General features: G+C 39.2%; 2 protein-coding genes and 2 pseudogenes across 3 annotated transcripts in view; all 4 read left to right on the top strand.

Annotated features, from left to right (window-relative positions):
- Positions 1-290, top strand: part of LOC148128347 (vomeronasal type-2 receptor 26-like) — an 18,818-nt gene extending 18,528 nt beyond the window's left edge. The window contains exon 6 of the mRNA XM_087935347.1: positions 1-290. This exon is cut by the window's left edge and continues 1,084 nt beyond it. The gene's annotated coding sequence lies outside the window, so the exon portion shown is untranslated.
- Positions 291-24,617: 24,327 nt separating this feature from the next.
- On the top strand, positions 24,618-32,133 carry LOC148128348 (vomeronasal type-2 receptor 26-like; annotated as a pseudogene). The gene is made up of 6 exons (XR_015743960.1): positions 24,618-24,810; positions 26,701-26,778; positions 26,884-27,737; positions 29,254-29,472; positions 30,145-30,274; positions 30,808-32,133. The product of XR_015743960.1 is annotated as a vomeronasal type-2 receptor 26-like (transcript).
- A 7,428-nt stretch (positions 32,134-39,561) lies between these two features.
- Positions 39,562-57,895, top strand: LOC148128349 (vomeronasal type-2 receptor 26-like; annotated as a pseudogene).
- A 6,331-nt stretch (positions 57,896-64,226) lies between these two features.
- Positions 64,227-66,898, top strand: part of LOC148128350 (vomeronasal type-2 receptor 26-like) — a 5,426-nt gene continuing 2,754 nt past the window's right edge. The window contains exon 1 of the mRNA XM_087935591.1: positions 64,227-64,287. Within this exon, the coding sequence (XP_087791717.1) occupies positions 64,227-64,287 (61 nt within the window). The remainder of the gene's footprint in view (positions 64,288-66,898) is intronic.

Here is a 66,898-nt window from a genome sequence, read left to right on the forward strand (position 1 = left end):
CCACACTTTGTTTTTTTATTGGTTCCATTTGTCCCTCCCTGAGGCCCTGCAATCAACTTGGAAATAAACACATATTTTAAGGATGTGAATATTCATTTCCACCATGACAGTTTCCCACTTTATTTTCATCAGATGAATCTTTAAATACATTTTGGGTTACATTCACTGCCAGAGTTTTTAAGCATGCTCATTTCTGTAGATCTTTGAGGCTTTGTTGAGTTTTTACTAATTTTTACATTCAATCCAGTATTAGAAGTTGTTTTACATTAAAAAGTTCTAGAATTTACATGAGGCACATTATTTTACTATTAATTGTCAGACATATTTTATTAATAAACAAGGTCATGTAGACATTAATGAGAGTTTCTTACCCTTATTATGCTTATTACTTTATTCTCCTTTTTCAATTATTATGAATGTCCGCTGGATTCAAAATCCAAGAAAGAAATACTTAGACTCCATTAATCAGAGAAAAGATATCTTTTACTGGAAATCAAGTGGTAGCAACAAAAGAATTCTGAATCTGAGAAAATACATACACAAAGTAATGGCAATGTTCCCACCCCCAATAGTTCAATTGGCTTATCCAATTAAAAGTTGTGTATATCATCATGTGGGCATCTCCTGGTGGTGATGAGGCTTCTGTCCATTGACATTGACATAGTTTGGTAAAGGGTTGCAGCTGCTCATAGCATAGGATAGAAACCTAAGCAAGAATGTACACACACACCCAGTTTATAGAGTTCTGGTTTGTAACACCTCCAGCTCAGTTCCCATAACCATTCCCCCCTCCTCCCCCATTACTTATGACAACCGAAGCAAAACAAAGGGAGAAAATCTTGAAGGATGACATTCGGCCCTCCCAGAAAAGAGACGTTAGTCCTAAAAAAGATAAAAATAGAAGGTAATAGAAAATATACATGTAACAGCAACTTACTAATTTTTAGGGTTTATCAGGATATTTTGTATGAAATGCCTTGATAAGTGTAGGAGCTCTAACATCCTTCTCATTCACACCCACTCAGTCTGGGAGAGAGGAAAATGTTTCCAAGCAACCAAATACTGGAGTCGACCCCTTCGTTTTCGAGAATCCAAATTTTTTTTAACTTCAAGATGTTGTTCACCTTCAATTCACAATGGTACAGGGGGATCAACCTGAGTTGGTCTCAAGTCGGAGGTATGTTCAGGTTTTAATAAACTAACATGGAAAACAGGGTGGATCTGTCGAAGAGTTTTTGGTAATTTCAGTTGGACCCCCACAGGGTTCACAATTCGTTCAATTGAGAAAGGTCCAACATACTTAGGTAGAAGCTTTTTTGACTTTTGTGTGGTCTGCAAATATCTGCTGGATAAAAAGACCCTGTCACCCACTTGATATGGTTTTTGTGGAGTTCTCTTTTTATCTGCAAATTTTTTATGAGCTTGATGAGCATCATCTAATGCTTTACGGGTAACCGGCCAGGTAAGCTGGAGCTGTGTTATCCATTCATCTAATGACTGAATGTTAGGTTTCTCCTGTGGAAGCTCAGGTATGGGTACAAAGTCTTGTCCCGAAGCCACTTTAAACGGAGTAATCCCAGTACTACTATGTACCAAATTATTATATGCCACCTCAGCGAATGGCAATAGGTCAGCCCAATTATCTTGCTGATAATTTATATAACATCGAAGATATTATTCCAATACCAAGTTAGTCCTCTCACAAGCCTCATTGGTTTGTGGGTGGTGGGTGGAGCTTAAGTCCTGGGCGGAGCCCAATAACTTCAGGAACTCCTTCCAAAAGTTTGAGGTAAACTGGACACCCCTGTCTGAGATTATGCGTTCAGGAATCCCATGTAACCTGTAGATATGTAATATAAACAGTTTAGCCAACATTTTTGCAGAAGGGATTTTCGGACAAGGTATGAAATGTACCTGTTTGTAAAACAAATCAGTTACTACCCAAATAACTGCATTCCCCCCACTTTCAGGTAATTCCACTATAAAATCCATAGAGATTTCCTTCCATGGAGCCGTTGGTCTAGCCACGTTTTGTAGTAAGCTTGATGGTTTACCAGGAGGCTGATTGGCTGAGGCACAGATAGGACAACTAGCTATATAAGTCTCAATGTCCTTTTTCTTTCTTTTTTTTTAGAAAAAACTTTATTAATTTTACTTTAAAAAAACAACAACACAACTACACATTATGTACAACAAAAAGACAAACAGGTCTTAGCATAGGCCAAGAGGGAAAGAGAGGAAGGCTTGAGAGAGGAAAGAGAGAAAGGGAAGGGAAGGGGGGGGGAAGAGTAGGGAAAACATTTATAATAAAATCATATTTTTTTTGACTGTCTGTAAGGTCCTTTCTTCTTCAAAACAATCGTCAGCGGTGCTTTTCTTTATCTCTGCGTCAGAGGCCCTCGGCCTTAATTTTCCTAGAGATGATCTATCTTTGGTTTAGCCAATTATACAAAGGATTCCAATTGTTATAATAGGTTAAGGATTCTTTATTTTTTAATGCTTGGGTTAGTTTTTCCATTTCGGTGCATTGTAAAATTTTCTGAATAACCATATGTTCAGTGGGGATAGAAGGTAGTTTCCAGCACTGGGCAAATGCCAGTCTGGCTGCGGTTAAGATATGAATTGTAATATACTTTGATTTTTTGGATATTTGTTTATCAAAAATTCCTAGAAGGAAGGACTCTGGTTTGTACTCAGTTTGTTCCTTGGTTATTTCCTCTAGCCAGCGCCTAATTTTTTGCCAGTACTTCTGGGTTTTCTTGCATGACTACCACATGTGGAAGAAGGTACCTTCTATGTTTTGACATTTCCAACATTTTGGGCTCGTGTTGGGGTGCATCTTCGCCAATCTCGAACGAAGCAGGTGCCATCTATAAAACATTTTATATGAGTTTTCTTTATAAGCTGCTGATTTCGTGATCTTAATGTTCCTATTCCAGATCCTTTCCCATTCTGCTAGGGTAATGCTCTGACCCACGTTTCTGCTCCACGCAATCATATTTCCTTTGACAATTTCTTGTTCTAGTTCTGTTTCTAATAAATGTTTGTAAAATTTAGATATATTTTTTTTACTCGGTCCTAATAAAATTTTGTCTAAAGTCTGTAATTTATTGTAGATTCCAAATTCCTTAATGTCTTGTTTGTATCTACTATGAATTTGAAGGTACACCCACTGATCAATTATAAATCCTCGCTCTTGTAATTCTTGTCGTGTTTTCAGCTTTCCTTGTGGGTCTAATAAATTTTCGTACTAAATCATTTTAGTTATGTCCAAATTATTAGGGTGTACTATCGCTTCCATTGGATATAGCCAAATCGGTATTTTTAGATAGAGTTTTTTTACGTACTTTTTTCCAATTAGTTAATAGAGAGTCCCTGATAAGATGCCTATGGAAATATGATTGCCTGGGTTTCCCAGTTTCCCACAGAAAGGCATGCCATCCTTTCTGCATATCGTGGCCTTCTAATACTAGTGTTCTTTTGTTGGTTAGATTCACCCATTCCTTTATCCATAGTAGGGTGGCTGCCGTATGATATATTTCCCAGTTTGGCAGGGCTAACCCTCCTCTGCTTTTTGAATCTTGTAGGGCTTTTACGTTAATCCTAGCTTTTTTCCCCTGCCAAATAAATTTCAGTGTTATCTTGTTTAATTCCATAAAAAAAAAATTATTTAATTTGATTGGAATTGTCTGGAATAAATATAGAAATTTTGGCAGAATATTCATCTTAATCAAAGCAATCCTGCCCAATAAGGAAAGTTGTAATTTACTCCAGGAATCTAAGTCTTTCTTGGATTGTTGGAGAAGTTTGTCATAGTTGTTTTCTTTTAATGATTTGCTTTGTGGAGTTAGCCAAATTCCTAAGTATTTAATTTTTTTTGTCACCTGTATTCCCATTGTTGTTTCTAGCTCTTTATTCTGGTCTCCTGTTAAATTTTTAGTCGTTAATTTCGTTTTTCCCCTGTTAATTTTAAATCCTGCGACTTCTCCAAATCGTTCTAGTTCTTCTAATAAGTTATGTCCTTTTTTTATGGGCTCCTCCAGAAAAAAAACCAAATCATCAGCGAAAACTTGTACTTTATACTCTTCTGATTTGATCCTGTCCTCTAATTCTTGAATTTTGCCTAATGTATGTCAAAAGAGATTCTAGGGCGAATATGAAAAGCAGAGGGGAGAGAGGGCAACCCTGTCTTACCCCTTTTTCTATTTTTATTGGGCCAGTTTGTTCCCCATTTATTAGAATATTTGCCTGTTGGGTGTGGTAAATTGTAGTGACGACATTTTCGAATCTGGTGCCCAGGTTCATATTATATATTTTTTGAATTAAGAAATGCCAATTTAAATTGTCGAATGCTTTTTCAGCGTCCAAAAACATAAATGCAAATTGTTTTTCCGGATGGGCTTCATAGAATTCTGAAATGTCTATCACTGTTCTTAAATTATTCTTAATTTGTCGAAATGGGAGAAATCCATTTTGATCTTCGTGGATATGTGTGTTTAAAACCTGTTTTAATCTATTGGCTATTATAGAAGAGAATAGTTTGTAATCTGCATTCAGGAGCGAAATTGGTCTATAATTATTAATAAGTCTGTGGTCTAGGTCCTCCTTCGGGATCAGCAAAATTAAGGCTCCCCTCCACGAGTCCAGCATCTTGGCTGCTAAGTGTACCTCATTAAATACTTCCAGCGTCAGTGGTCCAATTTGTTCTATGATTGTTTTGTAAAGTTCTACCGGTATCCCGTCCGGTCCTGGTGCTTTATTGTCACTTTGCTTCTCTATTGCTGACTTCAGTTCAGACCATGTTATACTTTTGTTTAATAATTCTATCTCTTCCTCTCCAATTGCTTTATCATTCACTTCCTCCAGGTATTTCATTATTTTGTCCTCACAGACTTCTTCTTTTTTGTATAATTTCCCAGAGTATTTAAAAGTGATCTCTTTTTTCTTCTCTATCTCCTCTTGCAAATTGCCCCCCTTAATTGGTGTATCAATCTTTTTTCTTTCGTTTTCTTAAGTTTGTGGACTAACCATCTCCCTGGCTTGTTTGCATGCTCAAAGTAGATTTGTTTAGTCATTTTCAGACTAATCCCCAATTTTTCTTGTTCCAGTAAATTTAGTTTGTGTTTAGTTGTTGTTAACTGGTTCTGTATTCTTTGGTTTTGGGGGTTCTTTTGCAGTTGGGTTTCTAAATCCTTAATTTCTTGTTGTAGGTTACTTCGTTGGGCATACTTTCTTTTATTTCTCATAGCATTGTAAGAGATTGTTATTCCTCTTATAAATGCCTTCAATGTGTCCCATATATTTTGTTTCGAAGTTAGTTCATTATTATTTTCCTTTAAGAAGAAGTTCGGTTCTTCTTTCAGTTTGTTAGTATATTCTTCTTCTTTTATTAAATAAGTGTTAAGAGTCCATCTTTTCTTTGGTTTTCTTCTACCTCTCCAGGTTATTTGAATTGGGTTGTGGTCAGCCCAGTTATTTGGTAAGATTTCGCTATCTTTGATTTCATTAATTAATTCACCGTTTATCCAAGCCATATCTATTCTTGTCCAAATTTTGTGTGGGTTAGAATAATAAGTAAACTGTTCTTTTTTGGGGTTTAGTTTTCTCCAGATATCTACCAGATTCATTTCATTCATCATATCCTTACATGGCTTCGAAAATTCTCTTTTTCCTTTTTTGTTCTTACTCCTGTTACTATGATCCTTCCGGTAGTCAGCAATAGAGTTAAAATCGCCAATCAGGAAAATATTGCCATTTTCAAAATCTATTATTTTTTGGTGGAGATGTTTGAAAATTTTACCTTGAACATCCTTTGGGGCATAGATTACTACTGGTAAAAATGTAATGCCATTAATCGAGATTTGTACCACCAGAGTTCTTCCTTCAGGGTCCACCCAGATTAACCCCGCTTTTAAGTCATCTCTCACATATATTGCAATACCTTTCTTTTTGTGTTTATCTGCTGGTGCTGTGAATAATTTTCCCAGTTTCGGACAATCTAGGAATTTCTCCTCACTTTTCCTAATGTGTGTTTCTTGTTTGCAAATTATGTCAACGTTTTATTTTATTAGTTTGGTTAGAATCCTTTTCCTTTTAGCTCTTGAATTTAGGTCGTTTATATTGATGGAAAGAATTTTCCTTCCTTCTTCCATTTACTTAAGTCTGCCTCGCTTTTTGTCTCATAACTATACGGCTCTCTTCTTGTGGTTGATATGGAGTTGTTTCTTCTCTTTCTTGTTGTAAGTTGTCTTTCCCTTGAGTTTGGACAGATCTTTCTTCTTTGTTCCTATGGCAGTTATGATCTTCCTGCATGTTCCTTTAGGTTTCCTCCCTAGTGTGTTGATCCTCCGTGGTTGTTAGCTGTTCTAGGAAGTCTTGTGCTTGTTCTATTGAATCTATTTTAATTTTTCTTCCCTTCCACGATATTAGCATCCCTTCTGGGATTAGCCATTTGAATGAGATTTCTTTTTTATTTAAGTAATTGGCTAAAAATTTATATTCTTGCCTTATGGCCCTCACTTTTCTTGGAATCTGCTTAAGAACTATGATCTCTTTGCCCTTATATAATATTCTCTCATCTCTGGCCATTCTAAGTATTAGGTCTCTCACGCATCTTCTTGAAAAGCGGATATGGATCTCCCTTGGGCAATTGTGACGCCTTGTGTAACTGGTGTTCACCCTATAGACTTCGTTGAATTCTTTGAGTAAGTCATCTTTCTCTTTTTCAACTAGTTCAGCCAACAAACCTGCCATTAATTGCTCTAGTTCTTCATTTTTGGATTCCTCCACATTTTGGAACCTTAGGTATGCAGCTGCTCTGTCCATCTCAAGTTGGACCAAGGAATCTTCCATTTCTCTATTAACATTTGTAAAGTCTTCCTCAGTCCTTTCTAGGTTCCTCTCCCCTTGTTCTGTCCTCCTCTCTATTTCTTTTATTTTTATTTCAGTTCTTTCCATGGCCAATTGCATTGTCCCAACCTTATCTTCAACTCTCTGTATATCTGCTCTCATCTCCTCTTTTAATTTACCCATTTCTTCCTTCAGTTCGCTAATATCGGCTCTGGTCTCATTGTGATTCCTAAACATAATCTCCTGCATTCTAGACATTGATTCTTGCAGGGATAATAATGTCGCTTGTAGATTGGCATTAGTGACAGTAGGTTGTTTTTCTCCTGTCAAGATCTCTTCTATAGTTTTCTGCGTTGTTGGGGAGGCAGTTGCCAAAGTTGTCATCAAGGTCTGGGTGTTCTTCCTTCCCGTTTTCAGGGCCGTGGTTGTTGTGGAAGTCATCTCTGATAAGATTTGTTTTTGCAATTGGACAATGTTAAGAATATTATCCCAAATCACCATTCGATGTAATAGCCCTTTAAGTGTGATTACAAGTCTATTTGCTAAGCTTACACACCAAGTTATTTTAGATCTCTTTCTTCGGCCCAATCTGTCATTTAGGCAAGTTAAATTCCAATTCAATAAAGTGTTATCAGATACTATACAATAGAATGTTATCAAATATTATGTATTATATATTATTCTCTATATTAAGTTCATATACCAGAGTTAATTGTGTATTAATTACCCTAATAAATGCCCCTAATAAATCATTACCATATCAAATCAAACTTGTTTAAAGCTAACAACCAACTCTAGAATTTCTCACTCTATATATACCTTTATCCTATAATGTATATTAATATTTAAGGTTCCAATTAATCTGAGACAACCCTATTTAACAGACCTTAAAATTTTGTATATCCAAGAGACTCTAATCAGTAAACCCTAATAACTATAACAAGCAATTTGCCTTTATACCTGTATTTATAACTATTATAGAAAGAAAGGAAAGACCAAGAGAAAAAGGGAGAGAGAGAAAGAGTGCGGGAGGAAAAGGGTCTTTTCAATTTCGGGGAATCACTAGACATGTATCTGTGGGATTAGTTCCATAGAAAAACAAGTCTGAGTTGGGGCTGGCATTTTAGTCTTATAGTCTTTCCTCCTGGGCGCACCAAAGGAGCAGGGGGAGGAAGTGCTGACTAATTGCTGTCAGTGCTCAGCGATCAGTCTTTGCCAGACTTCCGTCTGTCTCTTCCTTCTTCTTCCCTCTTCTTCTTCCCTTCTGCCAGCAATTGTCAGTCCACAGTCACTTTGGGCATCCACCTCAGATCGATCACTTTAGAAATCAGTTTTATAGGCAATGATGCTAAAAGGAAAGGACCTTGCATATAAAAGTCAGTGCGTCGCTATCTTGCTCTCTACCGCTCGCTCTGCCCTCCTTCGCAACTATAGTCCTCTCCTAGTCTTCTGGTCTTCTCAGGCGCTGATCCCAGATGGCAATCCACTCCCGAGCTTCTTAAATTTCCCACCGCCTTCTTCTCTCCTCGACAATCTTCTTCCAAACGCTCCAATCCACACTTTCACTTTAAGTGTCGAGCCATTCTATCCGCATTTATCCCCCTTTCACTTTTCAAACTGCTTTTCTAGCCGCTTGTTTCCAGCTTCCCCCACTGTTACTCACAATGAAAAAGGGAGAGTCAGACTGATCTCTCTCACGGCTTTTGTAGTCCTTCTGCCCTTTTCTGCTCAGATCCTTCAGGCTGTCACTTTTTGCTTCGTCAGTTCAGTGACAGACCAGACTTTGGTGCTGCCATTAGCTGGCAGCTGGCTCAATTGCGCTGGTCTCAGAGGCTCTTCCTTCATTGCTGGGGAGTTGCCTTCCCCCAAACAGCAACCCGGGGGTCCTCTATTCTGACACGAAGCTCTACGGGTTTCGTGTATCCACTGGGGATCCCTCCAAATGCGAGAAGAGGTGTTCGAAAGCCACGGCTGGGCTTCTCCACCTCTGGATGTCCCTGTCCTGCCACCAGAAGCTCAATGTCCCTTTTCAAGGTAGGCCACCAAAATTGCCTTTTAACCAAGTGTAAGGTTTTCATGAATCCAAAATGACCAGTGGCTTTAGAGTCATGAGCTTGCTGTAATATTTGGTTTCTCAGCTTCGCTGGCACATATAATTTGGCCCCCACCCACGCCAATCCATCTCTAACCGTACAGTTATTTGAGTGAGCAAGGAACCAATCATCAAGTTTTAGAGCATCTCTTAACTGTGCAGTCAAATCGTTTGATAAATCAACCTCCTTCTTTTTCTGGGCTCTGGTTACCACTGGAGCTGCCAACTGTTTGGTTGGGACAATTGGCTGTACCACTTCTTGGCAAGCACTATTATATTGAGGTAATCTAGATAAAGCATCCGCCATGAAGTTCTTCCCCCCTAGAATGTACTTCAATGAAAAATTAAAGCGCTTAAAGTGCTGCGCCCAGCGAACTTGCTTGGGAGACAGCTTCTTGGGCGTTTTCAAAGCCTCCAAATTTTTATGATCCGTCCACACCTCAAATGGGTGTTTTGCCCCTTCTAAGAAATGCCTCCAGGTTAATAGAGCCCAACAAACTGCAAAAGCTTCTTTTTCCCAGATGGCCCATCTTCTTTCGGTTTCTGTTAGTTTACGGAAAGTATATGCACACGGTTTCAGAGGCTGACAACTCCAAGATTCTTTATGGAGCTTGGATCATCAACAAGATCTTGACTATTCTGCCTGTATTTTATTTTCTGATTTTTTTTGCCAATATGTAAGACAGAGCATTTATTTGTTGAGATTTGAAGTTGCCATTTGTTTGACCATTCTGATACATAGTCGAGGTCTTTTTGAAGGGTAGCAGTATTGTCTGTGGTATTGAATAGCTTTACATCATCAGCGAACAGAACGCAGTTGCTGTTAGTATGATCACAGAGGTCATTTATGTAGAGTATGAAGAGAGTTGGTCTTAGAACACTGCCTTGGGGGACACCACTATTGACAGGTATAGAATTTGATAGGACACTCATAATTTTGACCATTTGTTGTCTTTTTGACAGGAATGCTTCTATCCAGTTATGCAGGTGTCCACAGATACCATAAGATTTTAGTTTTAGGAGTAGTTTGTCATGTACCACTGAATCAAAGGCTCTACAGAAGTCTATGTAGATTGCGTCTATTGCTTTGCCCTGATCGAGTTGTGTAGTCCATATGTTTTTGCAATGTAAGAGTTGCAGATTACAGGATAGTTTTTTTTTTTTAAACCAAATTGTTTATTAGAGAGTAGGTTGTTTGTCTCTAAATGGAAGATAATGGATTGGTTAATAATTGATTCCATGACTTTACAGGTGAGGCAGCATAAGGAGATTGGTCTGTAATTTTCAACTAGGCTGGGGTCTCCCTTTTCGAAGATGGGGATGACCGTGGCTTGTGACCATAGGTTAGGCAAGGAACTGGTCCTGAAAGATTTTTCAAAGATTATGCTTAGAAGTTCTGCTATGGCAGTGGATAACTTTTTTAAGAAGTAGGCACATATTCCATCCAGTCCAATAGATCAAGATGGTTTTAGATTGCATAGTGCTTTTTCAACATTGTCTTCTGTAAAATCGATATGTATTAGATCATTGTAGTTTTCTGTGGTTCAGCTAGGAAATACTGGGCATGATCCATTGCTGTTTACAAATACTGAGCTGAAGAATGTGTTAAAGATGTTGGCTTTAATGGTGTCGTCGTTGCAGTCTTTACCATTAGGTCCTATCAGGGGTGGGATGGACCTTGAGTCTTTTAGTTTGTTGTTTACAAAATTGTAAAAAGTGCTGGTGGAATTGGTGCGTAGAAGATTTTCCTCTTGTTTAATGTGATAATTGGTGCATTCAGTCTTTATCTGGTGGCATAAAGTTTTGTATCGGCTTTTGAAATTGGCAACGTGACCAGATTTGTTTTCCCGCCAGAGTGATCTCTTTTTGGATTGAAGTTTCCTTATTGTTATGGGTAATCTGGGTTTTTTTTTGGTTTTGGGAGTTGTTATTGATACATATAGTTTGATGACTCTTGACTTCAAGTAAAAATATGTTGTAATGGTTTTCAACAGTATTGCATCCAGTGAGTAGAGATTTCCAATCAAGGGATGAGAGATCCTTGTCTATAAGATCATAGTTGCCTATTTTGAAGTTATAATTGGGGATTATGTCATTGTGGTGGTTTTTGTGTGGGCGTATGTTGAGTCAAAAGTCAATCATACTGTTGTCACTGTTGGAAAAGGGTTCTTTAATTTGTATTCCATAAATTAGATTCAAATTATTGCAGAAGATGAGATCGAGGCAGTGGTTAAGTCTAGTATTGTTGGTTACTAGTTGTTCCAGTCCCATATTTGTAACAGCATTGTAGAAGGTTGCATGTATGGGTTCAGTTTTACATTTGTTTAGGGTCCAGTTAATGTGAGGTAGATTGAAGTCACCAAGAAAGATAAAAGTGTGTGAGCAGGATGTTGCCCATGTTAGTAGCGAATTTAGCTTGTTTGCATGTTCGATGTCATAATCAGGTGCTCTGTAACATCGTAAGAATCGAAATGTGATATTTAAAGACAGTTCACAGGCAATGGTCTCAGGAAGAGCAAGCTCTTTGGTAATTTGGATGTTTTTTAGATGTAAGGACTATTTATAGAAGATAGCAACACCACCTCCTCTATGGATTTCACGATCTGATCAGTAAATATGATAGTCACTAACTGTGGTAATGGAGTCAGGGAGCCATGGTAATGGAGGCATTGAGCCATGTTTCACAGACAAATATGATGTCGAATTTAGCCATATTTAGTAAGAGGAGAAATCCAGGTATTTTATTCACAAGGCTTCTTGCATTGAGTATGTCCAAACACAACGAGCACATGCTCGCTAAAAGTGATGTTGATGTTTTTCCATTTTTGTTGAGTATCTGGCTGTGTATGAGCTATTTAGTCTGCAGGAATCCTTTCAATTTTATTCAAACATGCAAATACTTTAGCCAGAAAGAACTCTTTATGAATCTTATACATCCCTCCTTTTGATTCCATAAAACTGAGCCTTGAATTATTGTATTTTGTAGTGTTGCATTAAATTTTCATCATTTGCAGTTCTTCTTACCTTGAGCAACTGAGCCAAAATTGTTACCACTGAACTTAAGATGTGCTAAGAGCTCCCATTGCAGGCTGGGAGGATTGATCATCCAATAAGGAGAAGGTCTATGACTTCTACCAATGCCAACCACAATTTTCCCCCAGGATCCCAGACTGGACATCCAGACTCACCTTTTTCAATCTTTACTTTTCATGAAATCAGCCAAACTGGTTCTGTCTTAGCTACTGTGACCCCATCCAGAACTAAAGATAGAAAATCACTGGAGCTTGTTACATGTTCTATTTTAAACTGTTCCTGATTGGATTGTCCTAGATGCAAAAGACCCACCCAAAGCACTGGACCCTGGACAGGTGGATGTTTATGTCCCCCTATAAAAGTTGGGGAAATGCTTCCCTTGAAAAAAAATATCCAAGATAGAAATGTGAAAGATATAAACATAAATCTGTGAGTTCTTTCTAGGCATACTGTCTTATATTTCTATCACTAGGGATAATATACTACTATTACGTCCGTGATATATTATACCATGTCTGTTCATGGTATACCATTGCTACTACACTACTATTAATATCCAACTGTGTTTTCACTCAGGTCCGTCTTTCAGTCTCTGGGATTATTTCCCCTCTTTATTAATGGGCAGTAGATCAAGTCCTGGCATCCTCCCAACATTGGCCTCTTCTGGTTTCTCCAGACCATGGGTGTCAAACTCAAGGCCTGTGGTCTGGATCTGGATGATGGGGTACTTAGATCTGGCCTGCAGGGTTGCCCTGGAAACAGTGAAGGACAGGCCAGTGGTGCCTCTGTCAGCAAAAATGGAGCTCAAGACAGCCACGCATGGCTCACCCGAACTCCGTTTTCAGATGCCACTGTCTCCTGCAACCCTCTGCCAGTGAAAACGGAGCTTGGGAGGGCCACAGGAACCCCCGATATGAGTGATGTTGAGCTGGCCACCCCCACCCTGGCTTCACCACTCCCCCGAGGTCAAACACAACTGTGATGTGGCACTCAATGAAATTGAGTTTGACGCCCCTGGTCTGGCCTTCCTGTCTCATTCCTTTTGGCAACATGCCCACCCTTACAACTTTCAGGGTGCTACAACTTCCTCTCGCCTCTTACTTAATTTTTTTTTAAAATATAGTTTATTAATTTTTACAATTAAAACCAGTCACAATACCTACACAAATAAGCAAGAGAAAAAAAAGAAAGAAGAGAGGAAAGGAAGAGAGGGAAAGAATTTTGAGAAAAGAAAGAAAAAGAAAGGGGGAAGAAAGAAAGAAAGAGGTTACAAGGTAAAAAGTATTCTTATTTTAACAGTTTGCAAGATCTTCTTTTGTTTTCATAACCTTAACTTGTGTCATATAACCACACCTGTTTTTAACTTATATCGCTACCTCGTTATTATGGGTTGATACTTTTCTTTTATGCCTTATGATATATAATTTATCTTTGGTCAATCCAATTATACCAACAATTCCAGCTATCGTAGTATAGTGAAGTGTCTTTGTTTTTTAGCGCCAAAGTCTGCACCAAAGTCAATTTATCAATTTCTGCGCATTTTGAGATTTTTTCAATAATCATTTCTTCTGATGGAATTTGATGTTGTTTCCAGTTTTGAGCGAAGGCTAATCTGGCCACTGTTAAAATGTGTATTGTTATGTATTTGGCTTTTTTGGAAATTTGCTCATCAAAAAGCCCTAGTAGGAAGGACTCTGGTTTGTATTCGATCTGCTCTTTGGTGATTTCTTCCAACCAAGTTTTGATTTTCTTCCAATACTTTTGGGTTTCTGCACAAGACCACCACATATGGAAAAAGGTTCCTTCTTTTTTCCTACACTTCCAGCAATGCGGACTCATGTTGGGGTGCATCTTTGCTAACCTTGAAGGGAGGAGATGCCATCTATAAAACATTTTATAAAGACTTTCCTTGTATGCTGCCGATTTGGTAATCTTATTGTTTCTGCCCCAAACTTTCTCCCATTTCGCTAATGTGATGCTGCGCCCTACGTTCTTACTCTAAGCAATCATATTTCCTTTTACAATTTCTTCTTCTAGTTCTGTTTCTAATAAGTAGTTATAAAATTTTGTTATTTTTTTTATTTAATCCTAATAAAATTTTATCTAATTGTTGCAGTTTGTTATTAATTCCGAATTCTTTTTTATCTTGTTTGTATCTGCTTTGAATCTGAAGGTAAACCCATTGATCAATTTTATGTCCTTGCTCCTGAAGATCCAGCCTCGGTTTCAAATTTCCTTGTGGGTCTAATAAGTCTTTGCATTTAATCATTTTGGTAAGCTCCAATTTGTTTGGGTGAATCATTGCTTCCATTGTTGAAATCCATACTGGTACTTTTGTATAATGTTTTTTCCTTATTTTCCTCCAAATTGTTAATAGTGCATCTCTAATTAAATGTCTATGGAAATATTTTTGACTGGCCTCTTACTTAATTTTTAACATTGCTTGCATCTTTATAGTTATTACCTTAATTGTCAGAGTACAACATGTGTACAATGAGTTTGGCTGAGCCTCCCTTCGTGCACTCACAGCCCACAACACAACTCACAGGGAGGACAGAATTCCCTAACCCAAATCCAGTCTTATTGCCCTATATGATCTTGTTGCACAACATGTCATCCCTGCAAGTCTATCCTACTATGTTGACATGAAGGTATTTTCTGTCCAGGAGTCTGACAGGCCACGGGTAGAAACTGTTCTACAGCCTGTTGGTCCGGCTGGCTCTGCTTCTCTATCTCCCACCCAATGGTAGGCGAGTGAAGGAGTGCTGAACAGGGTGTGAGTCAACCCTGAGGATTTTCCTCACTCTTCTAAGGCAGCGAACCCTAGCGAGGTCATCTAGTGGTATCAGAAAACAGTCCACAAGGTTTTGTGCTCTGCTCACCACCCTCTGCAATGTCTTTCTATTTGCAGCTGTCAAGCCAGCATACCACACTGTAATGCAATATGAGAGGAGGCTTCTTATTGTGGACCAGAAAAAGAGGTCATCACTCATTGTATATAAAATATAAATTTTATATCGTGCTTTTATGTTTTAAATATTTTACTTGAATATTTTACTTGTCCCTGTGTGAGTAAGATGGACAAATGAATACATCGAAATAAACCTTCTAAAGGATGGACAGCCACCCTGGAAAAGGTCTCCATCCTGGATCCCAGCAGATGGGACTCTTTGGCAGGCAGGGCTTGTAATATGCCCATCCTGGCAGACTAGATGGGACAGGTAGAGGTAACCAGGGAGAGAAAGTTCCTAAAAACGACCTCATCCCATCCATGTGGAGCATTAAAGGTCAAAGCCAGCACCTGGATCTGAACCTGGAATCAAACGAGCAACTTCTGCACTTCGCGGAGCAATTGTGCAACATGTTGTGTTCTAGCAGCAAATAGAATGGCCTGCAACTGCCCCATTTCGCACCACTTGAAACTCCCAAATGCCGTTCAGGGGAGCCCCATGTAGAGAGCATCACAGTAGTCTAGTCAGGTGGGGAAAGGGAATGAATAACTGTGAGCAGAGCACACAGACACAGCACAAAGCTCTGCAAAGGGCCCCCAGGTCACCAGAAGGCAGGTGAACACAGGAGCTATTACGATCCCTCCGCCTATGATTCTCTTTTCTGGTTTTTGTTCTGCTCTTATAATATCTAATTCTTTTTAATCGTTATTACTTAAAGATTTTAAACAAGGATTGTCTTCATTTGCAGCTCCTATTGGATTGTTGAATGCTGCTCAGAATGACTTTGCATAAGATGGGTGTCCATATAACATTGGATCAATCAATCCATTCCATCCCTTGTCTTGTTGGTATAACTAAGCCATTCATTCCATTTGAACATTGGTATATATAATTGCTCACACTTCCTAGGGCACAGCTGACTCCATCATGCCTCAGTAGTACGCATTCTATCTGAACATACTAGGGCACAGGCCAAACTCCATCTTGTGTGCAGGTGTTCACTTTCAAGTTGGTCAAAACTTCAACTTCACCTTAACTCTCAAATCCATCTGCTCTGTGGATTAGCAACAAGAGACACAGACATGTTTGAACTATCCAACGTGCAAACAACATCTGTTGCTGAGTGGGCAGGACAGTAGCTTTTCCTTGCAATTATCAGAAGAACAGTAATTCCTAATGTATCCCCTGAGGATTTCAACCCACAGAAATCTTCCAAGCTAAAACCTACTTTAAAAATAGGCTCTGAGTTTTCCCAGTGGTGGTGGTGGGACCTTGCTTTTTCTTCCAAAGAGATCACTCTGGAGTTCGGTGAGACTCAGCTGGTCTTCGTGTAATAGAGGAAGTTTATTGGTTGATTAGCCTTGCAACCTTATCATTAAAATAAAACAAAACACAGCACATGATCCAATTTTGAAATAATACAGGATGAAATAAAGGGATAAAGTAGAAATGTGTTCATACAAAGAGGCAGCAGATAAATTTGCCCTGAAGTCATCCGGAAGACACAGAAGTTGTCTGTTGTGCTAAAGCTCTGCTGAGATTTCCAATGCAAATCTGCTTCTACACAAACTCTAATCTGGGGAGGAAGCTGACCGGAATGATTGGGCTGCCTCTCTTGCTGCTGCTGCTGTTGCTCCTCTGGCTGCTGGCTCCTTCTGCTGCTAAGAAGTTTCAAACTGTGTGTGTGTTGCCAAAACAGTTAAAGTTTCGATATCAATTGGAATTTTACAGGCCTGGTGATCTGATTATTGGAGGAAATTTGCCCCTCGTAGCTTTTCTGAGCTCCCATATCCCAGCCTTTCAAGAGGTCCCATCTCTACTTCATGAAGGAATGTTGTAAGTTTCACCTGGAGGGGAATGATGTAGGTGATTCTTTTCTTTCTTTTGGATTTCAGGGCTTGTTCACAGCCAGGAGTTCAATCCTGACTGGCTCAAGGGTGACTCAGCCTTCCTCCTTCCAGGATCAGTAAAATGAGGACCCAGATTTTTATTTTATTTGTTTGTCAAACATGTACAAGATAACTAGTATAGGTATTCATATAAACATGGACAAAGGAAGTAAATACTGATAAGTAAGTGTGGTAATATATTTTATTCTGCAAGTCCTTGTATAGCTTTGCATAGATCTAGGGACTAAAAAATACCCCTGGTGGGGGGGCATTTCCGCCTGCTATGGGTGTTTTTGTCCTGTTAGGACCTGCAAAGCTTAGGGGACCAGATATGTCAGTGAAAGGTCATAGTATATAGCTGAGCCATTCCCATGGGAATTTCCGCAGATGTATATTCTCATCCTGTTTATTCTCATCCTATATATCCTGTGGAAATAACATCCTGTTGAGGTCACTTGTTTTCTGTATATGCATTTTGTTCTCAATAAAAGCTGGTACCTGGGTTTACTCGGGGCTGGCAATTGCTCAGACGTTTCCCTGCGTCTCATTTTTCAATTGTCAGACCACCACAAGTGGTGACCCCGACGTGATAGCTTTGAAAAGCTATACGTTCCGACGTGATAGTTTGGAAGGCTATACGTTTCGGCGTGATAGCTTGAAAGCTATACGTTTCCTGCATCCTATACTCATCGTCGCGGACGTCGACTGGGCCCTCATCTTCTTCGCTGGACGGAGATAGATTCTTTTCGTGAGTATGGGAGGAGGTCTCTCGAAAGCTCAGACAAAGCATCTCAGGGAAATGAGAGAGATCACTGGGAATAGTTTTAAGTTTGGAGTTCATAGTAGAGGACATGAAGTAGGAAAGAAAGAAATTGAGGACTTATTACAGTATGTTTGGAAAAATATTCAGTCATATCCAGAGGGAGGTAGTATTAAAGTAGAGTCCTGGAGAAAGATAGGGAAATTTTTGCACGAGGAGCCTCGTGCCCCTTCTTCAATTTTGTTAACCTGGAGGGTGGTTATGGATGCATTAGCTACTCATGAACAACCACTCCTAGCACCCCCTGAAGAAGGTTTGCCGCCTTACCATGCGGTACGTTTATTGCCACCGACAGCACCTCCAGATAAATCCAGAGGACTGTCAGGTACTGAAAATACTTTGTCAGAAGATAAGAGTTTGCCTTTAAGAGTTCAAGTAGATGCAGTTACTGCAGCTATTCAAGAAGCAACAGATAGAGGGGAATTATCAGGAGATGATTTGGTAGAATTTGGAGTGGAGATTCAACTTAATCCAGTAGAAATTGGTGTAGATGTTGCTTTAAATCCGCAGAGAGTATGGAAGCCTCTGCCTCTCAGTGTTTTAAAGGAAATTAAGCAAGCAGTGAAAGAATATGGTGTTAGATCGCCATTTGCTCAGGCATTGCTAGAAGCAGTTGGTTATGGAAATAAAATGATTCCAGCTGACTGGAAAGCTCTGTTAAATATGATTCTAACCCCAGCTCAATTTTTGGTGTTGGATCAGAAATGGAGACAGCTGGCAGTTCAGAGGGGAACAGCAAATGTCACCGCAGATCAGCTTTATGGAGCTGGTAATTTTACAACAGTGGAACAACAGCGAGATGGAATGCCAGAAGAGGGATTCGTTCTTCTCCCACAGTTAATTTTACAAGCCCTGGGGGTTCTCCCTGGCGGCGAAGGTGGTGAGAAGACCTTTACTAACATCAAACAAGGAAACAATGAACCCTATGAAAATTTTATTAGCAGATTGAAATTGGCTATTGAAAGGCAAATTGACAATCAATTTGCCCGGAATGAATTGCTTTTGAAGTTAGCGGTAGATCAGGCTAATGTAGATCGCAAAAAGATCCTTAATCCACTTATTGCGAGTGGAAAGCGAGAGATCACAGATTTGATAAACGCATGTAGGAAGGTAGGGAGTCAGACTTTTAACATGGAAACTTTAGCTCTGGCTCTGCAGGCAGGAAATGCTAAAAAAGAAACTTTTTTCAATTGTGGGAAGCCTGGACATTTTAAAGCACAATGTTGGGCTCCTGGAGGGGGTCAAAGTCAGCAAAAAAAGAGATCAATGGGACAGAGTGTGACCTAACTCAGCCTATATCAGATGCTCCTAAAGTTTTTACTGATGGAAAAAAAAAAATTTTTTTTTGGTGCTTGTGTTTGGAAAGATAAATTTGGAATTTGGCATACAAAAGTGACATCAGAGCAAAAGTCTGCCCAGCAGGCAGAACTTTCTGCTGTAGTTTTGGCTTTTCAAAATTTTCAAAATCAGGATTTTAATCTAATAGTGGATTCCTTGTATGTATATAATTTGTTACCCTTTGTAGCAGGTTCTTATTTGTCTCCTGGAATATCACCTAATATTCTACGTTTGCTTTTGTTGTTGCAAGGATGTTTGGAGCAGCGTGTGAATGTGTGTTTTGTTGCCCATATTCGTAGCCATAGTAATTTACCTGGAATTTTATCACAAGGCAATGCCAAAGCTGACAGTGCTGTAACTTCAGTTCTCACTGTCCAGCCGTGGGACAGCCATAGTTATTTTCATCAAAATGCTAAAGCGTTGGCACATCAATTCAAGCTTACTGCTGCAGAAGCTGCTGCCATAATTCAACAATGTCCAACTTGTTCAAAACAGGGCACGGCTATTCCTATGGGAGTCAACCCCAGGGGGTTGAAACCTTCAATGATTTGGCAAATGGATGTTACTCAGTATCCATCATTTGCACCTTGGAAGTATATACATGTGACTGTGGATACTTATTCAGGATTTCTAATGGCAACTCCTCAAAGAGGTGAAGCGGTTAAACATGTCATCAATCATTGCATTAAGACATTTTCAGTTGCTGGTACGCCTCAAACTTTAAAAACAGACAATGGTGCAGCTTATCGGAGCACAGTCTTTGATCAGTTTTGCAAACAGTGGTCCGTGGAACATAAATTTGGGATTCCATACAATTCCACAGGACAGGCTATTGTAGAGCGTTATAATGGCACGCTCAAGAACATGTTAGCTAAATTAAATAAAAAAGGAGGGAAGCTCCTGGGGCTTCCGGCAATTCAAGATCAATTAAATCTAGCCTTGTATACTTTAAATTTTTTAAATTTGTCTGGTAACCTCCCTGCGAGTGCGGCCAGCAGGCATTTTTCTTCTCCTTCTACAGATGCAGTGAGGCCTCGAGTGTTGGTGCGATTCCTTCCGGATCCGGCATGGGTTCCCGCTGAGCTGATTACGTGGGGACGTGGTTTTGCAGCAGTAGAACATCTTGGTCAAATTCGTTGGGTTCCTGGTCGATGTATTCGGCCTGATCATTCACAGGCGCCTTCGCAGGTACCAGTGAGGGAGGTTCCTGATTCTCAGGATGGCGTTTCCGTGGTTCCTGATTCTCTTGATGCCGGCAGTCCAGGCGCAGCGCTGTGAAGGCTGGGAAAAGATGACTGCTTATCTGAGGTTATCAACTTGTATGCAGCAGGTTCCTCTGGGGAATCGGACTAAATTGATCTGCAAACAGCGGCATCCTTTGATTTTTCCAGCATATTGGTCCTGGCATAAGGGTCAAGACATTCTTTATTCGGGACCTGATAAGGATATTATATCTTCAGCCTGTGCTACAACTCTGATCCTGTTTAATGTTTCTGTTTCAGACTATGGACAATATAGATGTCAATTGGAGTTGCCTAAGTTATCTTACACAGACTCTCTTTCCATTCGTCTTATGCCTCCACGGACTCTAATACGGAGGCGGAGAGCTGCTATTATCTCAGAGACTAGAGACCTTGGTGATAATTTATGGAAAGAAAACTCCTACATCAAGGACATTCGGATGGCGGCTAAGGGTTTAAATGTAACTAATTGTTGGCTTTGTATGCATGTGCCTGGGTCTGGGAAAGGTGGAGTTTTGTTACATGGTGTTCCTTTGAATGAGCAAACCAGTGCTAATTTTGATTATAATGATTTTAAACATTGGCTTCACTGGGGTCCAGACCCCGAAAAGTGGAATCAAACATTGTTCACAACAAAGGTAACTTTCACTACCAAAGCATCGGTTTGTTATTACCGCCCCCCTGTAGGGACTCAATCTATTTTGCTGGGAAATACTACGCTCTGTAAGAAGGTGATTCCTTTGGAAGGAGGATGTATGAGATGTGTAAAAAGCATTACTGGTAAGAACAACTGCATAAATCGGATATCTTCCACGTTATCCCGGACTTTGAAAGGTCCCTATGATTGTTGTATAAATCAAACAGTTACTAAGAGGCCTGATATTCAACATGGGACATATGTTCTCTGTACTTGGATGTGGCTAATGTGGGGTTGGGAAAGTCAGGCCTCCAATAATATCTATCATAAGCATTTAAAATACTTTCCTCTTCCGGATGGGTTATGGTTGCTATGTGGGGATACTGCTTATCAACAATGGCCAAAGGATTGGTCTGGGGTGTGTACGATTGGGCATGTCATCCCAGTAATATATAAGTTAGACCAACTGCCCAAGGCCCGGATTCATAACAGGAGGGAGGTGGATTCGGGTCTCACCACGGGAGGGTGGTGGTTAACTCAACTTTCCAGGGCGGCATTACCACCTTTGGGGGTGGCTATGAATTATCGGGATCTGCATATTTTAAATAATTTCACTGTTGCTATGTTTAATAATACTGTTAAGAGCATTAAGATGTTAAATGAAGAAGTGTCTGAAATTCGCCAAATTACTTTACAAAATCGTTATGCTTTAGACATAATATTAGCTGCCAAAGGAGGAGTTTGTGCCTTAATTCATTCACATTGTTGTATTTTTATACATAATTATGAGCCTAACATTACAAGAACTGTTCATGATATGGAAGACCGCATAGCTGAACACGAAGCAGGAAAAGATGGCTTTGATAAGTCACCTTGGGCTTTGCTAGGGGATTGGCTTCCTGACAGCTCATGGTTACGTTCATTGCTTCAATTAGTTGTGACAATTGTTATTATACTTATTATGTTATGTTGCTGTATTCAATGTATTCCTAATCTATTTCAAATGTGTACCTCAGCCTTTCAACGTATGGGACCAAGTCGCGAAAGTCGCGAGGGAACTGTGTATTATGCCACTAAAACACCCCCTATCTTTGAATAAATAAAAAAGGAGGGAATGTGGTAATATATTTTATTCTGCAAGTCCTTGTATAGCTTTGCATAGATCTAGGGACTAAAAAATACCCCTGGTGGGGGGGCATTTCCGCCTGCTATGGGTGTTTTTGTCCTGTTAGGACCTGCAAAGCTTAGGGGACCAGATATGTCAGTGAAAGGTCATAGTATATAGCTGAGCCATTCCCATGGGAATTTCCGCAGATGTATATTCTCATCCTGTTTATTCTCATCCTATATATCCTGTGGAAATAACATCCTGTTGAGGTCACTTGTTTTCTGTATATGCATTTTGTTCTCAATAAAAGCTGGTACCTGGGTTTACTCGGGGCTGGCAATTGCTCAGACGTTTCCCTGCGTCTCATTTTTCAATTGTCAGACCACCACAGTAAGACAGGGATGGTAGACATGCTTATGCACCCCCCCTTTAAGGATCTCTTAGGAATGGGGTGAGGTCTACCGTAGACAGTTTGAGGTTGACGCTGTGAGGGTTTGAGGCTGTAACAAGTGAGTCAGGCAGAGCATTCCAGGCATTGACCACTCTGTTGCTGAAGTCATCTTTTCTGCAATTGAGTTTGTGGAGGCAATATACTGACTTGGTAAAACACGCCAAGAGTCCCATAAAGTGCTGTATAAATCTAAGTGCTATCGCTACTGCTGTCTTAATAAAGAGCCATACTTAAGAAAAAGGCTAGAATTCCCAGTCTTTCAAAAGTCTTCATCAGTTATATGATTATATGATTAGAAATCTTATAAAAGTGGGGATAGAGACAACTTTAAGACTGTGCAAACCTAGTTTTTTTTAATAAAGTTTTTTTTTATTTTTATAACAAAGACAAAAACAAACAAATAAACCATCTTTCTGTTCAACAGTGTGTCAGTTGGGTACATATATCTTGTGCACATAATAACATTATCATACATATTTTACTTACATATGTTTATAATCATTCTAGTCAGTATTTTATCTCATATTTATCAATTATATTATCATTAACATTGTAGTTATTGTCTTTCAAAGTTATATTTCACATTCCTTTTCTTACTCTATCAAACTCAATCATGTATCAGTTATGAGATATTATACTATACTTACGTATTTCAATTTCTTACTCTTCTATCCAGCCATTCATAAAATAAATTCCAGATTTTATAATAATCTTTTTTTTCCCTGTTCTCTAATTGCCATTGTCAATCTACTCATTTCTGTACATTCCATTATTTTCTTAATTGTTTCCTCATCCATCGGAATTTTCTCATTTTTCCAATTTTGTGCAAATACAATCCAAGCTGCTGTTAATACATTAATAATCAAATACATTAACTCTTTATTGTAACCCTCAGGTAAAATTCCCAATAAAAATGTCTCTGGTTTTAAGTCTATATGCTGCTTTATCATTTTTTTCCAGCCACATGTGTATTCTAGTCCAATACTTTTTAGCATCTATGCATGTCCACCGCATATGGTAATATGATCCTGGTGACTGCTGACATTTCCAGCAATTCGCCGACTTGTCTTTAAACATCTTGGCAATTCTCGTTGGGGGTAAATGCCACCTGTAAAACATCTTATACAAATTCTCTTTATAAGCTGTTGACATAGTTAATTTATAGTTTCTAGTCCATAATATCTGCCATTTGTCTAAGTCTATGCCATATCCAAAATTTTTCCCCTACACAATCATTGATTCTTTTACTTGCTCTTCCTCTAAGTTTACTCCTAATAAATAAGCATACAATTTTTAATCAACTTCTCTTCAGTGCCTGTTAGTATTTTATCCAGTTCAGTCAGTTCCTTGTAAAATCCAGCCATCTTAGTATCTTTTTCATATCTTATATGTATTTGCAAATACGAATACCAATTTATATTTATCCCTTGTAACTTTAATTCTTGCTTTGTTTTGAGTTCACCCTTTTCATTTAAAATTTCTTCCTTTTAATAGCCGAGTTTAGTCCATTTATATTTATAGAGATTAATTTCTTTTCCTCTTCCATTGTTTATACTTTGTATCTAGAATGTATTGTTCTTGTTGTTCTTTATTCTCTTGGTTCTTTAATTACCATTTTGCTACCTACTGCTTCCTCCTCCTTTTCCCTTTCTTGTTCTCTAGTGAAGAAGTTGATCTATAATATTAATATGGAAAGAAAATCATAGTAAAAAAGCTCAAAGAAATGTTCAAACTTTTTTCTGCGTGGGGTATTGCCCAAAAAATCCCATCAGTTTAGGAATCAGCAGAGCTAGTGAATAATGTCTCTTAGTAAATCTGAGCTGTGGCCTTCATTGGTGTCTTCTCCTCACACCTGAAGAACCTGCTCTGAGAGAGAAAGAAAATGATTAGGGAGGAAGAGAAGCAATTGGGGAGGATTTTAGCCACTGAAGGAAAGAGAAGAAGGGAGAGAGAATAGAGGGGTATAAAATGATCTGGGATAAGGACAGACTGGCTTTTCTTCTTTCTCAAAAATCCATCCAAGTACAATCAAGGAACATCTTTAAAGAAGCCAAAACAGCCCAATGGAACTTCTCACTTACTGCTCCAAGGACACACAAAAAAGGCAAGGCCAACTCCACCAGCACACAAGATCTATCCTATAATTTGCCCCAATCTTTTTCCCACTATAGACCCATACTCAGAAACTACCAGCAGTTCCTGGCCTTCATGTTTGCAGTCATTCAGGTGAACAAGGATCTGATTCACCTGCCCAACATCACCCTTGGCTTCCACATCCATGACAATCACAAGTTGGAGAGGAGGTATGTCATATGCAGCCTCTCCCTGCTCTCCACACGAGGCCGAATGGTCCCAGGTTACAAATGTGACAGAAAGGACCCTCTGCTCTCTGTCATTGGAGGTGACAACGCCCAATCCTCGAGGCAGATGGCCTCCATCTTCAGCCTCTTCAAGGTCCCACAGGTAAGGGGCAGTGGTGGGATTCAAATAATTTAACAACCAGTTTTCTGTCCTAATGACCAATTGGATAGGTGTAGCTGGGTGGTCATGTCACTGGGTGGGCATGACCAACTCAACATCACTCACATTGAGGGGTGCTTCTCCTTGCCTGGCCTCTTGTGGCCATGGGGATTCTGCAACAGTCGTACGTGTGATCATAAGTCACTTTTTTCAGTGCCATTGTAACTTTAAATGGTCACTAAATGAACTGTTGTAAGTCAAGGAGTACCTGTAGGAAAATACAAAAAGCGTCTTTGCTTGAAAAGAGCTGTCCTAAATACCAATCATTAGATTAAAAATACCTGCAAGCCAGAGTTACAAATCAGGCAGGGTGCCAGAACACCTTGAGGAATTAAAATAGTTAAAATGCAATGATAACTATCAGAAGCCAACTCTTGCTCCTAAAGTGAAAGCCTTTAGCAGAGAGGTCATTTAAGTTCTCCAGAAAGAGTACACCCAGGAGAAGCAATCCTTAGATCCATTTGCACCACTTAAAGACACCAGCTGGTCTCACTCATCTCACAAGATATCCTAAGGAAATCATTCAGATTTAAGGAAAGATCACATGCCTCCCCAGAAAGGCAGTAAAAAAATCAGTGCCAAGCTTGCATCCTGCCTCTTGGAAGTACACCCCAAAAGAACAGTGTCCGGAACCACTAAAGCAGTGAAGGAAGACAAACACCCCCCCTCCCCAGATAGAAAAAGAAACCATGAGGCAGGAAAAAATTCAAACACAATACAAATAATTGAATCACAACAGTAGCTGTTACTTGTTAAACCAATTACCAGAACAAATAGACACAGGAACTAGCCAGCTTTCTCAACCCAGTTTCTTTTCTTTTCTTTTTTCTTTCCAAACAAAGCTGAATAGGGAAAATTATCCCATCAATAAACACAGGATTAAACTTCACCAAGCATAGAATTACACTTCATTAAAAAGCAGTTTTAGACCAAAACTCAAAAAGAGTATGTAGACTCATGTTTGAATGTCAATCTTTCCAGCTAGCCAAGAAGCCTTGCTGAATGTCACTCATCTTGGTTCCTTAAAAGGTTCTTTCCAGCAGCTCTGCTTCATTATCCAGTTTTTTATTCAAAGTGCTGATCATTGCATTCCAGTTGGAAGTATTTCCAAGAGAGTATTTCCTCCCAACAGGAGTGTAAAAAGCTTAAAACAACCCTTCCCCTTTAAAAAAGTCAAGCCCCAGCAAAGTACCAGCAAAGGGAAAAAAAACCTCTGAAGCTCAGGTGATATAAATTCTAAGTGTACTGCCAAGAATGTACTAAGGGCAAATGGAGAGGCAGTTTCTGTAAGCAGGGCAGTAAGGATTAGACTAGAAACAACACCGGAATGTTTTTTTCCTACCTTCCTTACAGAATTAGCCCTGTAAAGTGGAACAAACAAAAGGAGATTTTTTCTAACAACAGATTCTTCCAACCGCTTAGAAAGTTAACAACAGGTTCTAGCAAATAGGTGAGAGCCAGTAGAATCCCACCCCTGGTAAGGGGACTCCATAAGATGCAGTATGGAGTACACAAAGAACAGAAACACACACAGAAGCCAAAGATTAAAACAAAGATATGGGGAGGTCAAGATTTTCAGACTTAAATAATCCATGTTGTAGTTCAATTGATTTTTATATTTTATATGTCATGATATTTTTTACAGAACTGCAAAGGGATGATATAATTCTGAAATGCTGTCCTTGCCAAAAGGAATCACTTCCTGACTTTCACAGAAGTTTATCATCTTTCTGCCCCTTTCAGTGCAGTTTAGTCTCTGTATCAAGTTGAGGGTTTGTTCCTTTGACTTCTGATTTATCACAACCAGGCAAAATAGGGAACTGGTGGCTCTTTCTAAGAAGGGAGGAAGGTGAAGCCCGCCACTCAAAGTGGATGAACCTGATTGGTGGGGTAATAAACTACACAATGGGGACCCTTAATGTCAGCATTATAATGTACTTTGTCCTTTAAAGAGGATTCTCATTTTTTCTCTAGCTCGGTGTTGGCTTTGAGTTCTCTCAGGGAGACAAAAGAGTTTATCCTTCCTTCTTCCGGATTAATACCAAGGAATCTGCTCAGTGTGAAGGTTTAGTCCAGCTGCTCCTGCATTTCTACTGGAACTGGGTTGGGCTTGTGGCCCCTGACAATGATAATGGAGAACGGTTTCTCTCATCTCTGATGCCAATGCTGAAGGAGAAGGAGATTTGCCTGGCCTTCGCCGAAATGATGACATCTGAAATTTCTGCTACCTCAGAATCTAAATTAATCCATATTTTCAATACTTGGTCTAAACATGAAGTGATTATTATGTTTGGAGACTCCAATATTATTGTAAATATATGGAGAATTATTGAGGTTTATAAAAAGCTTGGAAATACATCATTTCTGAATGTTTGGATCTTTACATCCAGTTGGAAATTTAATCTACATTCTCAATATTTGTCAGACTTTGTAAAGTCTTTCCATGGGGCTTTGCATTTTAAGGACCACACCAGGGATGTCTCAGAATTCAGCCGTGTTCTCCTCTCTTTGGACCCTTTGAACCCACAAGGCGATTTCTTTCTCCGTGTATGGTGGGAATGGGTCTTTGGCTGCAGCATCCTCAAACCAGATGATATCCCTGAAGAGGGGGAAAAACTATGTACAGGAAAGGAGAATGTACAGAATCTGCCATCCTACCTGTTTGAAACAAGCATGAGAGGGGAAAGCTACAATATCTACAATGCCATTTATGCTCTGGCACACGCATTGCATGCAGTGCATGGATCCGGAAGGCGACCAGCCATGCTGAGACTTGGAGAGAGGATCTCAAATGTCCAGTCGTGGCAGGTAATTGCTTTATTTTTTTTCTTCAGTTCTTTAGAAAGGAAGCTCCCCATGTGTATTTTTCGAATTCCTGATTAAATATCTGTATGGTATCATATCACTGCATCTGAAAGCAGGTGAAAACAGCAAATATTTAAAGGAAAACAATAATACTGTAGCAAAGCATTCAACAAAGTAGATCACAACCAAGGGTGGGAGGATCAGCTGGCTCTGAACCGGGTCACTGCGATGTGCATGTGGGCCCACCCGCTGCCCCTGCTCTTTCCTGCCCTTTATTGCCTTTGTTTAGAGCACAGAGCGGTTGGTCCCGTCTCAGCTGTTTTCTTCACAGAGGCTGCAGTTGAAGGTAAGTGTGGCCTTTCAGCAAGGGTGGGCTGCAGGGGGTTCGCAGGGGTTCAGGAGAGCCCCTAGCTAAGATTCTGTGCAACTCGGAGAACCCCCAAATCCCACTCCTGGCTGGCCCGTCCCCTCCCAGGAGTCCCCACGCAGCCCCTTTGAGATACAGGTGAGTTCAGGGTGCACGTGGAGACTCAAGGAGGGTGAAAAACGGGCCTTCCGGAAGTTTGGGAAGGCCATAAATGGGCCTGTTTCCAGCTTGCACAAAGCCTGCAGAGTCCGGGGAGGCCATTTTCACCCTCCCAGAGGCTTGAGGAAAGAAATAACTAATAGATTAGTGAAATATAGAAAAGAGGTTTATAGAATTAAACATGTTAAGAAGAGGAGTGTTATGGTAATAGAGATATTATATATACTAATAATATAAGAATAAGATAAGAATAGAGAATTAATACGTAATGAACATTGATATAAATTTTAATTGTTATTGCACAAGATATTTGTACCCAGGAGACACACCGTTAAATGGAAGAGGAATTGTATGTACTTTAAATAAAATTACAAAAAAAATAATTAACGGATGGAAGATTGTCAAAGGAGACCCAACCTAGAATTAAGGAAAAATTTCCTGACAGGGAGAATAATTTGAAGCATAGAAAACTAACTGCAGAAAAAGACCTATTGGTCCATTGGGTCTTCTCTTTGAGTTTATTCATTTTTTATTTCTTTTTAATTTATTTGTTTAATCATTTAATTGTTCTTTATTTTTATCTTTTATTTTATTTCTAATTTTTGTCAGATGATGTGTTCATCCCAAGTGAGTTTAAACTCAGTTACTGAGGACTACCCCCCCAAACCTCTGCTGGAAGTTGGTTCCACACTTCCACTACTCTTTCTCTGAAATGATACATTGAAATCTTTGTACGTGGATATCATTCTCATGAAACTGCAGCTAAAGAAGGCATGATACAAAATGCCCAACGTGAAAGAGAATAATTGGAAGTTTTGAGGAAGTACTTAACAATTGGGTGTTACTCCAGATTGTTTGGATCTCCACTGAGGAAAGTCCTTTAGAGTCTCAGATATATGCATATCTGCTAAGATGGTGGCCATCACACAATGATAGAAGCCATTGGGGCCTTCAGCGAATTGATTCAATTTCTGAGTGTCTTTTTCCTTTCAGATTCTTCCCTATTTGAGGAATGTCCAGTTCAACAACAGTGCTGGAGAGGAAATCTCCTTCTCAGAAAATGGATTGGGATCTCCTCATTATGACATTGTCAACTGGGTTCTTCTCCCCAATCAATCTTTTGTCCCCGTGACAGTTGGACAAATACATCCAGGGGCTCCCCCAGGCCAGAATTTCACCATCAACTCTGATGCCATTGTCTGGGCAAGAAAGGTGAGCTGGAAGGTCAAATAAATTCAGCAAAGGACTTATTCTCTTCCTGGGATGCAAAACAACATCCTAACTGGGAAACAGGTCTACTGAGTCAAAACTTTGGCCAACCATTTGATGAAAAATCTGTTTTGCATGTAACATATTTGAGATCAAAGAGGTTGATATTAGGAAGACATTCTGCTTGAAACCCAGGATGCAGTTAGTCGCGTTTAGAAATGTTATACCTCAATTCACAAGCCTCCTTTTGCATGCCAAGTCCCAGTTCCAATCTCCAGCATCCATTGGTAGTTTGGACTAGTCTTAATGCCCTTGTAACTTTTCCTGGTTTGTGCTACGTGCTAGTTAACCATACCTTTTGAAGACATACTTATGATGGATACGGAAATGTTTGAATGAATAAATGAAAGAAATTGGTTGCTTAGGCCATCTACAATAATTCTCATTTTTTGTGATGTCTCCCTTGGATAACTCCTCTGATTCAAGAGCATGTGGGGCAGAGAAAAGACAAGAGCATCCTGGGATTAATAGATTAATAAATCCTGCTCGTGGCTGGATTTATTTGCAACAGTTCTGAGGATGGGAGAAGGGAATTGCCAGGGACATTAATGAACTTTCTAAAACACACTTCTTTGTATGTGTGAGTAGGGCATATATTTTTCTTTTCTCTTCTAGAAGGTGCCCTTTGCCAGGTGTGGCATCAAGAGGTGCCAGGCAGGAGAGAGGAGAAGCGTTCCAGAAGGCAAGGAAGTTTGCTGCTACCAATGTGCCCCTTGTCCCGAAGGGGCTGTTTCTAATCAGACAGGTAAATCGCATTTTAAACGTTGATCTTCCAGGATGAAGGAAACTCTGAGTTTATAAATCAAAATTGTCCTGCCCTTCTCAATTCCACCCCCAAGCCACCTTTCCTGCTTCTCATGCAGGGTCGTTTCAGGGCCCAATTCATGTGTTCCCTACTAGACTTTCTACTCCTTCTCTTTACAACCCATTCAGAAATCCAGCTACCAATCTTTTCATATAGGAGAGGAGTGTGAGTGTCAACCTTTAATGTTTATTATTTCGGGTGTTTTTCTTCTGTCAGACCTATCAGTCTCCCTGGAAAATGATAGGCCCGTTGGAGAAATAGAAGATCTATCTAGCTACAGTATGTCTGCCTGCCCTTCTCTGAAAAAAAAGTCTGAGTGAATGAATAGATGTAAACTACAAAGCAGAGGAATTGAGCCAAAGGGCTGAAAACATCCTGTGCTTCTGGATGATGTATCCCCAGGGTTATCGGTATTAAAGGATGATTAGCTCTTTTTGATATATCACCAAATGTAAAACGACTCTTGATTTCAGATGCAGCTTCCTGTGATCCGTGCCCAGAAGACCAATATCCCAACACGGACAAGGTCCAGTGCATTGCCAAGAAGCTCCACTTCCTTGCCTATCAAGATCCCTTGGGATATGCTTTAGCTTTGCTCACACTTTCTCTGGCTGTGATCACTCTGGCAGTTCTGGCAGTTTTCCTTAAACATCATGAAACACCAATTGTCAAGGCCAACAATAGACATCTCACCTACATCCTCCTGGTCTCCCTCCTGCTCTGCTTCCTCTGTTCCTTCCTCTTCATTGGTCAACCCAGGAACCTCACCTGTCTCTTTCGACAAACTGCCTTTGCCATCCTCTTTTCCCTTGCAGTTTCCTCTGTCTTGGCAAAAACGGTCATGGTGGTTCTGGCCTTCATGGCCACCAAACCAGGGAACAGTGCAAGGAAACTCTTAGGAAAACCACTGACAAACTCCATTGTCTTAGCCTGTCCCCTGGTCCAAGCAGTTCTTTGTATCACCTGGCTGCTAACCTCTCCCCCATTTCCTAATTTGGACTTCCACTCTTTGGTAGGAGAGGCCATCTTGCAATGTAATGAAGGCTCAGCTTTGATGTTTTATGCTGTCCTCGCTTACCTGGGTTTCCTGGCCCTCATCAGTTTCACAGTGGCCTTTTTGGCTAGGAATTTGCCCGACAGCTTTAACGAAGCCAAGTTCATTACTTTCAGCATGCTGGTCTTTTGCAGTGTTTGGATCTCATTCCTTCCCACCTATCTGAGCACCAAAGGGAAGTCCATGGTGGCTGTGGAGATCTTCTCCATTTTGGCCTCTGGGGCTGGTCTCTTGGTTTGTATCTTTTCCCCCAAATGCTACATTATCCTACTGAGGCCCCATTTGAATTGTAGAGAGAATATAATGAGGCAGAAGAATCTCTGATCTATATATATGGGAATTGGGAACTTTTATTTTGATTTTGGGATTTTTATTTATTAATTTATTCGTATTTGATCTGATTTCTAAAGAGTGATGAAATGAAGGAGGGTTTTGTCCATTAAATAATTGGAAATCAAATGAAATAACTAATCACAAGCTATCTCTTAATCAGCAACCATCACCCACACTTTGATTTTTTATTAGTTCCATTTGTCCCTTCCTGAGGCCCTGCAATCAACTTGGAAATAAACACATATTTTAAGGTTGTGAATATTCATTTCCACCATGACATTTTCCCACTTTATTTTCATCAGATGAATCTTTAAATACATTTTGGGTTACATTCACTGCCAGAGTTTTTAAGCATGCTCATTTCTGTAGATCTTTGAGGCTTTGTTGAGTTTTTACTAACTTTTACATTCAATCCGGTATTAGAAGTTGTTTTACATTAAAAAGTTCTAGAATTTACATGAGGCACATTATTTTACTATTAATTGTCAGACATATTTTATTAATAAACAAGGTCATTTAGACATTAATGAGAGTTTCTTACCCTTATTATGCTTATTACTTTATTCTCCTTTTTCAATTATTATGAATGTCAGCTGGATTCAAAATCCAAGAAAGAAATACTTAGACTCCATTAATCAGAGAAAAAATATCTTTTACTGGAAATCAAGCGGTAGCAACAAAAGAATTCTGAATCTGAGAAAATGGGTGCGTAAATCACATACACAAAGTAATGGCAATGTTCCCACCCCCAATAGTTCAATTGGCTTATCCAATTAAAAGTTGTGTATATCATCATGTGGGCATCTCCAGGTGGTGATGAGGCTTCTGTCCGTTGACCTTGACATAGTTTGATAAAGGGTTGCAGCTGCTCATAGCATAGGATAGAAACCTAAGCAAGAATGTACACACACACCCAGTTTATACAGTTCTGGTTTGTAACACCTCCAGCTCACTTCCCATAACCATTCCCCCCTCCTCCCCCGTTACTTATGACAGCCGAAAGATGCAAAGCAAAGGGAGAAAATCTTGAAGGATGACATTCGGCCCTCCCAGAAAAGAGACGTTAGTCCTAAAAAAGATAAAAATAGAAGGTAATAGAAAATATACATGTAACAGCAACATACTAATTTTTAGGGTTTATCGGGATATTTTGTACGAAATGCCTTGATAAGTGTAGGAGCTCTAACATCCTTCTCATTCACACCCGCTCAGCCTGGGAGAGAGGAAAATGTTTCCAAGCAACCAAATACTGGAGTCGACCCCTTCGTTTTCAAGAATCCAATTTTTTTTTAACTTCAAAATGTTGTTCACCTTCAATTCACAATGGTACAGGGGGATCAACCTGAGTTGGTCTCAAGTTGGAGGTATGTCCAGGATTTAATAAACTAACATGGAAAACAGGGTGGATCTGTCGAAGAGTTTTTGGTAATTTCAGTTGGACTGCTAGAGGGTTCACAATTCGTTCAATTGAGAAAGGTCGAACATACTTAGGTAGAAGATTTTTTGACTTTTGTGTGGTCTGCAAATATCTGCTGGATAAAAAGACCCTGTCACCCACTTGATATGGTTTTTGGGGAGTTCTCTTTTTATCTGCAAATTTTTTATGAGCTTGATGAGCATCATCTAACACTTTACGGGTAACCAGCCAGGTAAGCTGGAGCTGTGTTATCCATTCATCTAATGACTGAATGTTAGGTTTCTCCCGTGGAAGCTTGGGTATGGGTACAAAGTCTTGTCCCGAAGCCACTTTAAACGGAGTAAACCTAGTACTACTATGTACCGAATTATTATATGCCACCTCAGCGAATGGTAATAGGTCAGCCCAATTATCTTGCTGATAATTTATATAACATCGAAGATATTGTTCCAATACTGAGTTAGTTCTCTCACAAGCCTCATTGGTTTGTGGGTGGTGGGTGGACCTTAAGTCCTGGGCGGAGTCCAATAACTTCAGGAACTCCTTCCAAAAGTTTGAGGTAAACTGGACACCCCTGTCTGAGATTATTCGTTCAGGAATCCCATGTAACCTTTAGATATGTAATATAAACAGTTTAGCCGACATTTTCACAGATGGGATTTTTGGAACAAGGTATGAAATGTACCTGTTTGTAAAAAAATCAGTTACTACCCAAATAACTGTATTCCCCCCACTTTCAGGTAATTCCACTATAAAATCCATAGAGATTTCCTTCCATGGAGCCGTTGGTCTAGCCACATTTTGTAGTAAGCCTGATGGTTTACCACGAGGCCGATTGGCTGAGGCACAGATAGGACAACTAGCTATATAAGTCTCAATGTCCTTTTTTAAGGTAGGCCACCAAAATTGCCTTTTAACCAAGTGTAAGGTTTTCGTGAATCCAAAATGACCAGTGGCTTTAGAGTCATGAGCTTGGTGTAATATTTGGTTTCTCAGCTTCGCTGGCACATATAATTTGGCCCCCACCCATGCCAATCCATCTCTAACCGTACAGTTATTTGAGTGAGCAAGGAACCAATCATCAAGTTTTAGAGCATCTCTTAACTGTGCAGTCAAATCATTTGATAAATCAACCTCCTTCTTTTTCTGGGCTCTGGTAACCACTGGAGCTGCCAACTGTTTGGTTGGGACAATCGGCTGTACCACTTCTTGGCAAGCGCTATTATATTGAGGTAATCTAGATAAAGCATCCGCCATGAAGTTCTTCCCCCCTAGAATGTACTTCAATGAAAAGTTAAAGTGCTTAAAGTGCTGCACCCAGTGAACTTGCTTGGGAGACAGCTTCTTGGGCGTTTTCAAAGCCTCCAAATTTGTATGATCCGTCCACACCTCAAATGGGTGTTTTGCCCCTTCTAAGAAATGCCTCCAGGTTAATAGAGCCCAACAAACTGCAAAAGCTTCTTTTTCCCAGATGGCCCATCTTCTTTCGGTTTCTGTTAGTTTACGGAAAGTATATGCACACAGTTTCAGAGGCTGACAACTCCAAGATTCTTTATGGAGCTTGGATCATCAACAAGATCTTGACTATTGCCTGTATTTTATTTTCTGATTTTTTTTTGCCAATATGTAGGACAGAGCATTTATTTGTTGAGATTTGAAGTTGCCATTTGTTTGACCATTCTGATACATAGTCGAGGTCTTTTTGAAGGGTAGCAGTATTGTCTGTGGTATTGAACAGCTTTACATCATCGAGCCTAGAGAATGCAGTTTGCTCTTAATTTGATCACAGAGGTCATTTATGTAGGGTATGAAGAGAATTGGTCCCAGAACACTGCCTTGGGGGACACCACTATTGACAGGTACAAAATTTGATAGGACGCTCCCAATTTTGACCATTTGTTGTCTGTTTGACAGGAATGCTTCTATCCAGTTATGTAGTTGTCCACAGATACCATAAGATTTCAGTTTTAGAAGTAGTTTGTCATGTACCACTGAATCAAAGGCTTTGCAGAAGTCTATGTAGATTGCGTCTATTGCTTTGCCCTGATTGAGTTGTATAGTCCATATGTTTTTACAGTGTAAGAGTTGCAGATTACAGGATCTTTTTTTTTTTAAACCAAATTGTTTATTAGAGAGTAGGTTGTTTGTCTCTAAGTGGAAGATAATGGATTGGTTAATAATTGATATCATGACTTTACAGTGACGCAGCATAAGGAAATTGGTCTGTAATTTTCAACTAGGCTGGGGTCTCCCTTTTTGAAGATGGGGATGACCGTGGCTTGTGACCATAGTTTTGGCAAAGAGCTGGTCTTGAAAGATTTTTCAAAGATTTTGCTTAGAAGTTCTGCTATGGCAGTGGATAGCTTTTTAAAGAAGTAGGTACATATTCCGTCCAATAGATAGAGATGGTTTTAGATTGCACAGTGCTTTTTCAACATTGTCTTCTGTAAAATCGATATGTATTAGATCATTGTAGTTTTCTGTGGTTCAGCTAGGAAATACTGGGCATGATCCATTGCTGTTTACAAATACTGAGTTGAAGAATGTGTTAAAGATGTTGGCTTTAATGGTGTCATCATTGCAGTCTTTACCATTAGGTCCTATCAGGGGTGGGATGGACCTTGAGTCTTTTAGTTTGTTGTTTACAAAATTGTAAAAAGTGCTGGTGGAATTGGTGCGTAGGTTTTCCTCTTGTTTAATGTGATAATTGGTGCATTCAGTCTTTATCTGGTGGCATAAAGTTTTGTATTGGCTTTTGAATTTGGCAACATGACCAGATTTCTTTTTCCGCCAGTGATCTATTTTTGGATTGAAGTTTCCTTATTGTTATGGGTAATCTGGGTTGTTGTTTTTTTGGTTTTGAGAGTTGTTATTGGTACATATAGTTTGATGACTCTTTTGACTTCAAGTAAAAATATGTTGTAATTGTCTTCAACAGTATTGCATCCAGTGAGTAGAGATTTCCAATCAAGGGATGAAAGATCGTTGTCTATAAGATCATAGTTGCCTATTTTGAAGTTATAATTGGGCATTACGTCATTGTGATGATTTTTGTGTGGGTGTATGTTGAGAAAAAAGTCAATCATATAGTGGTCACTGTTGGAAAAGGGTTCTTTATTTGGTATTCCATAAATTAAATTCAAACTATTCCAGAAGATAAGATCGAGGCAGTTGTTAAGTCAGTCTAGTATTGTTGGTTATTAGTTGTTCCAGTCCTAGATTTGTAACAGCATTGTAGAAGGTTGCATGTGTGGGTTCAGTTGTACATTCGTTAAGAGTCCAGTTTATAAGAGGTAGATTTAAGTCACCAAGAAAGATAAAAGCGTGTAGGCAGGATGTTGCCCATGTTAGTAGTGAATTTAGCTTGTTTGCATGTTCGATGTCCTAATCAGGGGCTCTGTAACATAGTAAGAACCAAAATGTGATACTTAAGGACAGTTCACAGATGATGGTCTCAGGAATAGCAAGCTCCTGGGTAACTTGGATGTTTTTTAGATGTAACAACTTTTTATAGACAATAGCAACACCACCTCCTCTACGAATTTCATGATCTGATCAGTAAACATGATAGTCTCTTACTGAGGTAATTGAGTCAGGGAGAGATGCATTGAGCCATGTTTCACAGACAAATATGATGTCCAATTTAGCCATATTTAGTAAGAGAAGAAATTCAGGTATTTTATTCACAAGGCTTCTTGTGTTGAGTAGCTTGCATTTAAGGCCAGCTGTTGTTGTGGCTCCGGGCTTGGATTCAGCTCCTGTGATTGATATGAGTTCAAGTGAAGAGGTCATCGCAGAAAAATATGAGCCGGCCTGGCTTACTGATTGGACTGATAACCAGGATGAGGAGATGGACGTGACAAAGGACGACAGACCTGATGTATTAGAATTGTCAGGACCTTTGACCTCCTCTGGTTCCTTATCTGATCAACAGCCGGGAATGGCTGACAGGGAAGTTTTGTGAGAGTCTTCTAGTGGAGATGAGAACTTGGAAAATTTGTGGTTAAATGTAAAAAATAGAAGACGGTTGAAAAGGCAAAATCAGCTGGAGCGAATGAGAAGAGCAAGTCAGTAAATTAGCACGTTGCCTCAATGAGTATAAAAGGACACAGCTGGGCTGGTACATTTTGCCAGGAACAAAATGACTATTTGAGTGAGGACGTTACAGCAAGGAGCTCTGAGACTGGAGATTTATTGCCAGGACTGGTTTGCCGGACAGAGTAAAGATTTATGCTGTGGTTTCTGCCAGCCGTTATCTTGTAAGACTTCTTTCCGTTTGATTTAATTGTGAAATGGCTGCTTTCTGTTTTGTTCGTTTGAATTTCGAAGGGGAGTCATAACAGCTGTAGTTGGAATTGAGGTAGTCAGGGGCCTGCGTGCCTAGTCTTGGGTGATGGTGGATTGGTTGTAGTAGGATTGTGGTTGAAGGTTAAAGCTGAGTTGCTGGTTGTGTGACTTACTTTTGATACAGTCAGCACAGTAGTCAATGTACAGATCCTTCTCTCCATTGTCTAGACGTCTTTTGAGTTCCTTGCAGAGTTCATGAGAGTGGATTCTTTGCAGTATGGATAAGTCTGGTATTGAGCGAAGTTTTTTGTGGTTGGGAATGGTTTTTGCATTTATTGTATGAATGAATATGTGTTTGCTGGACTCATTTTTTCAAACAACGCTACAAAATTTTGGGGCCATGGAGCCATCACTGTATTTGAGCTCAGGGCCATCTCTGGTTATTTCAATGATATCTTCAGGAGAGATATTTGTTCTATTTGAGTTACTTATGATATTATGAACTTTGGTGATGTCATCTGATTCGTTGGTGTCTTCAAGACCAAATAAGATGGCATTTGGATGTTTCTGATCACATTCCATAATGTCTCTGATGAGTAAGGGGATATCATATGTGGAATTATTTGATGGGATAGTAATTATTTGTGATTGTAGTTGAGGTAGTAGTTGTGGTAGTGGTTGTTGGGTTGGGATTTGATTTTGAGCTGATAGGTAGTCGCTTATCAGCACTGTATTTTTTTTCAAGAGTAATTAGGCTTTCTTGTATAATTGCTTCAAAACATGTTGCTAAGCGTTTTCCTATTGAGTGCATGAGTGATTCTGTGCTATCAACTCTGTCAGGCATGGTACTTGGTTTGTTTAGCTTAGGAAAACATGATGGACATAGACAAGGGAAAGTATCTGATGCTTTTAGGAGATCAGCTAGGCCTTTGTTTAAGTTTAATCAGGCAAGGTGGGCTTGATTGTCACATAGGTAGCATTTGATGTTATTTTTGCTTTCATTGATAGTTTTAAGACATCTGAAGCATGTACAGGAGTCTGGGAAGTCATTGATAGAGATATTATTTTTTGTTGTTGTTTGGTAATGAAGGATTTGGAGTTCTGGAGTTTCTGGCTGGCATGGTCAATGACAATAGTACATTGAACAATTATAATAGCTAATTAATATGATAGGTAGACAGTTACTTAATGAATGTTGGTAATTAATAAATGTTAATTGATACATTAGAGAACAAATCAAAAGTAAGGTTACTTATTACTAAAAGGAATCAATCAACTTATTACTAAGAATCAATCAATCAATCAATAGACTAAATAATCAAAGATACAGTATTAAATCTCTATCAGTTCAATGAATCAGTAAATTAGTGGTCATTGAACAATTAATTATTATACTATTATGTGATAAATCAATTATTCTAGACAAAGCATTATCTATAAATATTTGGTCTTGAGGTACTGATATAGTGGAGGTAATGAAGCATTGGAGGTTTGTTGTGTAAAGTTCCTTTGTTTTTCCTTAAAGCCACGTTTTTTGGTTTTTGGTTTGTTTTGTTTTTGTTTTAAAAAGGAACCGTTGCTGTTTGATAGTGTCAGCCTTCAATATCTTTTCTACTGCTTTGCATCTTTTGGCTGCCATGAGTAAAGTGGGGAGGGGTTATGTCTGGGAAGAGAGCTGGAGGTGTTACATTCTTGTGTTGTATAAATGAGGAGTGGGGGAGGAGTATAAATTCCTGCTCTTAAGTTTCCATTCCTTGCTTAGCCTTCTTGTCTCTGCGCAACTGCAAATCTTTATCAAAATATGTCAAGGTCAACAGACAGAGGCCTCATCACCACCTGAAGATGCCCACATGACCATATCCAGAACTTTTAATTGGAAGAATCTTTTGAACTTTGGTGGGGTGGAAACAGTTCCATCCCTTTGTATATGTGATCTGCACACCTAATTTCTTAGATTCAAAATTTTACCTGAAGCTACCACTTCAATTTTCAGGAAAAGATTTCTTTCCTCTATTCTATGGAGTCTAAGTATTTGTTTCTTGGATTTTGAATGGAGCACAGACTGACATTACTCTGAATCTCATCACCAGCCCACCCAGAGAAAATATCCAGTTTCTACTGAGGGGGTTTGACATCATGTCATCTCCAGCTAGTGAAGAAGAGGATCTTGGAGCTATGGGGGGAGCAAACGTTGCTGATACCGGAGGTGCCAGCAGCCGACTTGCTAGCCGACCTTACTCTGGAGGAAATTTCAGCTGAGAGGCCCAGATGGTCATTGGGTGTTGGCTTGAAGGATACCAAGGAGCTCCCCCCCCACAAGAATGAAGAAGATTTGAATGAGCTCACCAATCATCTACTTTGGAGTTTGAAAAGGATGAGATTTGGGTGGGAATTTCATGGAGGTTGTCCAATCAGCTGAGTGGGAATTTAAATTCAGGCTGACTAATCAGCTGGGTGATTTAAATGGAGCTGGGTGATTTATATGGAGACTATCAATTCTCCGTGAGTCTCCTTTGTTCTCCCCAGTTGGTGGCTGTTGAGAATTATTTTTGGTGATTTGATTTAAATGGAGACTGTAGGCATCATTCCAGTTCTTCCATCATCGGAGTTCACAATCAATCTCAGTTTCAAAAGGCAGTTTTCCTGAATAAAAACCTTCTTCACACCTCTTCTTCTCGTCTAGTCCCCCCTTTTTTTCCTCCTTTAATCATTCTTTTCTCAAGTCGCCATTTAACTTCCAGAGTTAGAGGGTAAAAACATAAATTAAGCCACTGCCACTTAATCTCCACACTCACCCCTTCCACTCTGGAATCTTTGCTTTTTAAGTTGTTTCTGATTCAGGTCCACAATAAATCTTTGAGCCATTTACCCGCTCCTTCCTCCCACTGAAAAATGCACCACCAATCTATAAGGAGCCAGGGGGGGGGGGCACTCACCCGCAGGTGGGTCGCTTCTAAGCTTGCAGTCCTTGCCAGCAGTTGCCACAAACCCACATCTCGTTTGTTCCCCATGTTGGCTTTCCCCTCCCAAGACCAGGCAGATTCTTTAGACCAGGTAGCTTCTTTTCACTAGGCAGCTTTTTCCTCTCCAGGCAGCTGAAAAATTTGTGATTTTTTTTTTGTCTAGATCCTAGTGGATCACTAAATCGCCTTACCCAACAAAGGGAAGCTGCTCAAGATGGGATTCCTGGACCCTGGCGGGAGCCCCTCACTCCAAATCAGCTGGCTGCCTTTGTCCGAATCCTTATGCTGCTACTTTGTAGATCCCTAGGACCTAATCTATGTATTTTTGTTACTTTTGTTACTTCTACTCCTGTCTCTGAATTTAGTTACTGGTACTTTTCTCTCCTTCAGGCTCCCAGCAGTGTGACTATGCATCTGCCTTGGTCGCCATCTTCCTCCCAGTCATGAATTCATTCATTTCACAGTGGCCTTTCTGGCTAGGAAATTGCCCAACAGCTTTAATGAAGCCAAGTTCATTACTTTCAGCATGCTGGTCTTTTACAGTGTTTGGATCTCTTTCTTCCTTTCCTACCTGAGCACCAAAGGGAAGTCCATGGTGGCTGGGGAGATCTTCTCCATCTTGGCCTCTGGGACTGGTCTCCTGGCTTGCATCTTTCTCCCCAAATGTTATATTATCCTACTGAGGCCTGATCTGAATCAGAGAGAAAATATAATGAAGCATAAGAATGTCTGATCTTTGTGGAAAGTAGTAACTTTTACTTTAAAACTTTTATTATATCGAACAAGTTAACAAAACCAATCTAAATTCCTTTTTCTGGGAGGGGGATAAAATTCAACATGGAAACATGTTTTTTTGTGTAGGAAAAAATCAAAGGCACATATTTAGGATTGAAGAGAGCATCCTTTACAGTTTTTAACTAGACTGTTGTATGCTGCTCAGAATCCCTTTGCATGAGATGGGTAGCCATATAAATTTGATCAGTCAATCCTTTCCATTTCTTGTCTTGGGGGTATAACTAAACCAGGTATTCCATCTCAATATTGACATGATTGCTCACACTGCCTAGGGTACACCTGACTGCCACCATATACCATTAGCACCCATTCTATCTGAACATAGTATGACACAGGCCAAACTCCATCTTCTGCACAGGTGTTCACTTTCAGGTAGGTCAAAATCTCAATTCTCAAGTCTATCTGTTCTGTGGATTAGCCACAAGAGACACAAATATGTTTTTCCCCACCTGATGTGCAAATGACATCTATTGCTCAGTGGGTAGGACAATTGCTTTACCCTGAAATCATCAGAAGAACAGTAATTCTTAATGTCTCCCCTGGGGATTTCAACCCACAAAAATCTCCAAGGTAAAACTTGCTTTGAAAAATATGCCCTGCTGGAGGACCTCACCTGGTCTTCCAGAGAGCTAACTCTGAGCTTTGGTGTGACTCAGCTGCCCTTTGTGTCAAAGCCAAAACACAGGTAAGAGAAGGCATGATTGATACAATGCTCATTTATGGTTGATTAGTCTTGTGACTTCATTATTAAAATAAATAATGAGATACAACACATAGTCTACTTTCAGAATAGGCCAGATAGGAACAAATAAAGAGATAAAATACAAATGTGTTAATGCAAAAGGACTTCAGATAAATTTGCCTTGAGGCCATCCAGCTGGCAAGACAGCCATATCTGTGTAAACTTGCAGAGGTTTCAAGTGCTCCCTGCAATTCTGCTTCCCACAAACCTTCACTTCTGGTCTAGCAGGGAAGGTGACAAGAATGATTGGGCTGCCTCTCCTGCTGCTGCTTCTGCTCTTCTGGCTCCTGCCCCCAATGACTGCTAACAATCAATGGAAATATTACATGTCTGGTGATCTGGTTATTGGTGGGAATTTACCCCTGGCAGCTCTCATCCTCTCCAGTATACAATATTTTCAAAATGAACCATCACTTCCTATTTATAAATTCTCGTAAGATTGACCTGAATGGAAAAATATAGATGATTGTTTTCTTTCTTTTGGATTGAGAAACTCCTTTTAGAAATACTTTTCTAGTGATGTTTGCAAAGATCCTTGTATACAACTTTGTATAGATCAGATTTCTGTCCTTTCCTCAATAAATAGCCAAATTCATGAAATAGGCTAGAATTCCCAGTCTTTGCAGAAGTCTTCCTCTGGATGATTATACACCATATGAAAGTGGAGAGGGAAAACACCTTGGAGACTTTGCTGGCCTAGTAAAGAGGTTCACTTATGTTTATTTGGACATAAAAGCATGGTCTAAACCCCCCCAAAAAGCTCAGTCCTTTTCCAATGTGAGGTACTGCCAAAATCCCTGAGTTTGAGAATCAACATTTCTCATGAATAATGGCCTTCACTCCATCTGTGCTGTGACCCCCACTGGAGTCTTTGGGTCAGCAATGGTGACCAGACCTGAAGAAGCTGCTCCAAGAGAGACTCAAATTGATTAGGGTGGAAGAGAAGCAATTGGGGAGGATTCCAGTCATGGAAGCAAACTGAAGAAGGGAGGTTTTATTTTGAAAAGGCAACTGGGATGATTTATTTATTTATTTTTAGAAAAAAACAAGATATATCACAAATTGGGAGTGATCAAGCAGGGTGAAAGTTTGCCTACTAGTAAAGAAGGAAAAGAAAAAGAACTAAAACACCTCAAGGAATCCTCCAGAACTTGTGGCTATCCTAGCTGGGCCTTCATCAAATCCAAAACATGACCCAGCATGACCTCCTCTGCTACAGACAAGGGAGAGAGTAACAACCAAGAATACATTAAGGCAGAAACTTAAGGATAAAAAACAAAATGAGCAACATGGTATATGCAACACAATGCAGTGAGCCATGTGCAGATCTGTTCATTGGGGAAACAAAACAGCCACTTCAACAGCACATGGCACAACATAGGAGATCTAAGCCATCAGGACCAGATTCAGTGGCCCATCTGCATTTGAAAGATAAGGGTCACTCTTTTGAGGACAGCAAGGTCTACCTTTTGGATAGAGAGGACCATTGGTTTGAAAGAGGGGTCAAAGAGGCCATCTATGTTAGAACTGAGCAACCCATCCTCAACAGAGGGGGAGGGATAAGACAATGTCTATCCCCCAATTTGTGATGCAGTCCATTTGGCTGTTCCAAGAAGATTCCACACTTCTGACTCAGGTGACCCTGAGCTCAAAAGTAAACCCCCAAGTACCCACCATGGCACCCACAGAGCATTAAAGCCAGTTGACTTCAAAGAAAACACAACCTTTCCATTCTTCCTCCCACCAACTAATCTCAACTGGCAGTAGCTGTCCTTCCATCTCCGTACGCATACATCCAATACAATTGATGAAACGTCCAAGGTGAAACATTTTGTTTTTTTCTCAAAAATCAGTCCAGGTGCCTTTCCCAAATAAAAGCCACTTTTGATGCAACTATGACCTGGATGATTGAAAATCTTCATGGACATATGAAGAAGGAAGGGATGGTAGAATCCTACAAAATAGTCCATGATGTGGAGATAGGGCCTTTCTCCTCTCTCACTAATCCTAATTATGAAACTTGGGACTTGCTGTTGAAAACTAACCCCCAAAATATGACAAGGCAAAGTCCACGTGCAGGCAGGATTTCCTTGCAAAGTCCCCTTCTGTTTTTTCTCACTATAGGCCTATACCCAAAAACTTCCAACAGTTCCTGGCCTTAATGTTTGCAGTTAAAGAAGTTAACAAGGATATGTTTCTCCTCCCCAACATCACCCTTGGCTTCAACATACAAAACAATTACCAAAAGGAGTGGTGGATTTCTTTGATCAGTCTCTCCCTGCTCTCCACACGAGGCCAAATGGTTCCAGGTTATAAATGTTACATGAAGGACCCTCTACTCTCTGCCATTGGATGTGATGACCCCAAATCCTCAAGGCTGATGGCTTCCATCTTCAGCATCTTCAAGATCCCACAGGTAAGCACTGGATACAATATGGAACACACAAAGAACAGAAACACACACAGAAGCTAAGCTAAGGATGAAAGCAAAGGTTTTACGAGCAGACACACATCAGAATTCTTTGATTTTGACCATCCTTCTTATAGTTGAGTTGATTTCTGTATTTTTTATGTGAAGATACATTTTTATATAACCACAAAGCAATATTGATACAATTCTGAAAGAGGAATTACTTCCTGACATTCATAGAAGTTCATCATCTTTCTGCACCTTTCAGTGGAGTTTATTCTCTGCGTGGATGTTTTGTTCCTTTGACTTATGATCTATAAGGGTAACTGATGTCTCTTCCTTAGAAGGGGGAAAGATGAAGCTTTCCAGTCACAATGAGTAAATCTGACTGGTGGGGCAAGAAATCACACAATGGGGGCCCTTAAAGTCACCATTCAAGTGTACATTGTGTCAGGGTTCTGACCAATTCCATCATAAAATTAGCAGTCTCAAGCCATTTAGAAAGAAAAATCCAGTGGTTTATTAGGAGAGCCATGTTGGCTCTACCTATGGGAAGCCAGCTCTCACTTCACTCAATTTGCACCTTGGCTCTGACCTTCTTTCCCCTCCGCCCAAAGTGTGTTACCAGTCACATTATCCAACGAAGCAATTTTGGGGGTCATATAAGTCATTCCCTCCAGCCATTGTGGGTCTCCGTGGAGATGGCCTTGACTTTGGCTGGCAAGGCTGTGTCCTGTTTTGACTGAGGTGTGAATTCCTTGGTGCAGCTGCAAGGCCCATCCCCCGGCCTATGGAAACTCGGGAACAGATCAGGGAAGCTTTGCAAGTCAACATTTTGTCTCTAAAAGAGGATTTTCGTTTTCTCCAGCTTGGTGTTGGCTTTGAGTTCACTCAGGGAGACAGAAGAGTGTATTCGTCCTTCTTCCGGATCAATCCCAAGGAATTTGCTCAGTATGTGGGTTTAGTCCAGCTGCTCCTGTATTTCCAGTGGAACTGGGTTGGGCTGGTGGCCCCTGAAAATGATGATGGAGAACTTTTCACCTCATCTCTGGTGCCAATGCTCAAGGAGAAGGAGATCTGCCTGGCCTTCACTCAAATGATAACACTTGATCTTACTACTGCTTCAGATTCAAAAGTAAACCATATTTTCAACACTTGGTCTAACGGGGAAGTGATTATTCTGTTTGGAGACTCTAATACTATTGCAAATGTACATGCAATTGTGTATGCTTATGGCATAGTTAGAAAAGCATCATTTCTGAAAGTTTGGATCTTTACATCCAATTGGAAACTTAATGTGCTGAAATCTCAATATCTATTGAAAAATATAAAGCCCTTCCATGGGGCTTTGAATTTTAGGCACCACACTGGGGATGTCTCAGAATTCAGTCATTTTCTCCTGTCTTTAGACCCTTTGAACCCACAAGAAGATGTCTTTCTCCCACTATGGTGGGAATGGGTCTTTGACTGCAACATCCACAAGCCTGGAAAGACCCCTCCAAAGGGGAAAAAGACATGTACAGGAAAGGAGAATGTACAGAATCTGCCATCCTACCTGTTTGAAACAAGCATGACTGGAGAAAGCTACAATATCTACAATGCCATTTATGCTCTGGCACACGCATTACATGCAATGCATGGATCCAAAGGGCGACCATCCATGCTGAGACTTGGAGAGAGGATCTCAAATGTCCAGTCCTGGCAGGTAATCTCTGGGTGTCAGATCTGCCACCTCACTTCTTCTTTTGTCTTACTTCAGTGCCAGCCTGCCATAGATGCTGGAGTGGAGGGAAGCTTTTTGGGAAAGGGAATGGAGCACCTCTGATGTACTTTTGGCCAGCTGGAGAAAACATCTGAAGGACAACCAGCCAGAGAGAAAAGTGCAGCTGTATTCCAAGAACTGCCAAAAACTTCTCTTTGGATTATGATTGGGCATGAGGGGCCAATAGGAGGACAGGCCTGGGAAACAGGGAAAGTTTACGAGGGAATTGACACGGGATCCTCAAACTTAGCTTTGCCTTACTGTACTTCCTTTGACTTTGGCAAAACTATACCTTGGCCTCAAAAATGAAGTCAATGGACTGTTTCTGCCTTCTGAGTTGATGTGGTGGTTATCCGACAGCAGGTGCAGATGGCTGAGGAGAGCGAGGACTCAGATTAGGGGCTAGGACCATTAGGGAGTGGACTGCTGCCTTCAGAGATTGTGGGGGCTGGCAGCAGCAATGAGGAGGTTCCTGAGGAGCCTGTGCCAAGTGCATGTGTGAACGCAGGGTTGCTCGCAGGAAAGAACAGCTACAACAGCACGGGTGACTCAGGAGTAAGGCTGCAAGGTAATGGCCCCTCCTTCAAGAAGATAAAAGGCAGCTGTGCAGAGAACATTATGAATCTGAATCTCACTCTGAGAAGCACAGAGCCGAAGACAGAAGCCTGAAGATGATGAATGAGACTTCATCGAAACGTTGCCTAGATACTTCGAATCTTACGCGGGAGAAAACCCGAACAACCAAATATCCATATCTATCTATCTATCTATCTATCTATCTATCTATCTATCTATCTATCTATCTATCTATCTATTCTCAAGTTTTCACGGGTACTTACATGTATAACTTTCAGCTTTGTTTGGGTATATTCCCACGTCATTGTAGTTGTGCTTTTAAAGTTGTAGCTACAACTTTAAAAGCACAACTACAATGACGTGGGAAAATACCCGAACAAAGCTGAATGCCCCATGAAAACCTCAGAAAACAAATATGTATATATATATATATATAAATATATTTGATTTTAGTCATTTAAATCCAAAAGCCAAAAAGCCAAAAATCACCAAGTAATCCAAATAATCCAAAAACTATTTCTTCTTCCTTTTTTCCCCACTTTCTCTTCCTTGGGTTCTATTATTTTGTTCCAAAGTTTCAGTTAGAATGTATCTTTTGGGAATCTTGTTAAGGTTTCACTGTAAGTTCCTTTTAGTTCCAGGCAGTCTCCTCCATTTTTCCAGATCCTCTCCTTTTATTTTTTCATTTTCTCTCCTTTCCTGCTTTTAAAGGTTTTTGAGTATCCAAAAGTCTTTATTATCCCTTTGACATTTTATTTTCAGTTTAAATGCCTATTGATGTCAAAGTGGATTTTTGACAATTTCTTACTTAAATCTCTTAGCTGTCAGTATAAGGAAGGGAAGAAAAAAAAAAGACAAATCCTTTCCTTTCCCTCTCTCCTTCGCTGCCTCAAAGTCTTCTTTGGAAACAATGTTATTTTTTATAGTTTAAATTCCAGGGTACCTTACATTGTTGCATTTTCAGTTTAACTCAGTCAACCAAAACTTTCTCCTCTTATTCCCTCCTGCACATTCTTTTCCGGTCTAATTCTTCTTTGAGGTGGCCATATCTGACCATCGCTGCAACTGCCTTTGGGAAAGGGATTTCAGTTCATTGCTGTAGAAGCTCAAACTGGAAGTCCATGCTTACTTAGATTGTTACATGTGTATGAATTAAAATATCATTTTCTCCTCCTTTCTGGAGAAGAAATGAATAAATATAATAAGTTCATCCTTTTTTCTGCAGGCGTACCTCCCATTGTTTCTGGAGAAAATTCCTCCAAGGTGCATCTTTTTTTTTTTTTAAATAATTTTTTTTATTTTTTAATAACAAGATAAACATAAACATACATAACAAAATAAACATAAACATACTACAAAAAACATAAAAAGATCCTTCTTCATAAATTTACATACAGTGCATCGATTGGTTTACCACTTTTTTTTGTGCATCCATTTCCTAGTCACTAGTATAATTATATTACATAATAGCTCATATTATCAATCAATAAGTATAACCTAATATCATCACTAAAAAAAAAAAAAAACCATTTATAATTTTGTTAATTCATATTTTAACAAGATAACTATAGTTTGCTTAATTTATTTTGCAATAAATCATAAGATCATACCAATTCTACCTTAATAATGTTTTATAAAGATAATATTAAGAAAAAATAAATTATTATTTTTTTATGCTAAATCTGAATATTCTATCATTATGTTTTATTATCTAACCATTGATAAAAAAGATCCCAAACTTCATAAAATTGTTTATCTTCTTGTTTTCTGATTTCAAATGTCAATTTGCTCATTTCAGCACAATCCAATATTTTCTTAATAATTTCTTCTTCTGATGGAATTTTCTCACTCTTCCAGTTCTTAGCAAATACAATCCTAGCCGCTGTTAATATATTTACAATCAAATACTTCAAATTTTTATTATATATATCAGGTAAGATTCCCAATAAAAAAAATCTCTGGTTTCAAGTCTATATGTGTCTTTGTCATTTTTTCCAACCATATGTGAATTTTAGTCCAATATTTTCTAGCGTCCTCACAAGTCCACCACATATGGTAGTATGAGCCAGGTATCTGATGACATTTCCAACATTTTTCAGATTTGTTCTTAAACATTCTTGCAATTCTTGTCGGGGGAAAATGCCACCTGTAAAACATCTTATACAAGTTTTCTTTATAAGCTGTTGACATTGTCATTTTATAATTTTGAGACCACAATTTTTCCCATTTCTCCAAATCAATCCCATATCCAAAATTCTTCCCCCAAACAATCATCGTTTCTTTAACTTGTTCCTCCTGTAATAAAATTTCCAACAAATAAGTGTATAATTTTTTAATCATTTTTTCATCAGTACCTGTCAAGATCCTGTCTAAATCAGTCAATTTATCATAAAATCCCTCCGCTTTAGAATCTATAAGATACCTTGAATGTATTTGCGCATATGAAAACCAATTCATCTTTATGCCTTGTTCTTCTAGTTTTTGCATTGTTTTAAGTTCACTCTTTTCATCCAATATTTCCCCATATCTAACTGTTTGTTCCTTCTCATATATTATAGGATAAGAAAAAGCTTCAATAGTTGATAACCAGACTGGGATTTTCAAATAACATTTTCTCTTAATTTTCTCCCAATTCAACCATAAAGACTCCCTTATATAATGCCTTCTAAAATAGCCCTGCGATTTGGTTCCCTTATACCACAGAAAAGCATGCCATCCCAGTAATAAATCATGCCCCTCTAGAGTCAACAATCTAGTCTTTCTTAATGTTATCCAATCCTTAACCCACATTAAATTTGCAGCTTGGTAATACAACTCCCAATTCGGGAGGCCAAAACCTCCTCTAATTCTAGCATCTTGCAGGAGTTTTAATTTTATTCTGGCTTTCTTACCTTGCCATATGAACTTCAACACAATTTTATTTAATTCTTCAAAGTAATCTTTACCAAGCCTAATTGGTATGGTTTGGAATAAATATAAAATTCTGGGTAAAATATTCATCTTGATTGTTGATATTCTACCTATCAATGACAATTGTAGATTTTCCCATTTTTTCAAATCAGATGCTATCTGTTGTTTAAGTTTGATATAGTTATTCTCTTTCAATGTAGTACATCTTGACGTCAAATATATCCCCAGATATTTGACCTTATTCGTAACTTGAATTTTCAATAAATCTGCCAGTTCATCTCTTTGTTTTAATAACATATTCTTTGTCAAGATCTTTGTTTTATCTTTGTTTATTTTCAAACCGCCATCTCACCATAAATCTCTATCTTTTCCAGTAGCTTTAAAGCTGTTCCTAGAGGATCTTCCAAAATAAAAACCAAATCATCCGCAAAGGCTTGCAATTTAAATTCCTCCTTCTTAATTTTCATTCCTTTTATATTTGGATCCTCTCTAATGTTTCTATTCAGCACTTCCAAAGTCAATACAAATAACAAAGGTGATAATGGGCAACCTTGTCTTGTGCCTTTTCTTATATTAATAGAATCTGTAAAATCTCCCTCTATCATCACTCTCGCCATTTGTTTGTCATATATGGCTTCTATTGCTTGAATAAATTTTCTAGCAAAGCCCATCTGTTCCAATAACAAAAACATGAATCTCCAATTCACATTATCAAATGCTTTTTGGGCATCTAAAAATACCAAAGCCATTTGTTTTTCAGGGTGTGCCTCGTAATATTCCAAAGTGTCCAGAATTACCCTCATATTATCCCTAATTTGTCTCCTTGGCAGGAATCCATTCTGGTCAGGATGAATAAAGTTATTTAGATATCTTTTGAGCCTTTCTGCCAAGATGGAAGCAAAGATTTTGTAATCTGCATTCAGTAAAGAAATAGGTCTATAGTTCTTAATTTGTGATGGATCAGCCCCTTCTTTTGGAATAAGTGTGATATAAGCTTCTGACCATGTTTTAGGTATTTTCTTATTTAACATGGCTTCATTCATAACTTCTAACAATGGAATGCTCAACGATTCTTGTAATGTTTTATAAAATTCTGCCGGAGCCCATCTGGGCCTGGTGCTTTTCCATTATTCTGCCTATTAAGTGCTTCCGTTAGTTCCATCATTGTTATGGTACTTTCTAACATTTTTTCAGTCTCTTCAGGTATCTTGGGTAGGTTAGCATTTTGTAGATAAAGCTTAATTCTTTCCTCATCAAAATCCTCCTGTTTATATAATTGTCCATAAAAGTCTTGAATAATTATCTTTTTCTCCTTGTTACCATAACAAATTTAACCTTTATCATCTATTAACTGTACTATTCTCCTAGATTCTTTCTCCTTTCTCAATTTGTATGCTAGCCACCTACCTGGTTTATTTGCATCTTCAAAATAGTTCTGTTTAGCACTTCTAATTTTTTGTGCCAACTCCTCTTTCTCCGCCTGACCCATCTTATGTTTAATTATATCCATTTTGAATTTAACATCTTTTTTCTGTGGCATATTCTGCAATTCTTTTTCCAGTTTTTTATAATCATCTTCTAAAGCTTTAATAGTTTGCCTCTTCCTAATATTTTTTTTTCTTTGTATAGTCCATTATTAATCCTCTCGCATATGCCTTCATTGTATCCCAAACATTCTGCATTGAAGTATCTTCTTTTTATTTTTAATGAAAAGAAGGCCAATTCTTTGTCCATCCATTGTGTAAAGTCTTTTTCCTTTAAGATAGCGTTATTTAATGTCCATCTAGATCTTCTTCTTTGTCCTTTCCATTTAATTGTCATAGGGTTATGGTCTGCCCATATACCCGTTTCTATATTTATTTCTTGAATGTTAGATATTAGTTCTGATGAGGTCCAAATCATATCTATTCTGGACCATGATAAATGTCTATTTGAATAAAAAGTATATTGCTGCGTTTTACCATTTCTTTCTCTCCATATATCTTTTAAATTTAATTCATCTACCATTTTAAAAAAGGATTTAGGGAGAGTCTTTCTATTTTGTTTTAATCCTGTCGCTGTATAGTCCAATTTATTATCTACAATTCCATTAAGATCTCCCATCATAATTATATTGACATGGTCCAGTCCAATTAATTTCATATGTAACTTTTTATAAAATTCTTCTTGTTTATCGTTCGGAGCATAGATTGCAACAAGTAATATTTTTATATTGTTATCCACTATTTCAACCATTAATACTCTTCCATCTTCATCAGTATAAACCAATTTTGCTACAATAGTTTCTTTAATATACAGGACCACTCCTCTTTTCTTACAGTTAGTCAAGGAAGTAAAAATTTTCCCCAGTCTTGGTCTTACCAATAATCGTTGATGTTGTTTTTTAATATGTACTTCTTGTAGGCAAATTATTTCAAATTTTAACTTCTCTAATTTATGAAAGATTTTTCTTCTTTTAATAGCTGAGTTCAATCCATTTATATTCATAGAAATCAGTTTTTTTTCCTCCATGGTTATGTTTTATATTTAGGTCTAACAGTTCTTGTGGATCTTACTTCACGTTGTTCTTTGGTCTCCATTTGTCCACCTACCGCACCTTCTTCCTTCCCCGATCTCATCTGGTCTTCTTGAGGCTCAATTGCAAAGGTTTCTTTTTCTGTCTCTATTTCTCTTCTTCCAAAAAATTTGTTGTGGAATATTTCTGCTTTCTCAATTGAGTCGATTCTGTGTCTCTGTTCTTGCCATATAAACATTAATCCTTCTGGGATCAACCATCTATAATTCACGTCTTTTCCAATAATTTTTTGGTCAAAAATTGATATTCTCTTCTCATCTCTCTCACTCTTCTGGGGACTTGTTTTAAAACCATAATCTCTTTACCTTTATATTTCAGCCCCTTATCTCTTGCGACTTGTAATATTTGTGTTTTAATAGTCTTCTTAGTAAATCTGACATGGATCTCCCTTGGTAGCTTATTCCTCATTGCATATCTTGTAAAAACACGATATATCTCATCTACTCCGTCCATCATCTTTTCCTCTGTTATCTCCAAGGCTCCAGCCAGAATTTCTATCATTACAGCCGCCAAATCCTGTCCTTTTTCTTCCTCAATATTTTGAAATCTGAGATAAAATTCTGATCTATCCATCTCCCACTTCAACATCCCATTTATATCTTGTTGCACCGTTGTTAATTTGCTAACAATATTTCCAATTGTCTCATCTCTTTGTTTATCTTTCTCCTCGATTTTTTGAAGTCTCTCCTCCTGTTTTGCCATCATCTGTTGAAAGTTTTCAATTTTTTCATCAGTCTTTGCAATTCTTTGTTCAATACTCTCTGTTCTTTGGCCAATGCTTATTTTGAGTTCTTGTATTCCTTGTATAATCGTTGCTAGATCCATTTGTACTTTATCTTGCTTTGCCATTATTGATAGTCGTCCTCCAGTTGATGGAGAAGCAGGAGCAGAAGTTGAACTGCCAGAAGGTAAAGTTTTCTTACTCATTTGAATAACTCAAGATCTTTAAGCTCCTTTAATCCAATCAGTAGGGTAGCCAATTATAATCCAATTGGGAAGAAGAAAAACATTTTTAAAAAAGCCAATAAAAAATAAAGAGTCCAGGATTAAAAAGAGAGGGAGAAAAAGAAGATTAAAAAGAAAAAAAAGAAGGGGATTCTTCAGGTTCTTCTAGACCTTAATCCTATTGTAAGATGGCCAATTATGATTCAAAAATAAAAATTAAGAATAGTAAAAAAGAAAAAGAGAGTAAGACCCAATAATATTAAAAAACAATGATCAAAAAAAAAGGAAAAAGAAAGAATTCTTCAGGTTCTTCACACCCTAGTCCAATTGTAGGATCTCAAAAAATAAAAAAAAATAACCATAAAAATAAATAAAAAATGAAAATAAAAAATAGAAAAGGCAAAAATCCCAATAAACAAAAGGAAAAAGAAAAGCTATTCTGAGGCTTTCCCTTTAAAAAAAAAAAGTAAGTTTAAAAATTAAAAATAAAGTCAAACAAAAAAAAAAGAAAATAGAATATACAAATATTACAAAATACTATGGGGTTGAGGAGGAGGGATGAAACAACTAAAGAAAGATAAGAAAAAGAGCACACTGCATCTTATTTAGTTATCCAAGGCTCTTATTATGGCTTCTCCACAAATTCCAAAGCCAAACTTCAAGTACTCAATAATAGAAGTTCCAAAGAACACCTGTTAAAACATTCTCCGGTGTTCTTCCCTCTATCTAATCAAGTTCCAGTGTCCTTGAGAAAGAATTCCTTCACAGCTTTTTCAACTTTCAATAAAGTATTTTCAAGCCTCTAGTTGGCAGTGTTACAAAGTTTCTTTAGTCCACTCCCCCTTCTTTCCCCAAAAAGCCTAGGAAAAAGAGGGAAATATACATGTATATATATATATTTAAAAGAAAAAAAAATTACTAAAGGGAGCCTCCATTCTCAAAAGGGAGAAAAAAGAAAGAAAAATTAGATAAATATAAAAGGAGAAACCAGTCTAGTTACAGTTACTAGATCACAATAGAAGTTCAATGAAAACAAAAGTAAAAGTAAAAAGCCAAGCCTCAATTTGACATTCTCTCTAAGAAATCGCCGCTAAATCAGTTCCATCAGTTTTTGTCCTAAGTCTTACAGGATTCTTCTCATTTTAGAGTGTCCTTGAGTTCCCGAAAAAAAAAAATTCTCACCAGCCGATGCACGTTCTCTCTCTTCCGGAGCTGCCACAGCTTCAGCAGCCAAGGGGGCTGCCTCTCCGCCGATGGTAAAAGGGCTTCTTCTGGATCAGCCAGGGACTTTGCGATGTCCCTGGGATCAGCAGAACGCGCCCCTTACAATCATCGTCTCTACGGGACGATTTAGATCCATAGGACCGACCAAGGGTGAAGATATCAGCTGCAATCTCAGAGCCCCAAGATTGCAGCTGTATCGCAGCAACGTGGCTCCGCCTTCCCTCCAAGGTGCATCTTAATGACAAATTAAGTAGTGAGCCTTGATTATTTGTTTGGGTCCTGCATTTTGGTCCCACAACAATTTCTAAATGAGTTACCAGTTGCTCTTTCATTCTAGGTTCTATTTTTTTCTAGCCAGGAAGGCAGCATAACCACCTTTCCTTGCCAGCCTTGCTCACTCCACCAAATACCCCTCCTTCTTTTAATTCTCCACTTCAATGTCCTTCCACTCTTACACCCATCGCCTCTGCCCCTCAGTGCTTCCTCGCTGTGATGTTTGGTTTTCATGGTTTTGTAAGTTGCAAGAATTAGGTACCTGATGAATTAGTAAGATTAGGGGTGACATGATGACATGAGTTTTCTTTGCTGTGGGTGTGTTAGTTGGAACCCTGACAGAAACATAGAAAATGGAAGGCAGAAAAAACCCTAATGGTCCATCAAGTCTGCCATTTGAGTTTATCTTTTTTATTTCTCTTTAATTTATTTTTTATTATTCTTTACAAATTATTTTTATTTCATTTTAATTTGTTGTTGGATGATGGATATGTGTTTATCTCAAGCATGTTTAAACTCAGATACTGATGATTGACCCACAACCTACACTGGGAGTTGCTTCCAAGCTTCCTCTACTCTTTCTGTGAAGAAATCCTTTCTAACATTATTTCTGCACATCCTTCCTGTCACTTTGAGGGCATGTCCCCCATGCTCCTCATTCTTGCTTAGGATCGAAAATAATGCCTTCTAGAACCCTATTCATACCCTTCATCTATTCAAAGGTTTTAATCATGTCATTGTCCCCCTTTCCCTTCTGTCCTCCAGTTGTCCATATTCAGGAAAATCTCCTAAGACGGTGACCAGCCCAGAATGAGAGCAGCCATTATGTCTCATTTGGAGCTTTCAGCCAATGACTCCAATTTCTGAAGATCTCTTTTCTTTCAGCTTCTTCCCTATTTGAGGAATGTCCAGTTCAACAACAGTGCTGGTGATGAAATCTCCTTCTCAGAAAATGGACTGGGATCTGCTGGTTATGATCTTCTGAACTGGGTTTTCCTCCCCAATTTATCGTTTGTCCCTGTGAAAGTTGGACAAATAGATCCTGGGGCTCCCCCAGGCCAGGATTTCACCATCAACTCCAATGCAATTGTCTGGTCAAGAAAGGTGAGCTGGAAGGTCAAATAAATTCAGCAAAAGACTCATTCTCTTCTGGGGATTCAAAACTTTCTCCTTACTGGAAAACAGGTCACTGAATCAGAAATTTGGCGAACATCTGTTTAGAAAAACATGGTTTGCAAGTAAAATATTTGACATTCTGCTTGAAATCCAGGATGCATTTAGAGCAACCAACACCTGTTTCCATAGACGATTCCCATTCAATTAGATTCCCATGACTGTTTGTTTTAGGAAAGCTGTACTTCAATTCCCAAGTCTTCTTTTATGTGCCAAGTCTCAGTTCCAATCTCTAGAATCTATCGGTGGTGTGGAGTGTCACTGGCTTTAATCCCCCTAAAGCATTTCCTGGGTTCCAATAGACCCTTTGTAAACATGTTCACAATGGAAACAAAAATGTACAAATGAATGCATGAAACATGGTAATTGCTTAGGCCACCTATAGCATTTCTCTTTTCTCTTCTAGAAGGTGCCCTTTGCCAGGTGTGGCATCAAGAGGTGCCAGGCAGGAGAGAGGAAGAGAGTTCCAGAAGGCAAGGAAGTTTGCTGCTACCAATGTGCCCCTTGTCCAGAAGGGACTATTTCTAATCAGACAGGTAGAGCACACTTTCAGTGTAGATCTTCCAAGATGAAGGAAACCATTCAGTAGAAACAACTATGAAGTTTTTTTTAATGGATTTGACATTTTTCAAAATATTCATCCTTTGCAGCAGAATCTTGGAGTTGATGGATCTAAATTATCCTCCTAGCCACCATTCCTGCTCCACAGCAATTTAATGCAGGATAGTTTCAGGGCAGAATTCATGGGTTCCCTTTCTAGATTTTCTAGTTCTTCTCTTTCAACCCATCAAGAAAACCAGCAATCAAACTTCCCATGAAGGAGTGGGTTGTGGAGGGTCAAGTTTTAATTTTTATTATTTAAGATGAGCATCTTCTGTCAGCGCTCTCAGTCTCGAGGGAGGTTGATAGACCTGTTGGAGAAAGGGGAGATCCACCTAACTTTGTCTTCCTGCCCTTCCCTATAGAAGCAAATAGTCAGAATGAGTCAATCCAAAATCCACAGTAGAGAACTTGTTTGTCCCAAAGGTGCTTTTTCAAGAGGAAAAGGGACTTTCTGGTTTTTCTTTAAACTTCTTGGATGGGAATTGAAGTCTTCAGAAAAAACCAGAAATTCTAATTGCTTCTTGAAAAATCACCTTCAATATTGAATAAATCAATATTGAAGGATGATTTGCCCCTTTTTTATATACCACCAAATGTAAAGTGAGTTTATTTCAGATGCACCTTCCTGTGATCCCTGCCCAGAAGACCAGTATCCCAACAAGGACAAGGTCCAATGCATTGCCAAGAAGCTCCACTTTCTCTCTTATCAAGACACCCTGGGATATGCTTTAATTTCTCTTACTCTTTCTCTCTCCATGATCACATTGGGAGTCCTGGCAGTTTTCCTTAAACATCGTGACACACCAATCGTCAAGGCCAATAACAGAGATCTCACCTACCTCCTCCTGGTCTCCCTCCTGCTTTGCTTCCTCTCCTCCTTCCTCTTCATTGGTCGACCCAGGAAGCTCACCTGTCTCTTCCGACAAACTGCCTTTGCCATTCTCTTTTCTCTTGCAGTTTCCTCTGTCTTGGCAAAAACTGTTATGGTGGTTCTGGCCTTCATGGCCACCAAACCGGGGAACAGGTCAAAGAAACTCTTAGGAAAATCACTGACCAATTCCATTGTCATAGCATGTCCCCTGTTCCAAGCCGTTCTTTGTGTCACCTGGCTGCTAACCTCCCCTCCATTTCCCAACTTGGACTTCCACTCCTTGACTGGTGAGATCATTTCTGAATGTCAGGAAGGCTCAGCTTCAATGTTTTATGCTGTCCTCACCTACCTGGGCTTCCTGGCCCTCATCAGTTTCACTGTGGCCTTTCTGGCTAGGAAATTGCCTGACAGTTTTAATGAAGCCAAGTTTATTACTTTCAGCATGCTGGTCTTTTGCAGTGTTTGGATCACCTTCCTCCCCACTACCTGAGCACCAAAGGGAAGTCCATGGTGGCTGTGGAGATCTTCTCCATCTTGGCCTCTGGGACTGGTCTCTTGGCTTGTATCTTTCTCCCCAAATGCTACATTATCCTACTGAGGCCTGACCTGAATCAAAGAGAAAATATAATGAGGCACAAGAATGTCTGATTTATGTGGAAAGTAGTAACTTTTACTTTAAAACTTTTATGATATTGAATAAGTTAACAACACTAATCTAAATTCTGTTTTCTGGGGGGAGGGAGATAAAATTCAACATGGACATATCCAAGTCGTTCTCTTTGTGTAAAAAAAATCAAAGGCACATATTTAGAATTGAAGAGAGCATCCTGGGCAGCAGCACATGTGAAAAGAATCTCTCTTTCTTCATGAATCACAAGCTGAACATGAGCCAACATGAGCAGCTTATTGCTGATATTCTTTGTCTGATGCAGGTGCAAAACCCACAGAGTCTGTGCTGAATCAGTAGGCATGAAGTGTGAAAAATAAGAGGGAATCATGGTTCCTCCATATTCTACATTGGTTAGACCACATCTGAATACTGCATTCAGCCTCAGAGACAGACCAGAATGTAGTGGCAGAGTGTAAGATTCAGGCAGGAACAGCATGCACTGAATGATACCAACAAGTAGCTGATGTTCTGTACAGGAACATATGCACAGTGTATGGATAAGACCTTCCCAAGCCCAGTTGTGATCTTTCACACAAAGTTGTGGAGAACAACAGGGCTATGATCCTCTGTGACTTCCAGATAAAGGCAGACACGCAGGTCCTTGCCAATGAACCAGATAAAGAGATCATAAGAAGAAGATAGAGGTGGGGATAAATGCAGCCATGTCAAATAACAGCAACATCAGGAACAAGGAGGATGGGAAGCTGTAGAAAGGTCAAAGAATGAACTGGAGAAGATATGGAAAGGCAAAAGGGGTCCCAGTGATAGGGGTCCTTTGGTTTGTACTCTTAAACTGGTAGAAGGGCTCCAGTGGATCCCCGGAATAATAGCAGATAGCCAGAAAAGTGAAGTGGAAGGAACTACTAACTGTCATGCCCCTGGTGGAGACTGACTCTGAAGTAGAGGAGAGGGATGGAAGTATGTTTCTAGAGGATGTGGAGGAGGCTGGGGAAGGGCAGAGGCTGGCTGAGCAATCAGAGGAGGACCCAGGCCCATCCCCTATCAATCATAGGGCATGCAGGAAGGAGAGGAAAGGGAGAAACATGGTCTACCAGGAGGAGAGGACCTTGGTCCTTTTCATGGGCTGCAGCTTTGACAACTGAATTAGAGGATGGACATGCATATGGGAGAGTGCTGGAAACAGCATGGAAATATCTCTAGTTTATGGTTCCTCTCTGAGTTTGGCGTCCTTCCCAGTGTGTGTTATCTGTGGACGTCTTCCAGCCCTTATCTTGCCTGCTTTTTGTTGCTTTTTTCTTTCTTCTTGTAACTTTGTGGGAGTTTTTTGTCTTATGTCAAAGATATTCAGAGCTTGGAAGCAAAATGAAGGAATAAAAGGGGCTTCACCTGTTTTCTGTGACTGTGTTTGTTTTGTATCCCACCCTCAGTCATCACACTAAGATACTGTGTCCATCCTTGTCTTATTTGACTCAGTGGTGACTGGGTAGGAGAGACCCCACCCTGGACCTTCTTTATATGAGGTACCACAAGGGTCAGTGCTGTCCCCTCTCCTATTCCACATCTACACAAGACTCCAGAGTAAGCTCATCCATTGTCAGGAGGTGAGAGAAATCAGAATTATTCCATTAAAGAACAGAGCAAATGTAACTCCATGTATAGCCTCTGTGTAATCTAAGAAAGATATATAACAAGATATTAAGTAAGACATTGTGTAAGAATGTTATCTGTAAGGAAATAACAAGGTTATAAATGTCTTCGCACATTCTGGTCAGAAAGCTGGTTGGCAGGTCAAAGAAGATAGTTCGGAGGTCAGGAAATCAGTTGTCATACTAAAATTAATAATGCTGACAATGGTTGGATGTAGTAACTGCTAAGGGGAAGGAGATTACTGGAAATGAATAACTACTGGGATGGAACACTGGGAAGAGGAAGATTGTCCACCCAAAAATAAAATAAGGGGGCATTAATGGGCTGGAGTTTTGAAACCTTATTTAGCCATCATGTATCCCAATGTAAAATGTCTCCTGTGTGTCTACCCACATGAGAGTAGGAGTCCAGCCTTGGCAAACATTTCAATAAAAAAAAGGTCTTATATTGTTCCTGTTGATTTCAACCTGAGAAGTTGATTTTTTCACATGAGATGGGGTATCCTTGATATGCTGATGATACTCAATTGTACAACTTTGCTTCTGGTAAATTAAGCAGCACTCTACATGTCCTGTCCTGCTGGACACCCTGGTAACCTCCTCCTTGGACTATTACTATTGGGCTGTCCTTGAAGGGTAGCCAGAAACTTTAGCTGCTACAAATTGAAGCAGCAACAAAAGTTATGCATGTTTCTGGTAGGGCACATTATCACACTTCTTGCTAGTTGCATTGATTGGTCTCATCACAGCTGAGTTGGGGACTCTCTTATTATTTTATAATGGTTTTAAGCAAATTGCCTTCTTTATTTACAATTTACAAAATGGGGAGGTGATAAGCAACCTGAGAAAGCCAAGGGAAATCATCAAAAACATAAACAAGTGAAAGTTAGAATATTTTGGATATGTGGTCTTCCAGTTAGGCTCCCTCGAGGACAGACTGAATCCACGAACATCCACGGTTTCAGTTTGTGCTTGCCGCTGGAGGGCCACGATCTACCTGATTTGGGGCTGAAGCCCCCCCGTAGAGGTGGCAGAGAAAGGGGAGAATGCCAGCTGAGTTGTGGGGAGCCACATTCCCCCTCCTTGGCGAAGCATAAAACTCCTCTCCGAAGGGAGATGCAGAGATGGCCAAAATGGCCCAAAGAGCCCAAAAGGGACAAAAGAGGAAGATCTTATCGGACAAGATCATGCAGGAGCAGAGAGCAGAAGAGGGCAGCTTGGGTGACTGGGTTAAACAGGATTAACATCTGAATATAAGGAACCCTGGAGCTAAAATACTTAAGAACTCTTAGGAAAATATTTTTAAAGCTGCGGTACAGAAGAGAAGGGAAAAAAATATCTGAAAAAAGGGGATGAAATTTAGACATACTAAAGAGTGCCACCTGATGCTGAAATAAACTAATGTGAACTTTTAAAAGACTTTTAAAGAAAAATAAAGAAAAAAATGTTGCTACAATCGAATAGAGCCCCTGGAAGGTGAAAGTGCAGTTTGGAATTTGTAACAAAGAAAGAAGCAAGAAAAAAGTGTTCTGGAATTGTTTGATGATTTTGGAAACTTTGAACATTGGATTATTCCTGGATACAATTGAAATTTATTCTGGGAAGCAATCTTATCAAATTTGGTTGTCTAAAAGTACTGGGAAGTGTTGAAAGATGGCAGAACTTTACTTGGAACTGAAAATGGTACTAAAAATATGAAAGAACAATTGCAAGTGAAAGGAGAATTGTTTGGCTTTGTTCTGCAATCTCTGGAAATGGAGGTCTTGGACTATGAGGATCAGCAAAAAGCTCCAGAGGCAGAAGAAGACTTGAATAAAGGAGAGGCCATCTTTAATTAAAAAAAATTGGGACAACGAGGTTTGAAACTCAAAAAGGGGGGAAAGGGACTTAAAAACTGGAGATTAGAGGAGGTAATTAGAAAAAGGAACATTGTGAGAAATAAACAAAATATAAGGAAAAAGCAGAAAGGAGGATTACAGTAGGAATCATTAAAGAGGGAGTGAGAAAAGGGGAGGAAATGAAGGGGAAAAGAAGTTGCAAAAAACAGAATCAGGAAATAAAGAAATATGGGAAATGAACAAGAATTAAAGGCAATAGTTTGATTGATGGACACAGAGATAATGGCTGAAATTACAAATAAAATAGAGGAGTCTGCATGGTGATAAGGAATTGTATAAATATTTTAGAAATAAGAAATTATGTAGAAAACAGGAAAATATATGTAATTAAAATGGAAGATGAAATGGGGATTGTTACTTAATGGAATGTATGATAACAGCTAGACCAAATAAAAAACAAAAATATGTAAAATACAATTGAATTATATTAATGTATATTAATTTATAAAATGTGATTGAAATGAATTATGAGAAGGATTGTAAGGGAATTAATACCAGTTTTTTCTTTAGGATGAATTCGAATTGATTAATTATTTTCATCCATTTTATTTATTTTTTATTTATTTTAAACTTAAAATTAGAGGTAATTTAAAGGGGAAGTACTGTGCAGAATCTGACTAAAAAGGGATTTATCTTATAATATAATTATTAGATGATGGAAATTATAATTGTTTCATGGGATAATTTAGAAGTAAAATATTTAATGGGATGTGAAAGGGAATCAACTATAAGAAATGAAGGTGACACATTTTAATTGGCAACTATAGGTGAAACCTTGCTTTGTTATGTTTGAAATGTGGATACGAGTTGAAATTGTACACAGGACAGATAAAAGTATAAGTATAATTATTATGAACATTATTTTGAAAATATCCTTGAAAAGGATATGTAATAGATTTTAGAAATGAATGAGAGAGTTACAAAATAAGCCTGAGGGAAGTATTTGAGGGGAAAATTGATGAAGAATATTTAAAATAGTGATAAGATATGAAATTGAATATGAAAGATGAATATTTTATTTTATTTACTTTTTTTAAATTTGATTTGTCAATCGCTTACAAGATAATAAGTATAAGTATATACATAGTTATGAATACATGAAATGGGTACATATAAGAAAAATAAAAGAAACAATAGGACAGGGATGGTAGGCACGTTGGTGCACTTATGCACGCCCCCTACAGACCTCTTAGGAAAGGGGTGAGGTCAATAGTAGACAGTCTAAGGTTAAAGTTTTTGGGGTTTGGGGAAGAAACCACAGAGTCAAGTAGAGTATTCCAGACATTGACCACTCTGTTGCTGAAGTGGTATTTTCGGCAATCAAGTTTGGTGCGGTTTACCTTGAGTTTGTATCTATTGTGTGCTCTTGTGTAAGTCATTGCAATGAATGATTTTATATACCATACTTAGATCAGACCGAAGACAGCATAATTCAAGGTTTTCTAGGTCTAGAATTTCGAGTCTGGTGGCATAAGGTATTCTGCAACGAGTAGAGGAGTGGAGAACTCTTCTTGTGAAATATTTCTGGACTTTCTCAACTGTGTTAATATTAGATACGTAATGCAGGTTCCAGACTGATGAGCTGTATTTGAGTATTGGTCTAGCAAATGTTTTGTACGCTCTAGTTAGTAGGGTGATATTACCAGAGAAAAAGCTACATAGGATTAGGTTAACAACTCTCAATGCCTTTTTGGCTATGTAGTTACAGTGGGCTTTCACACTTAGATCATTAGAGATGAGAACTCCTGTCAGCTGGTGCTCCATTCAAAATCCAAGAAAGAAATACTTGGACTCTTTTAATCAGAGAAAAGTTATCTTTTACTGGAAATCAAGTGGTAGCAACAAAAGAATTCTGAATCTGAGAAAATGGGCGCGTAAATCAAATATACAAAGTAATGGCAACGTTCCCAACCCCAATAGTTCAATTGGCTCATCCAATTAAAAGCTGTGTAGATCATCATGTGGGCATCTATAGTTTGATAAAGGGTTGCAGCTGCGCATAGCATAGGATAGAAACCTAAGCAAGAATGTACCCCCACCCACCCAGCTTATACAGTTCTGGTTTGTAACACCTCCAGCTCACTTCCCATAATCATTCCATAATCATTGTCCGGCTCCTTCTCTATTTCCAGTGGAACTGGATCGGAGTGGTTGTCCAGAGGTCAGAGAGCAGTGACCATTTCATCCGGATTTTTGATGCCACACTTGCCCAGAATGACATTTGCATACAATTTGTAAAGCAGATCTTGCCCCAAATTTCAATATTCAAAATATTGCACAGAGATCAAATAGATGTGCTTTGGACCATTTTGAACAGTGATGCTCAGGTTGTGATTATCTCTGGGGATTCAAATTCTCTGCAAAGCCTTTTAATATCCCTCTCCTTTTATGAAGAAGAGAACTAAGCTACTTCTGGGAAGGTCTGGATCCTGACCACCCAGTGGGAATTTTCAGCTATTGGCTATCATTACGATTGGATTAAATTGAAAACCCTCCATGGCGCTTTGTCTTTGACAGTCCATACAAACCCAGTGCCAGGATTCAAAGACTATCTCTGGGCTCTGAATCCACACGAACCCCATGGAGATGTCTTTCTCTCCAGCTTTTGGGAAGTTGTATTTGACTGTGAGGTTTTGAAGGCAGGTGTGGGCTCACCTGATGGCCGAAGGGTTTGCACAGGGGAGGAGAACCTGGACACCCTCCCGGCCTTCTGATGGAAAGATGACCGGTTTCAGCTACAGCATCTACAATGCTGCCTATTCTGTGGCACATGCATTACATGCTGCGTATATATGGGAATCACAATGGGCATTGAAGAGGGGCAGAGAGAAGCCACACCTTCACCTCTCTGTGAAGCCCTGGCAGGTAACTCATCTTCAGGTCTTCCCTTCTGGTTCATGAAACAGATTTACACTCTTTTAAGATTCATCAACTTTGGCTTATGATCTCCAATGTCTCATCTTTTCCCTAATATTTTCCTCCTCTATTTTAAAATTATATAAATCTTGAAATTTTTAACGCCATTTCAATTTTAGCAATCGTAGCTGGAAGAAGAAAAAAAAGAGTCTTACACTGTTCTCCCCTAATTATGCCAGTTGGTGGTGCTGTGACCGAGTTATCCACTGAATTTCCATTGCTCTATTTCGATAGTTCAATCCACATCGTGCAGCCAGTGTATCATTCAGTCTTTACCTTGGTCAGATTCTCAATCATTTTTCCCAGCAATTTATAAATGTGGATCCTACTACATAGACAGCCAAGACGCCCTCCGTGGCTAAGAAGCTGAGCTTGTTGATCAGAAAGGTTAGCAGTTCAGCAGTTTGAATCCCTAGCACCACATAATGGAGTGAGGTCCTGTTCCTTGTCCCAGCTTCTGCCAACCTAGCAATTCAAAAGCATGTAAAAAATGCAAGTAGGAAAATAGGGACCCATTTAGTTGGAAGGGAACAGCATTCCATTCCAGAGCCATGTTAACAACATCATCTGTTGATCTGTTTGCTCAGTATGCAAACTGCATGGGATCTAACAGCGGATCTGTGATGGTTTTCAGGTGGGACAGCACAAGCCTTTCAAAGGTTTTCATAACTACAGATGTTAGAGCAACTGGTCTGTAGTCATTCAGTCCCTTGATGGAGGGCTTCTTTGGCACTGGGATGATGGTAGAGTGTTTGAAGCAGGAAGGTACATAGCACATCTCTAGTGATCTATTAAAGTTTCGGGTGAAGATGGGAGCCAATTGGTCAGCACAGACTTTTAAGCAAGAAGGAGTTATCTTGCCTGGCCCTGGTGCTTTTCCTGGCTTCTATCTGTGTAATAGATCTTGCACTTCTTTTTCTGGGATCACCAGAGGTTGTGAGCCCAATGAGTTGGGGCCAGTTGTAGGAGGCTTGGATGTTGTTGGTGTGTTTGAGATGTGGGTTGTGGAGATAGGTAGCTGTAGTTTCTTTTCAAACCTGCAGTAAAACACATGCAGGTCATCTGCTAGTTGTTGATTTCCTTCTGCCTGGGAAGGAGGTTTGCTGAAGCCAGTGATGTTTTTAAGAGTTTTCATGTTTGCTGGTTCATTTGTTGGGAATTGATTCTTTAACTTTTCAGAGTAGCTTCTTTTTGCTGCTCTGATCTCTCTTGTTAATATGTTTCTGGCCTGGTTATATAGCATTCTGTCACCTTTTCTGTAGGCTTCCTCTTTGGAACGATGTAGCTGCTTAAGTTTAGCTGTGAACCAAGGTTTACTGTTACTACGTATTTGCAGGTTCCTTGTTGGTACACATAAGTCTTCACAGAAGCTGACATATGATGTTACAGTATCTGTGAGCTCATCTAGGTCTGCAGAGGCATCTTCAAAACATTCAAATCAGTGCAATCAAGGCAGGCCTGGAGCTTCAGCTTTGCCTCCTCTGACCAAGTCCTCAATGATTTAATTGTTGGTTTAATGGTTTTAAGTTTTTGTCTGTAGACAGGTACAAGATGAATCATGCAGTGGTCAGAGAGTCCCACAGCTGCTCGTGGTAAAGACCTATAAGCATCTTTTACCGTTGTGTAGCAGTGATCTCAAGTATTTTTTGCCTCTGGTGGGACAATTGACATGCTGGAAATATTTGGGGAGCTCTTTCCTTAAATTTGCTTGACCGAAATCTCCTAAAATGATGGGAAGGGAACCTGGGTGTTTGGCTTCAGCCTCCATAATGTGATCAGCAAGAGTTCGTAATGCCTTGAACTTTGCCAATACCTCAATACTTTCTATTCCTCTTCAACTTTTGCAACTGGAATCATACGAAGAGAGAACCAGAAGACACTGGGAAGTGAGTGTGAATTTCAGAAGCAACATTAGTCAAAGACTGTAGTTGATCTAAACTTTCACAGGCTTCAAAGCACTCAAAGATTAATAGAATCAGGACCCACTTTAGTCAATAGGCTGAAGTGTGTATAAAATGCACCCTTAATTTCTGCTACATTTGTGATGAGTACATGACAAGAGAAGACTCGACTTGTTAAGAAAGCATCTGAACTGAAATAGCCAATGTGAACAAATAAACAGTCTGTACTTTATTTGTAAGATTGGTGATCGAGACAAGGGTCAGGAGTTAGGGTTAGGGGCAAGAAAATCCCTTCGGTATCCATGAAGAGGGTACAGAGGTACCCATCAATGCCTCTTGCCAGAATTGAAGCAACTTGCAAAATCAGTGCATCTCCTTCATTACTTTGGTTAACAAGCTTAACCCAAAGTATTCTGCAGAGAATCATTTGGAACTAGAGTTTTACACGTCTTTACACGTTTTACACAGAGTTTTATATGTCCAAGCACCTAGTTTTCCTTGGGAATAATGTGTAGTTTCAGTCCTTGAAGCTGAATATCTAGCAGCTTCAGAAATTGAACTTTGCCTCAGTTTACAGCCTGGTTGTAACTTTAATATAACCAGATATCATATTTTACAAAGTTAATTCAATCTCCTTTCAGCAACATTTTTTTCTCTCC

The sequence above is a fragment of the Pseudonaja textilis genome, chromosome 1, assembly GCF_049901715.1.
Source record: "Pseudonaja textilis isolate UNSWEBS1 chromosome 1, rPseTex1.2, whole genome shotgun sequence".
NCBI classification, from domain to species: Eukaryota; Metazoa; Chordata; class Lepidosauria; order Squamata; family Elapidae; genus Pseudonaja; species Pseudonaja textilis.